Source organism: Mesoplodon bidens (genome assembly GCF_964165515.1).
Source record: "Mesoplodon bidens genome assembly, chromosome: 9".
Taxonomy (NCBI): Eukaryota; Metazoa; Chordata; class Mammalia; order Artiodactyla; family Ziphiidae; genus Mesoplodon; species Mesoplodon bidens.
Window position 1 is genome coordinate 83,590,354 of NC_138166.1, and position 63,068 is coordinate 83,653,421.

At 42.1% G+C, this 63,068-nt stretch overlaps 1 protein-coding gene and 1 pseudogene across 2 annotated transcripts; both read left to right on the top strand.

The window, feature by feature from the left end:
• Positions 1–23,116: 23,116 nt before the first annotated feature.
• LOC308622474 (histone-lysine N-methyltransferase SETD2-like) lies at positions 23,117–24,732 on the top strand (annotated as a pseudogene). Its single transcript has one exon. The product of its transcript is annotated as a histone-lysine N-methyltransferase SETD2-like (transcript).
• Positions 24,733–28,217: 3,485 nt separating this feature from the next.
• Positions 28,218–32,692, top strand: LOC308622774 (histone-lysine N-methyltransferase SETD2-like; the record flags this gene model as incomplete). The annotated part of the gene is made up of 1 exon (XM_081244404.1): positions 28,218–32,692. A coding segment is annotated over one exon (4,425 nt), but the record flags the coding sequence as incomplete, so codon positions are not given.
• Between the last annotated feature and the right edge of the window lie 30,376 nt (positions 32,693–63,068).

Genomic DNA, 63,068 nt, shown 5'->3' on the forward strand with positions numbered 1-63,068 from the left:
GAGTAGCCCCGCTCACCGCAACTAGAGAAAGCCCGCACGCACCAACGATGACCCAGCGCAGTCAAAAATAAATAAATTAATTAAATAAATACCAAAAAAAATGGGCAGAAGACCTAACTAGACATTTCTCCAAAGAAGATATACAGACTGCCAACAAACACATGAAAGAATGCTCAACATCATTAATCATTAGAGAAATGCAAATCAAAACTACAATGAGATATCCTCTCACACCAGTCAGAATCGCCATCATCAAAAAATCTGCAAACAATAAATGCTGGAGAGGGTGTGGAGAAAAGAGAACCCTCTTGCACTGTTGTTGGGAATGTAAACTGATACAGCCACTACGGAGAACAGTATGGAGGCTTCTTAGAAAACTAAAAATAGAACTACCATATGACCCAGCAATCCCACTACAGGGCATATACCCTGAGAAACCATAATTCAAAAAGAGTCATGTACCACAATGTTCATTGCAGCTCTATTTACAATAGCCAGGACATGGAAGCAGCCTGAGTGTCCGTCGACAGACGAATGGATAAAGAAGATGTGGCACATATATACAATGGAATATTACTCAGCCGAAAAAAGAAATGAAATTGAGTTATTTGTAGTGAGGTGGATGGACCTAGAGTCTGTCATACAGAGGCAAGTAAGTCAGAAAGAGAAAAACAACTACCGTAGGCTAACATATGGAATCTAAAAAAAAAAAATGTTCTGAAGAACCTAGGGGCAGGACAGGAAAAAAGACGCAGACGTAGAGAATGGATTTGAGGACACAGGGAGGGGGAAGGGTAAGCTGGGACAAAGTGAGAGAGTGGCATGGACATATATACACTACCAAATGTAAAACAGATAGCTAGTGGGAAGCAGCTGCATAGCACAGGGAGATCAGCTCAGTGCTTTGTGACCAGCTAGGCGGGTGGGATAGGGAGGGTGGGAGGGAGACGTAAGAGGGAGGGGATATGGGGTTATATGTATATGTATAGCTGATTCACTCTGTTATAAAGCAGAAACTAACACACCATTGTAAAGCAATTATACTCCAATATAGATTTTGATAAAAGGAAAAAGAATAAACATAGAAAAATGCACAAATCATAAATGTACAGTTCAAACAATATTCACAAGGTGAGCACACCGTTGTAACCAGCTCCCAGATCAGGAAACAGAACATTATTAGCATTTCCCTAATGCTCCCGTCCAATCACATCTCACCCCCCAGTTAACCACTATTCTGACTTTATTTTTTGGCCGGGTAGCATGCTGGATCTTAGTTCCGCAACCAGGGATCAAACCCGTGCCCCCTGTAATGGAAGCGCGGAGTCTAAACCATTGGACCACCGGGGAAGTTCCATGCTGTTCTGACTTTTAACATCATAGGTTAATTTTGAATGATTTTGGATCTCATATAAAAGGAATCAAACAGTATGTACTCGTGTATATGACTTCTGCTGAAAGTTGTGAAATTAATCTATGTTGTTGCATATGGTTCACTCTCATTGCTTTTATATATATAAACATAGATATGTATAAGTGAACCACTTTGCTGTTCACCAGAAACGAACACAACATTGTAAATCAACTATACTTCAATTTTTGAAAAAAGAATGCTTCTATGAACATTCTTCTACATAACTTCTACATAGCTTTTGGGAAATATAAGTACATATTTCTGGGTACTTCTTCTGGCTTTATAACTAAAAGTCAGATTGCCAGTTTGTAGGGTTGTTTTCACTGAGACTGCAAACAGATTTCCAAAGTGTTGTAGGTACTAATTTACATTCCCATCAGCAATGTATGAGAGCTTCTGTTGCTTCATGTTCTTGGCAACGTTGGTATATTGTTTTTCATTTTAGTCGTCCTGGTGGGTGGGTAATGGTAGTATTGCCTTGTAGTTTTAATTTACATTTCCCTGATGACTAATGAAGTTGAGCACCTTTTCATGAGCTTATCAGCCATATGGTTTGGATATCTTCTTTGTCAAGTGCCTATTCAACGCTTTTAGGCAAACAATTTAAGCCTAAATTTACTTACCCTGAGTGATAAGAGCATTGTTCAGTATTCAATTTAATTTCCAAAAAACATGTTCTATTCACGGGCTACACTGAGAGATGATCCTTATACCTGTGTGCTACTTACATGATGTCATTTGGTTAATACAAGCCCTCTGAAAAGTAGAAGGCTGAGGTTATGCTTGTTTTACAGAAGAGGAAGCAGTCTTTGGGAGATTGGGACATGCTCAAAATAAGTGGCAGGACCAAGATCCTCGATAAAGGTTTTGCTGTTTCCTGGCCTAGTGCTCACTCCACTCTAGTGGTTTAATCTCCCCACCTATTATAACAGATATTTTGTATCACCGCCCCCCTTTACTACAAGGAAATTAAACCTACACATAATTTCAAAAGATAATCAGTCTGTTGCCCCCATGGTATACAGGAGAAATAAAAGAATAATGGTTTATAGTAAAGAATTACTATAATTACCAATAAAATAAGAATCTAATAATAGTATAATTGCAAATGAAACAAATGCTCAAGTACAACTATACTAGAACATGTAATGAAATAATAGATGCTTAGAGCAGACTCACTATAAATTCAAACAGCCACAAATAAAGACAAACACAACTGGTTGTACTGACAACTCTAATCCCATACATTGCTGTCCCTGACATGATTTTCCAAATCGGTGAACAACTTCAGACAAAATTCTGAACAAAATACCATCATCCCTTAACTTACATAGTTGTTGTATTCCTGAGAAATTCACTGTACTTTTTTTTTTTTTTCTTTTGCGGTACGCGGGCCTCTCACTGTTGTGGCCTCTCCCGTTGCGGAGCACAGGCTCTGGACGTGCAAGCTCAGCGGCCATGGCTCACGGGCCCAGCTGCTCCGCGGCATGTGGGATCTTCCCAGACTGGGGCACGAACCTGTGTCCCCTGCATCAGCAGGTGGACTCTCAACCACTGTGCCACCAGGGAAGCCCTATTCGCTGTGTTTTTAAACCATGTAAAAAATATTTTGTGTTTATATATAAAAGAGAGTTAGGCTTTAGATTCAGATACCTTTGGACAGTTTTTCAGCTGCGTGAGTACTGATACATTCAAAAGTTGGACAGGATGCAGGACACTTCTTCATTTTGCGGGACTGTCACGTTCATTGCAGGATAACTTAGCGGGCCTAGCCGTGCCCTCTAAATGGAAGTAGTGTTCCCCCAACCATTGTGACAACCCGAAACTTCTTGGAGCAGTACTGCTCGTACTGAGGGCATTATACTACATGCTCTGTACGGCACAGCCCCGGCCTGAAATACGGAGTGTGACCAAAAAGCTGGGCTTTGGACTGGGAAAGATCTGAGTTCGGTGGTCAGCCATTCATTCTCTGTAAGACCCTGAGCAAAGCCATTTAACATCTCTGAGCCTCGAGTCTCCAGCTATGGGGCTGGTCTCTGCCCCCCACGGCAGGAGCAGCAGTTGCTATGTCTCCCTTGAGCACAGCTGTGGCAGGCTGTGTGGAAAAGGCTTCCATCCCTCACACCCCATCACTCAGCCCTCCAGTCCACCCACTACCCCCCGTTGCAAGGTTGACCAGTTACTTCTGCATGTCGTTCTCTTTTTTTTTTTGGCCATGAAGTGTGGCCTGCAGGACATTAGTGCACAGTCCTAACCACTGGACCAACAAGGAATTCCTATGCATATACTGCTCTTGATCTTCCCGGTCCCTGTTGATAAATGCATTCAGCAGTAGGTGCTATGGAAGATATTAGCATGTCTCTCAAAAAGAAATATCAAAATACATATCTATTGCCTCAGTAGAAAACACTCCTTAAGGCTTTAGCTATGAAAAAATACACTGTTTGACACTTTCCCAAGTCTAATGAGTTACCTCATCCTGGTCAAAATCTTGGTCAATGTAACCCCTTCCCATGGAGATCCCAACCGCAGCCCTTGCTAACACATGCCTTTTTGAAATTGGTGATACCTGGCCTACTTGAAAAATAGACATCAGATTAGTGAGGGATATCACAGTGGATTCAAAAGTATTACTAGAGGGCTTCCCTGGTGACACAGTGGTTGAGAGTCCGCCTGCCGATTCAGGGACGCGGGTTGGTGCCCCGGTCCCGGAAGATGCCACATGCCGCGGAGCGGCTGGGCCCGTGAGCCATGGCCGCTGAGCCTGCGCGTCCGGAGCCTCTGCTCCGCAACGAGAGAGGCCACAACAGTGAGAGGCCTGCGTACCGCTAAAAAAAAAAAAAAAAAAAGTATTACTAGAGCTTAAATTCAAAGGCACAAGGTACAGCATATGAACATAATATGAATGTATATGAATTACACTGGAGTATAGATTTTTTAAAAATTTAATAACATGGACTTATGCCAATATAAAATTAACACGTCAAAGACTTTATTCAACTTATTGATGAATGAAAAAAACCAATAGGATGTTAAAATTCAAATGAGAATTTAACACAGTAGACAGCATATTTTTACAGCTCTATGAACAGAAATCATTTGTATAACTATGGACAGGAAGCATTTGTATTTCTCTCAATTTTCTACAATTTAACTTCTACCTCTACAGGTTGTAGAACCAACGAAACAAACAAACAGACAAACAAAAATACAAAACCAACCCTGGTGTTAATTTTCTGCTGCTGCTGTAACTAATTACCAAAAACTTGGTAGCTTAAAACAACACAAATTATCTTACAGTTTCGTTGGAGTATCTTACAGTTGCAGGGCAGAAGTCCAAAATGGGCTTCACGTGGCTAAACTCACGGTGTCGGCAAAGCTATGTTCTTTCTGGAGGCTCTAGGCGGGAATCCGTTTCTTTGCTTTCTCCACCTTCTAGAGGCCACCCAACTCTTTGGCTTCTGGTCCTCTTCCTTCATCTTCAAGGCAGTCATGGTTGGTTGAGTCCTCTTCACGCTGCAGCACCCCAGGTTCTCTGACTACACTGTCACATCTTCGTCTTTGACTCTGACTCTCCTGTCTCCCTCTTTCACTTGTAAGGACCCTGGGGATTATACTAGGCCCACCTGGATAATACAGGATAGTCTCCCCATCCCGAGATCCATCAACGGTGCTAACTCCTTTGAGAATCAGATGATCCCTGAAGAGTCCACAAGAGACCACACCCTGTGGTCCACTGGAAGGATGCAGTCCACTGAAAGGACACAGTCCACTGGAAGGATGCCCAATAATCTCTTGTGCCCTTTCCCCAGGCTTGGAAAATTTTTCCTGATGATGCCAAGGCCCATAACAAGGGTGACTATGCAAAACACAAAATCAGGCAACCCTGGAATCATGTCTCTGAGCAGGGAAGCAGCTGCCCCTTTAATCAGGCCGTGGTCGCTGTTCTTGCCCAGCTGATTTAGCTTGTTTCCCTTGGCCTCTGCTAGCGTTTGAGTTGTCCAATCCTGGTTACTGATTGATCAAATTTCCTTTCCTCAGCCCTGGAACAGAGCACAAACATTTAGTCCATAAACTGGGAAAAAGTTAGAAGGGGACAAAGAGAGAAAAGAGGCATATAGGTAGGGCACAAACAAAGCCAAACCGTAACCACTTTATGGTTTTGTGTCGACCTGCATTGTCCCAGGGCTGGGACAGGGAGTGGGTGCAATAGAGAGTGGGGTAGAGATGTCTCTCCACACTGCCCTCCTCCTCCCACCCATTTGGCTCTCACGGAATAAGGGCGAGCCAAGAACTCCCCTGTAGTAAGTCCAAGATGTCTTCATGCTATTAACTACATGGTCACAGTGAACAGGAAGTAGCCGGCCACTCTTGATCAATCCAACAATTTTCAAACTACTGTTTTTTTTTTTGTTTTTGTTTTTTTTTTTGCGGTACACGGGCCTCTCTCTGTTGTGGCCCCTCCCGTTGCGGAGCACAGGCTCCGGACGCGCAGGCTCAGTGGCCGTGGCTCACGGGCCCAGCCGCTCCGCAGCATGTGGGATCTTCCCGGACCGCGGCACAAAGCCGTGTCCCCTGCATCGGCAGGCAGACTCTCAACCACTGTGCCGCCAGGGAAGCCCCAAACTACTCTTGATCAAACTCCTGCTTAACACTGAATTTTCACATTGCTCAGTTAGTTATTCATCTTCTCTCTCTAAAGAAAATCCTCTTAAATAAATGGCAATCAACCAAGACAGAATGAGAAGCTGCCTGATGGAGGCCAGAAGGTCACTTCATTTAAAGCCAAAGTAACTCATTCCTTCCCTGAGCAAAATCTGATTGCGACTTTGCTGAGTGCAAGGTCCCGGGTCAGGCTTTGCTGGGAGTACAGATAAGTCCTGCCTTCAAGGAGCTTCCAGTCCAGGGGGTGGAGAGGTAAGGGTGAAGTCGCATGTCCAAAAGCATAAAAAGGGAAGAAAAGCATTCCAGAGAGAGGGGACAGCAGCAGGGAAAGCATGAAGATGTGGTCACAGCGGACGCGTTCTAGGCTGGGAACTTCAGATAGAAAGAAGTTCAACCCATTCGCTCAAGCTCAGGAGGAACGGAACAATGCCATGAGAGATGAGACTGAAGAAAGGGAGGAGGATCAGATTATTGCTTGTGTACCCTCAGTCTTGGGTTGAGTCCTTCATTCACTAGATATTTATTTAGCACTTTCTATGCTCCCAACACCAAGTCAAGCACTTCTAATGGCTCTACCTTCAATAAGCCACAGTCTACGGAGGGGAAAGAGCTATGCAAATAAATACTCTCAGTAGAGCGAGATACATGCAAAAAAGAGGTGTGCTTTAAGTGCTGAGCAAGAGACCCCCAAACTCTGCCCACAGGATTGGCAAGAGGAAGGAAGGCCACTCAGAAGATTTTGCAAAGGCTGTATAATTAGTAATATACTTCCTGGCTAACAAGCAGAAGATGAAGACTCATGGAATGACTGCTCCAAGGCTCCATGCTCATAGTCATTCTAAAGCCACAGAACTCATCTCGTCCAGTCGGATTGGGTCCTCGATGGCTCCGTTCCCATTGCGTCAAGACAGTCGAAGCCAGATTTAAATCCTGCACAAATTCACTTCTCTCCTGCTCCATTCACCTGCCTCCTGCAACATTCCTTGGACTGGTTTCTCTCTGCCCTGTAGCTCTGCAATTTAGCCCAGAATTTGGTTTCCTCCAGTTTTTGACCTTGGACTCACTGTCTGCCTGCAGCTCTTTAAATTGCTGATTCTATGAAAGGCCTTAGGGTCACATCAACTGCCTCTATCAGTTACTCAGTAACTAACTTGCAAACTCTGAGATTTGCAGTCAGGCGAGAAGGAAAAGCTTACAGGCACTCTGCATTCGCTCCACTTGGCTAACTCGGCATTATAAAGAAAGTTTCTCCTTCCAGAGGTGAATTCCAGCTTTCACAGCCAGTGGAGCCCACAGTTCTGAGCCCGTAAGCGCCATTGCCAGCCTTGCCCAGTGCTGGCCGTGTCCAGGGTATTTTCCCCTTACCTTCCCAACTACACCAAAGACCCTGCAGTTTCGTGGCATTCTGCTGTAGCTGCCTAATTTTTTTGACCCTCCAGGCCCCACGTTTTTTGGGCAAGGATCATCAGAATTATTTCTGTTTTCCGGCCTTACTGGGAAACTCTGAAATGGCAGAGTGCAGCCAGAAAGACCCTGTACGGAATCCACTTTGCTGGAATCCTCATGGGACGATTTGGAATAAAAAATACCCTAGCAGGCATTGGCCGATGACCACTGCAGCTAACAAAGGGGTTAGTGAGCCTGTCTTTCATGGAATCTGCTTCCTAGGTCTGGATTTGACCTGTGTGCAAATTTCCAGGAAGGACTGAACATAATGATGCTGTAAGCCAGCTTGGATGCTGAAGTAGGTGGCCTTACAGAAATGGTGGCCCTGAAGGTAAGGCCCAGAAAGGTAAGCTGGCTAACTGCCTACACCTGCTCACCAGTCTGGCCAAGCCCAGAATCTGGCTGGGGCCTGTCCACAGCCCAGAGTTCCAGGGGGATGATTTTAACTGTGTGCACATAACCGTAGAGACAGATGTCATTGATACTGCAATTGGGACTTGCTGCGTGCCTCTCCCCAAATAACCTGCCAGTTCCAAACCTGTTTATACCCTCCTGCTTTTCTTCATGCCTCATTATTTATCTAAAGGAAATTATCCATGGTTCAAGCTTCACAAGTTTCTAGGTATTGAGTCACCTTATCAAACAGAGCCAGTCCACTGGGTCCAGATACCAACACACCCAGACTTCTGATTTTGGTGAATGTCAATTCCATACGTGCTCTACTAGGGATGAGAGGTGCAAAAGGGGTTCATCACACATGAGAACTCCTGACAGCTAACTGTGGAACTTGGGAAGCCACTGACATTTTTATCATCCACTTGTCATGATGATATCAGCACTTACCTGTTTTAAGATACTAGGGTCATGCCCTGAGACCTCAGGTGGCAGCCACTCTGAGCTACCTGCTGCTTGTCAGCGCTACCTGCAGGCTTTGCAGTCGAGTGCACGACCGCCCTCCCAGTCCCACCTCACTTCCTGATCCCTGCTCTCATCTGACCCATCCCAGACCGCTGGCCAAACACATAAGGAGTAAATAACGCCTCATGGGACAGTGACTGTCTGTGTCATCACCCTTATGCCCACTGCTGCTTATATTTATATATACTGTCCAGCACAAAGGAAAGCACTCTGTAGGCTCTATATAAACACTATGTATTTTCATTACTGTTATGCTATGTGATGATCCCTAAATAGACAGTCTTTCAATTCTGGGACCATCTTTCTTCTCTCAGCTGCACATTCCTAATGTCTTGCCATGACTTCAAACTCAGCATGATTAACATATTCCTTCCAAATCAGGTGTTTCCTTCCAACTCCTCTATTTCTGTTAACATTCTCTCGATCGTTGGGACTAAAGACCTGAGTTCCCCCTCCAAATCCTCCCTAACAATCACATCTCATATTTTACCTGTTACCTGATATTTCAGATTCCTTTCGAATGCTTCCCTAACCCAGCAGTTGTCAACCCTGCTCATGCATTAGAATTATTAGAGGAACAGTCTTAAAATAACAGGTGTGGGTCCTGCCTGGGGTCACCTCCCTCATACGGTTGTGCAGATCATTCGGTGTACAAGGGTGGGTGGGTGGCTGAGCCAGTTCATGTTCTGCTTGCTAAGCCATTGGCCCTGGCATGGAGCTGCATTTGATGAGAGGAAGAGGAGCCTTTGAACTCACACAAAGGCACAGTATAGACCAAGAAAGTTCTGGCCATCCTCTGAAATTCTGATTCAGCAGACCTAGAGATTTATATTTTAAATAGCTCCAGTGAAATATGGAGACTTCTTTCCTAAATAACTGCATCCCCCTCTCTCTCTTTTTTGTTTTATTATTGTTACATCTATGTATGTTATAAACCCAATAATACATTGTTATAATTATTACTTTTAAAGGGACTTAGAGAAGAAGAGCAAGTATATATTACAGAGTTTGTTCTACTAACCTTCTGTTCTACTATGTCTACTATAGAGATATAGTAGAGTATCAGAACAAACTGATATTCCTGTTTCTCTATATTTCTTCCTATGGATTTGAGTTTCCATCTGGTGTCATTTCCTCACTCCAGTACAGATTTGCTCCCACCAGCTTCCTTCACTCTGTTATTGTCAAACATGTTACATTTTTACATGTTTTAGCCCCAACAATACAATTCTATACATATTATTTTATTCCATTACTTTTTTTTCTCTTTTTTTGCAGCACATGGACCTCTCACTGTTGTGGCCTCTCCCATTGCGGAGCACAGGCTCCGGACGCGCACGCTCAGCCGCCATGGCTCATGGGCCCAGCCGCTCTGCGGCATGTGGGATCTTCCCGGACCGGGGCACGAACCCGTGTCCCCTGCATCGGCAGGCGGACTCTCAACCACTGCACTACCAGGGAAGCTCCTAAAAGTGGACATTTTTGATAATAGATTGTAGCAACTATGGATGCTGATTTCCCATCCCAGAGGCTTGTAGCTGCTGTTTGCTTCATCATTTGTTTATTTGTTTAATGGCTTGGCTGAACTAATTTTGCCAAGTCTATTTCCCCTGTGGTGTGCAGTCTCTGATGTCCCTGCTCAGACAGTTTCCCCTTGCTTTTATCTTTTACCGTGGGTAGCTGGGGTTGCCCAGGGTTGGCCTCAGGTTCTTCTCGGTCACAGGCGGTACTTAAGGCCCCTTAAGGCCAGTTATATTTGACCCTTTATCATTGGATATGTGTTTGGCTTGGAGGCTGCTGTCACATTCAGGGGGTTTACTTTTTTGCTCCATGTTTGTCCAGCACCTAGCAGCTTAGATGTTCCCTCTCTGATCACTCCTGATAGGGTGCAGCCTCAGGCATGCCCACAGTCATCCCAACTGCCAGGGATGAGTGTGATTTTACTTTTAAGACTACTTTCCTAGGAGCTGCCCCTGGTCAGAGTAGCTTATTGTTCAGTCAGTGTTTGGTCAGAGGTTGTGTTTAAGCCCATTGTGCGATAAGGAGCCCTGTGTTAACAGCCAGTGTGTGGCTTGGGGAAGTTTTCAAGTCTGCCCCATCCTGCGCCCTGATTGCCCCTGAGTGGGGGCAGCCAGGCACGTGTGCTCAGGCTGCTTGATCCCTAGTGTGGAAAGGGCTTCCAGGAAGGCTCTTATGGGCTTCCTCTTTCCCTGGGTCTCTATTAACTTTCTAGCCACTCTGCCATTTTGCTTGTATCATGGAGCAACCAGCTCCTCTTAATTGCTCTACATCAAGATCTCTGTTGTTTTCCACAGCACCATTAGGCAGAGTTTTCTCCAGGCTCTGCTCCAATACAGTCTCAAGCGGAGTTCTGAAGCTCTTTGTCCTCATGACTTGCTTTTCCTCCTTGGCAGAACCTGTGTGCCACTGCATCAGAGCTGGGGGTGGGGCCCCATTTTTCCTGGAGCAACATCCTGCTCTGTGAGGGGGTGGGGTGGGGGATGGAACCTACTCATCTTCTCTGCCTGTTCCTCCTGGTTTAGAACCCCACTCTATAAACTGGCTTGGGGGAGGGATGGAGTGATGGGGCCCCAGTATTCCAGCCTGCCATGCCTGTAATAGAGTTTCCACAACAGAGAACTAGGGGCATGGAAGTTCTGACAGTCTGCTTCTCCCAGGGTGAAACTGTAGCCACAGACTGGGAGCTGGGATGAATCTTCTTGTTAAGAGCAGAGCTCCCTGGGAGAGCTTCTGTAACAAGGGGCTGGGAGAGGCAGGCTAAAGGAATAATGGGTCATGGCTCAAAGGCCATAAGACTCTCATCATTCTTCCTAAAATGTGGGTTTCTTGTATAATATATTTCTGTTTGCTCTATGCTCTTGGAACCATTTCAAGTGATTTTTAAATGATAGCGTGTGTTTTGTCTTACAGTTTTTACCAGTTGTGTTTTGCTGGGGAGAGGATCCACCTAACTCCTTGCCCTGCCATTCTGAAAGTTCCACCCTCTATGTGTTATATTTAGAACAGTGCCCACCAGGGTAAGTGCTCGACAAATGATAACTGTTATATTTTGTTTCTCGCCAGTTATCTTCAAGATTCAGTGTTTTCCATTCTCAGCGAAGCCTTCCTTAGGGTGCAAAGCCTGTGACAGCAAGCCTGCCTCTGAATCCAGTAGCATTTATTATGTTCGGCTTTGCCCAGTTACCTACCTTCTGTGTATGGGTGCTGCCTCCTTGGCTGGGGCGTGAGATGCTCTTCTGCTTTTTTATATTCCCAACACATCTGAGGCTCAGTAAATATTTGTTAAATGATATGAAACACAGAGTACTATAAATAATAGAGGAACAGTTTGTACCTGACAACTACGTAAATAATCCCATTGACACATCCACGCAATAGGCTATTTTTTAAAATAACAGTTTTATCATAATTCTCATACCATACAATTCACCCATTTAACGGGTCCAAGTCAATGTTTTTTAGTATATTCACAGAGTTTCACAACCATCAGTGCAGTTTTAGAACAGTTTCATCTCCCCCATTAGCAGTCATTCCCCATTTCCCTTCAATCTCCCATCCCTAGGCAAATCTACTGTCTCCATTGATTTGCCTATTCTAGACATTTCATACAAATGGAACCACACAATATGTGATCCTTTGTGTCTTGCTTCTTTCACTTGAATACTTGAATAAAGTATTCAAGGTTCATCCAATTTGTAGTGTTTCAGTACTTCATTTCTTTCTATTGCTGAATAATATCTCACTGTATGGATATATCATATTTTGTTTATCCATTCATCAGCTGATGGACGTTTGAGCTGTTTCTATCTTTTAGCTATTATGAATAGCGCTGCTAAACATTCATGTGCAAATGTTTGTGTGGACATGTTCTCATTTCTCTTGGGTATATACTGAGGAGTGGAATTGCCGGGTCATATGGTAACTCCATGTTCAACCTTTTGGGGAACTGCCACACTATTTTCCAAAGCAACTTGTACCATTTTACATTGCCACCAGCAGTATATGACGGTTCCAATTTCTCGACATCCTCACTAACACTTGTTATTGTTTTTTTGATACAGCCATCCTAGTGAGTGTGAAGTAGTATCTTGTTGTGGTTTTGATTTGCATTTCTCTGTTGAGCATATTTTCGTGTGCTTATTGGCCATTTGTATGCCTCCTTTGCAGAAATGCCTATTCAAATCTTTTGGCCATTTTAACTTGGGTTTTTCTGTCTTTTTATTATTCAATTGTGAGATTTTAAAATATATTCTAAGGTACAAGTCCCTCATCACGTCTGGAATTTGCAAAAAATTTCTCTTCCATTCTGTGGATTATCTTTTCACTTTCTTTCTTTTTTTAAAAAAATTTATTATTTATTTATTTATTCATTTACGGCTGTGTTGGGTCTTCATTTCTGTGCGAGGGCTTTCTCCAGTTGCAGCGAGCGGGGGCCACTCCTCATCGCGGTGCGTGGGCCTCTCACCGTCGCGGCCTCTCCCGTTGCGGAGCACAGGCTCCAGACGCGCAGGCTCAGTAGCTGCGGCGCACGGGCTTAGTTGCTCCGCGGCATGCGGGATCCTCCCAGACCAGGGCCCGAACCCGCATCCCCTGCATTGGCAGGCAGACTCCCAACCACTGCGCCACCAGGGAAGCCCCTCACTTTCTTGATGATGTCCTTTGAAGCACAAAAGTTTTAAATTTTGATAATGTACAACTTATCTATTTTTTCTTTTTGTTGCTTGTTGCTATTGTTTATCCTTAAAAATTATGGACATGAACTTAATTAATTTTTTTTGGATATGTCTAATCAGGCAAGCGAAACAAAAGCAAAAATAAATAAACAGAATGCATCAAACTAAAAACTTTTGCACAGTGAAGAAAACTATCGACAAAACGAAAAGGCCACCTACTGAATGGGAGAAGATATTTGCAAACAATATACCCAGTAAGGGGTTAATATCCAAAATATACAAAGAACTCATACAACTCCACATCAAAAAAATACACCACCTGATTAAAAAATCGGCACAGGATGTGAGTGGACATTTTTCCAAAGAAGACTTACAGATGGCCAACAGGCATGTGAAAAGACACTCAGCATCACTAATTAGGGAATTATTAGTTAGTGCAAATCAACACGAGACATCACCTTACACCTGTCAGAACTGCTATTATCAAAAGGACAACAAATAACAAGGCAAGGATGTGGAGAAAAAGAAACACTTGTGTACTGTTGGTGGGAATGTAAATTGGTGCAACCACTACAGAAAACAGTATGGAGATTCCTCAAAAAAATCAAAAATAGAGCTACCATATGATCCACCAATTGCACTTCTGAGTACAAAAAAAGATATATGCACCCGTGTTCATTCCAGCATTATTTATTTATTTATTTATTTACAGTACGCAGGCCTCCCAAGGGCCATGGGCCCATGAGCCATGGCCGCTGAGCCTGCGCGTCCGGAGCCTGTGCTCCGCAACGGGAGAGGCCACAGCAGTTAGAGGCCCGCGTACCGCCAAAAAAAAAAAAAAAAAAAAAAAAAAAACAGAAAATAAGTGCTGGTGAGGATATGGAGATATTCGAACTCGTGCACTGTTGATGGTAATATAAAATAGTGCAGACTCTATGGAAAACAGTATGGAGGTTCATCAAAAAATTAAAAATGTAACTACCATGTGATCCAGCAACTCCACTTCTGGATATATACCCAAAAGAATTGAAAATAACATCTCAAAAAGATCTTTGCACACCCACGTTCATTGCAGCATTATTCACAAAAGCTAAGAGGTGGAAGCAAACTAAATGTCTATCAATGGATGAATGGATAAAGAAAATGTGATATATACATGGAATGGAGTATCCATTCAGTCTTAATGGATTATCACTTAGCCTTAAAAATCCTGTCATGTGCTGCAAAGGCATAGATGAACCTTGAGGGTATTGTGCCAAGTAAAATACCTCAGTCATAAAACGGCAAATGCTGCATGATTCCATTTACATGAGCTATCTAAAGTAGTCAAACTCAGGGGCTAGGAGGAGGAGGAGGTGGAGAGTTGTTCAGTGGATGCAGAGTTTCAGTCATGTAGGCTGCAGGGGGTTCAGGGGGATCCGCTACACAACATGCATGTGGTCAACAATATTGCACTGTATGCTTGCAAAATATTGCACTGTATACTTGCAAACTGTTGGGAGGTTGAATTTCATATTTTGTGGTTTTGCCACCAAAAAAAAAAAAAAAGTTTAGCACTGGCATAAAGACAGACACAAGACCACTGGAACAGAATAGAGAGCCCAGAAATGAATCCGTGCAGATATGGTCAAATGATTTTCAACAGGAACAGGACATCATATACAAAAATTAACTCAAAATGGATCAAAACTTAAATGTAAGACCTAAAACTATAAAACTCATGGGGGGAAAGCTATATGTGCATTAAATTTGGCAATGATTTCTTGGATCAAAAGCACAAGCAACAGGGAATTCCCTGGCGGTCCAGTAGTTAGGACTCTGTGCTTCCAATGCATAGGGCACGGGGTTCGATCCCTAGTCAGGGAACTAAGATCCTGCATGCCATGGAGCAAGGCCAAAAAAAAAACCAAAAACACACAAGCAACAAAAGTAAAAACACATAAATTGGACTACATCAACATTTTAAACTTCTATTCATCATTAAAAGATATAATCAGTATGAGAAGGCAACCCACAGAATGTGAGAAAATATTTGCAAATGACATATCTGATAAGGGGTTAATATTCAGAATATATAAAGAACTCCTACAACACAACAACAACAACGAAACCAAACAACCCAATTTAAAAATAGGCAGAGGGACTTCCCTGGTGGTGTAGTGGTTAAGAATCCACCTGCTGACACCGGGGCCATGGGTCCGAGCCCTGTTCTGGGAAGATCCCACATGCCACGGAACAACTAAGCCTGTGCACCACAACTACTCAACCTGCGCTCTAGAGCCCACAAGCCACGACTACTGAGCCTGCGCGTCACAACTACTGAAGCCCTCGCACCTAGAACCCGTGCTCCACAACAAGAGATGCCACCGCAATGAGAAGCCCGCGCACCACAATGAAGAGTAGCCCCCACTCACTGCAGCTAGAGAAAGCCTGTGTGTAGCAATGAAGACCCAATGCAGCATAAAATAAAATAAATAAAATAAAATAATTAAAAATAATAGGCAGGGACTTCCCTGGCAGTCCAGCAGTTGAGACTCTGCACTTCCACTGCAGGGGGCATGGGTTCGATTCCTGGTCAGGGAACTAAGATCCCACAGGCTGCAACGTGGCCAAAACAAACAAAACAAAAAATAAAACAACAACAACAAAAAAACCAAGTGTTGATGAGGATGTAGAGAAATTGTAACAATGCACATTGCTAGTGGGAATGTAAACTAGTGCAGCCAATATGGAAAATAGTATGGCAGTTCCTCAAAAAAATTAAAAATAAAATTACCACTTTTGGGTATATAGCCAAAACAATCAAAAGCAGGGACTCAAACAGATATTTATACACCAATGTTCATAGCAGCGTATTTCACAATAACCAAAAGTTGAAAACAACTCAAATGTTCATTGACAGAAGAATGGATAAACAAAATATGTGGCATATACATACAGTGGACTATTATTCAGCCTTAAAAAGGAAGGAAGTACCATTACATGCCATAACATGGATGAATTTTGAGGACATTATGCTTAGTAAAATAAGCTTGACACAAAAGGACAAATACTGTATGATTCCACTTACATGAGGTACCTGCAGTAGTCAAATTCATAGAGACAAAGGTAGAATTTTGGTTGCCAAGAGTTGATGAGAGGGAGAATGGGCAGCGTTATCATTTAATGGGTACAAAGTTTTACTTGTAGAAGATAAAAATATTCTGGCGATTGCTTGTGTTGGTGGTCATAAAACAACATGAATATACTTACTCTCACTGAGTTGTACACTTTAAAATAGTTAGAATGGTAAATTTGATGTCATGTATATTTTACAAAAAAGAAACACACAGTTTAGAATCTGCTCAATCCCTTCACAAACTAAAGGGATCTGGGCCTATCATAAAGACCTGCCAGAAGCAAAAGAAATTACCTCAGGGGAAAAACATCATTTATTATCTCTTCAACTTTTCATAAACAACATATCCAGTATTTATCAAACGAAAGCAAAAAAGGGAGGGTTGGGGGTGGAAACAGACAATAGAAAATAACCTATCTAGATAACGGAATTATCAGATGAGGACTAAAATAACTGTGATGTCTCAACCAAAATGATAAAACTTAACATCACCAATAATGGGACAAACACATTTTAAGTGATTCTTGATGTGATTCACTGAAAACAACAATTTTTCGTTCATGTAGTATTCTTCCAAAAACTGTTTAAGTTGAATTCAATCATGAGGAAACAACCAGACAAAGCAAAATAGCGAGTGGGTCATATTAAAAACAAAGACAAAATGGGCCTGGATTTGTTTTTTAATGTCACTATCCTAAAAGGAAAAAAAAAAAATACCCCAGGAAACTAAAGTGACATAACACCTAAAAGCAATGCATTATCCTTGATTCGATCCTGGATTAGGGAAAGTAAAATTTTTAGAAAGCTAGAAATCTAGGCTTCCCTGGTGGCGCAGTGGTTCAGAGTCCGCCTGCCAATGCAGGGGACACGGGTTTGTGCCCCGGTCCAGGAAGATCCCACATGCCGCAGAGTGGCTAGGCCCGTAAGCCATGGCTGCTGGGCCTTCACGTCCAGAGACTGTGCTCCGCAACGGGAGAGGACACAACAGTGAGAGGCCCGCGTACCAAAAAAAAAAAAAAAAAAAAAAAAGCTAGAAATCTGTAACTGCAACAACTAGGAAATTAGAATATGGACTGTGTATTAGATAATATTATTGTATATCAATGTTAAATTTCTTTAATGTGACAATGGTTTTAGTTTAGTAGAATGTCTTTGTTCTTAGGAGCTATACATCAAAATGTTTAGGGGTACAGCATTATAAAATCTGCAATTTACTTCCAAAAGGTTCCAAAGGGGAGAGAAAGAAAGAAAAAAGAGAGAAAGCAAATGGGAACAGGCAATTTGAGAAGGGCTTATCATAAATCAGTGTTCACTACACAATTCTTTCAAGTTATGAATTTTTCACAATAAACAATTGGGAAAAATTAAAGAGCTGATTAACGTATTCAAGAAATTAGAAGACAAATTGGAATTTGCATTAAGAAATGGAATCTAAAAAAAAAAGAAGAATCAAAGGGAAATTCTAGAACTGAAAAATACAGTAACTGAAATTAAGACCCAAATGGAAGGGTTGAATAGCCAATCAGACAACTGAAGAAAAGATTACTATGCTAGAGAATAGGTCAATAGAAAATAAGACCTGAAGCACAAACTCAAAAAAGAATAAAGGTAAAGAATAGGAAGAATGGGCTTCCCTGGTGGCTCAGTGGTTGAGAGTTTGCCTGCTGATGCAGGGTACACGGGTCCGTGCCCCGGTCCAGGAAGATCCCACATGCCACGGAGCGGCTGGACCCGTGAGCCATGGCCGCTGAGCCTGCGCGTCCGGAGCCTGTGCTCCGCAACGGGAGAGGCCACAACAGTGAGAGGCCCGCGTACAGCAAAAAAAAAAAAAAAAAGGAATAGGAAGAATGCAAGTGACATATGGGACATAGTGGAAAAAGTCTAACAAACATGACCGAAATCTCAGAAGGAAAAGAAAAAAATGGGACGCTATTTAAACATAATGGCTGAGGAATTTCCAAACTGATAAGACACCAAGCCACAGTTTAAGAAACTCTGTAAACCTTAAGGATAGAAAAACCAGACCTAAGCACATCAAATAACACTGCTAAAAAACTGCTAAAGACAAAACGGAAAATCTTAAAGGCAAGAGGAAAAAACATGTATTACCTTTAAAGGAACAATTAGACTGATAGCTGACTTGCCAAAATACAAAATGGGAACCAAATATCTTCAAAGTACTGGAAGAAAATAATTGTCAATTGGTTACTTATACCCAGCAAAAAATCCTTCCAAAATGCAACAAAATTAAGACACATCGGGACCAAAAGAAAAAAAATAAAAGGAGACAGTTCATTACCAATAGAACAAAGAAGAAAATACTAAAGGGTGTTCTTCAAGCAGAATGAAAATAATTCTGGATAGAAACATGGAAATCAGGAAGGAATGAAGAGTAATGGAAAGGCTAAGTACGTAAGTAAATCTCTGTGAACACTGACTATATAAAGCAACAATATCTTGTAGGGTTTAAAATAAATGAATCTATATACCTGAGAGGAATTTCACATTCTCCTAAGATGCAGAAAGTGGAAAAGAACATTGTTTTGGAGTTAATAAATAAAAGCAAATAAACTACAAAGTAACTTTTCTTAAATGCAGCAGAAAGCTGAGGTCCCAGGACAACCAAGTAGACTGAAATTTAAAGAGACCTCACCAAGTGTTGGCTCATCTGTGGCAGAACAAAGAAAAGAGATATGGGGCACCAGACGACCAGGTAATAAAAATTCAATTAAAATTATTAACAAATTGATAAAAAAATTGTATATGTGTGGGCTAGTATGTACATATAAAACCCATGGGACTCTTGGACACAAGGGGAATTCACCACCACCTACAGGCTCTTATCCACACACCTCCACCAAATACTCCGGAGAAAGAATGGGGGTAGGGCAGGAGACCAGAGAAAACCTCTTTGGTGGTACAGTCTTGGAGGACAGGAGTAGCCACAAGAGCAGAAAGGACACAAAAAGCTCTGACTAGGCCCTTCTCCCCTACTGAACAAAAGCCTTAACTGGTATGGGAAGGGCAGCAAATGATGTTACCCTCAAGGCTTATAGGTTAAGTAAGGCCCATTGCTGTTGCAGTAAGGGTAAAAGAAAAACACCTCTACCCCTACAGGACAGGGCATAAAACCGTCTTGAGCCCATAATACTATAACAATAACACCACAGAGGTCTCCTACCACTGAAGGAAGGGCAAAACAAATTTATCCTGCACAAGATCTGCCAGATGCAAGGCAGAGCATCAATGCCACAGGGGAGGACAGAGTCACTGAGAAAGCCCCACCAGTGAGAACACTGGACACTGGAACTGCTAAAGACTACAGTAGACAAGGGCAACAGAGAATGTTACTGTCCCCTACACCCCCAAACAAACAAACAAATGCTAAACACATCATATTCAAACTCCTGAAAGCCAGAAATAAAGAGAAAATATTGGAGGAGTAATCCTTTTTCCTTACTACCAAGGTACCCTTGACTGTAACAGCTCAATTGTAGAACTTTATATTGTAATTATTTGGGCCTTTGTTCATCTTTTTTAATAGACTGTAAGCTCTTCAAAAGTAAAGAACAGGGGCTTCGCTGGTGGCGCAGTGGTTGAGAGTCCGCCTGCCGATGCAGGGGACACGGGTTCGTGCCCCGGTCCGGGAGGATCCCACATGCTGCTGTGAAGCGGCTGGGCCCGTGAGCCATGGCTGCTGAGCCTGCGCGTCCGGAGCCTGTGCTCCGCAACCGGAGAGGCCACAACAGTGAGAGGCCCGCCTACCGCAAAAAAAAAAAAAAAAAAAGTAAAGAACAACCTTAATTATTTCTGCCTCTCTGAAAATCTCCTGGCCATAGAGCCATTTAAACAAATATATATTAAATTATTAAATATGAAGCAAAATGACAAGATACTATCATCTCATAAATCTGTAACACCTCTTTGTTTTCCCAAACATGAAGCCCATTCTTTTACTAGGTAGCGGAGATACTTACTGGATTGGGAGTAAGCTATAATAACAGAATCCACAATGTTTAGAGAGAGAAAGGGCAAGAAAAAACAAGCAAACCAGTTTACAGATAAAGAAAACAAAGGCCCTGAAAGGACCTTTTTCATTCAGAGTCCTCATTTGTAGAACTTTGCGTGCCTTACCCAGCTGGAGCCCTGGTTCTGTTTTGTTTTAAACATACATTTTGCTTTAGCAATGAGAAGAATCTCCATATTTTCCTAGCCCAAATCGGAAGATTTAAGAATCTCAGAAAAATTTCAGTGAAGGGAAACTTAAAGTCTCCCCAAAATGGGAGTCTTTTCTGGAATGACCCTACTTTAAAATATTACCAGTATTTCTGAAATAGGAAAAAAAAAAGGAGAATAGCAGTTAACCCCAGGCAACTAAACCAAATATAAACTTGGCATCTTCTAACGCTCATTATGTTATCATAGTTTTCTGTTTTTTAACTAAACTAAAATATAGATGGCAGCTATATGTATTTCCTAGGACAATTCTATGAGGAATTGGTCTCAGGAAACTTCCCATACTGCTCCTTGTGTAAATGTGTCCAGTAGAACCGAAGTGACAAAAGAACTGTCTTCTCATTTCAAGCGTCCTTATTGATCTTGATGCGGCCTCACCCACTGGTCAACTGTGCCTCTCCTTTCAAATATGTGTCTTTTGGAACAAGAACGAAATACAAAACTGACCTCTAGAGAAACCTGGGAAACTTGAATATCACAGTCTAAGTAAACTGTCAGTGAAAAATTACCCAGGATGATACTGCCAGTACTATACATTAAGGGGTCATAATCTGTCCCTTTATTTTGAATTCCAGGAGGGTTTAAGAATTGTTGGCATCCAAGAAACAAGTAATCCTGTTTTGATCACTGAATCATTAAGAAAATGCAACCAAATCCTGATACCTCAGACACTACACTACATTGCTCACTGTTCTTCCCCTCCGCTAAGCTGCAGAAAGAAGAAAGGAAAAGGGATTCTTTACAAGGAGAGAGTAAAGCACTTACACTTCATAGGACTTTCTAGCCACAGATGCCAGGTGCTACCCACTGAAATCCAGGCTTGGACTAAGCTCCACATTTCTGAAAGGACCATCTCAACCGAAGCCTGGGGCTCAGAGTCAGCAGGAGGAAGCTGCAGCTCCCACTAGCAGCACATTTCAAAGAGGCTGCAACAAGAGAACATTTTCCATTTAGGCAACTAATTCCGATCTTCCATTCCACAAAGCAGTAGCAGAACAGGCCTTTACTATCAGTCTTTTCAAAAGATATTTCCATGACTATGTGATGAATATGAAGCAGGCTATGGCCCAGCAATCCTTTCACTAACATGCTCTAAGTCTTTCATTATACTTCACAGCAGACCCTAAAAGTACTTGCCTTTTTTTCCTGTAACAGTCACGACTGCTCCAAGACTCACTTCTACACTAACAGTTCTAAAACTGCCTAATCAATGGAAATCACTGAGCAGACCCTTAACATTGCAAGTACACACCCAAATGGGGCGGGGGGGGGGGCTAAGGATTCATCAGCTGCCAAGAATCAGAAGCAGATTAGAGCTGCTAGTTAATCCTATACAAAAACTCCTCAAATTAAGCAGCATTACTTAAAAATACTTCACTGAAAACAGGAGAGCTCTGGCAAATAGAAAATTATGTTCTGGAAATACAAATATTTCAATGAAATTTGATAAGTAAGAATAAATGTGTACGACTGCTGTACTTTTTAAAAACATTTCAGTTAGTGAATAATACATCTATTAAATAAAGATTTATAGTATACTGGAAGGAGGAGCAGACCAGGCAAGAGCACAGTAAAAAGAACCCCTACAAAACAGTCAATCAGACACTGCAACATTATAGACACATGCCTTGTACCAATATGGTATAGAGCTAGAAAATCAGAATTTCCCAAATCAAGAAAAAGTCATTTTCATGAGACGGGTAAAGAACAAACTAGTCTTATTAACCTGAAAAAGAGAAAGGAATTTTTTGTCAGTCAACTACCTTACGTTTTTGTATCTAATCCTTTATGAAAATTTTACAAATTTAAGATAAATTGCTAGGTCTGTCACAAGTTACTTTCTGATGGTTTTCTTGAACAGCGAGGAGAGAAAATGATATGAATAGATATTAGGAAATATATAAGCTCTAGATCTCAAAAGAAAACCATCACTACCTAAAACTGTTATCTTTCAAAATAATTTGTCTTGCAAGATGGTCTGAAATACAGAAACTATGGTGAAGTGAAACTTAGCTAATACCTTCACCACAGCAGTGATGAGTAAACAACTCCCAACTCCAAAAGCAGAGTGTAAGTGAAAAATAATCATAAAGCCCCAAGCAAGCTCCCAGAACCAGACTACCCATGTATGCATAAACAAGTTTTCTAGAAGCAAAAAAGCTCATTTATAGAGATAAGTTCAGCCAATTTACATTTTCACAGCCATCCCCATAATAACTGAATAGATAATTAAAAGGGAGATATTATTTCCCTTATGGGAGGAAAGAGATTCCTGGCTAAAAATTAAACCATAAGCTGCTGAGTGTGCGGGGGAGAGAGCGGCGGGCGGGCGCCGGAGGAAGGGAGGAAGGGAGGGAGGGAGCGAGCGAGCGAGCGAGCAAGCGAGGGAACAAGCAAGCGACGCGGGCCGCCCCTTCCCCGACGCGGCCCAAGCCGCCGCCGCCGCCGCCGCCGCCGCCGCACCGGCGGCCTCCTCCCCTCCCCTCCCTCCCGTCGCCCTGCCGCGGGGAGGGGGCTCGCGTCGCCGTCTCCAGCCGCTCCCGATGAAGCAGGTGCCGACGCAGGGAAGCACGTCTCGCTCTAGACCTGACAGAACTAGTTCACCCTCATCTGTCATAATCCCATTATTATGACTCTGATGGTCGTCACCATAGGTGCTCCCCTTATAGAGAGAGGGCACGCTATTCCCAGCCATATACAGATAACAGGGCAAGAGAAAGTTCTGATTCACTAGATGAGTATAAGAAGACATATTCAAGGCGCACATCATCTCATTCTTACTTAGAGACTCTCTAGATGGGGAAGAGAGGAAAGTGTTCTTCAAAATTAGAAAGAGAATCCAAAAGGACTTCAGAAAATGGAGCAATGAAAAGATGTTCTCCTCCCACGAATCAACTGGGATTCCGACGGGGGTCATCATATTCCAAGCATGGTAACACTGCTTCCCGTTATAAATCTGCCCCTTCAAAATCTGCACCTAAGTCTGATCAATTTAAAAATTCTTTCTGTTGTACAGAATGGAATGAGGAAATCAAACAGTCTCATTCTTTCAGTTTACAGACTCCTTGTTCAAAAGGTAGTGAATTAAGAATGATTAGTAAAGTTCCTGAAAGACAGAAGATTGGGTCTCCATGACATTTTTTTTCTTCTTAAATTCCATATATTTGTGTTAGCATACGGTATTTCTCTCTTTCTGACTTACTTCACTCTGCATGACAGACTCTAGGTCTATCCACCTCATTACAAATAGCTCAATTTCATTTCTTTTTATGGCTGAGTAATATTCCATTGTATATATGTGCCACATCTTCTTTATCCATTCATCCGATGATGGACATTTAGGTTGTTTCCTTCTCCGGGCTATTGTAAATAGGGCTGCTATGAACATTTTGGTACATGACTCTTTTTGAATTATGGTTTTCCCAGGGTATATGCCCAGTAGTGGGATTGCTGGGATTGCTGGGTCATATGGTAGTTCTATTTGTAGTTTTTTAAGGAACCTCCATACTGTTCTCCATAGTTGCTGTATCAATTCACATTCCCACCAGCAGTGCAAGAGTGTTCCCTTTTTCCCACACCCTCTCCAGAATTTATTGTTTCTGGACTTTCTGATGATGGCCATTCTGACTGGTGTGAGATGATATCTCATTGTAGTCTTGATTTGCATTTCTCTAATGATTAAAGATGTTGAGCATTCTTTCATGTGTTTGTTGGAAGTCTGTATATCTTCTGTGGAGAAATGTCTCTTTAGGCCTTCTGCCCATTTTTGGATTGGGTTGTTTTTTTGTTATTGAGCTGCATGAGCTGCTTATAAATTTTGGAGATTAATCCTTTGTCAGTTGCTTCATTTGCAAATATTTTCTCCCATTCTGCGGGTTGTCTTTTCGTCTTGTTTATGGTTTCCTTTGCTGTGCAAAAGCTTTGAAGTTTCATTAGGTCTCATGTGTTTATTTTTGTCTTTATTTCCATTTCCCTAGGAGGTGGGTCAAAAAGGATCTTGCTGTGATTTATGTCAGAGTGTTCTCCCTATGTTTTCCTCTAAGAGTTTGATAGTTTCTGGCCTTACATTTAGGTCTTTAATCCATTTTGAGCTTATTTTTGTGTATGGTGATAGGGAGTGATCTAAGCTCATACTTTTACATGTCCCTGACCAGTTTTCCCAGCACCACTTATTGAAGAGGCTGTCCTTTCTCCACTGTACATTCCTGCATCCTTTATCAAAGATAAGGTGACCATATGTGCGTGGGTTTATCTCTGGGCTTTCTTTCCTGTTCCATTGATCTATCTTTCTGTTTTTGTGCCACTACCAGACTGTCTTGATTACTGTAGCTTTGTAGTATAGTCTGAAGTCAGGGCGCCTGATTCCTCCAGCTCCATTTTTTGTTCTCAAGATTGCTTTGGCTATTCGGGGTCTTTTGTGTTTCCATACAAGTTGTGAAATTTTTTGTTCCTGTTCTGTGAAAAATGCCAGTGGTAGTTTGATAGGGATTGCATTGAATCTGTAGATTGCTTTGGGTAGTAGAGTCATTTTCACAATGTTGATTCTTCCAATCCAAGAACATGGTACATCTCTCCATCTATTTGTATCATCTTTAATTTCTTTCATCAGTGTCTTATAATTTTCTGCATACAGGTCTTTTGTCTCCTTAGGTAGGTTTATTCCTAGATATTTTATTCTTTTTGTTGCAATGGTAAGTGGGAGTGTTTTCTTGATTTCACTTTCAGATTTTTCATCATTAGTATATAGGAATGCCAGAGATGTCTGTGCATGAATTTTGTATCCTGCTACTTTACCAAATTCATTGATTAGCTCTAGTAGTTTTCTGGTAGCATCTTTAGGATTCTCTATGTATAGTATCATGTCATCTGCAAACAGTGACAGCTTTACTTCTTCTTTTCCGATTTGGATTCCTTTTATTTCCTTTTCTTCTCTGATTGCTGTGGCTAAAACTTCCAAAACTATGTTGAATAAGAGTGGTGAGAGTGGGCAACCTTGTCTTGTTCCTGATCTTAGTGGAAATGCTTTCAGTTTTTCACCATTGAGGACGATGTTGGCTGTGGGTCTGTCATATATGGCCTTTATTTTCTTGAGGAAAGTTCCCTCTATGCCTACTTTCTGCAGGGTTTTTATCATAAATGGGTGTTGAATTTTGTCGAAAGCTTTCTCTGCATCTATTGAGATGATCATATGGTTTTTCTCCTTCAATTTGTTAATATGAGGTTAATATCACATTGATTGATTTGCGTCTATTGAAGAATCCTTGCATTCCTGGAATAAACCCCACTTGATCATGGTGTATGATCCTTTTAATGTGCTGTTGGATTCTCTTTGCTAGTATTTTGTTGAGGATTTTTGCATCGATGTTCATCAGTGATATTGGCCTGTAGTTTTCTTTCTTTGTGACATCCTTGTCTGGTTTTGCTATCAAGGTGATGGTGGCCTCGTAGAATGAGTTTGGGAGTGTTCCTCCCTCTGCTATATTTTGGAAGAGTTTGAGAAGGATAGGTGTTAGCTCTTCTCTGAATGTTTGATAGAATTTGCCTGTGAAGCCATCTGGTCCTGGGTTTTCATTGTTGGAAGATTTTTTTATCACAGTTTCAATTTCAGTGCTTGTGATTGGTCTGTTCATATTTTCTATTTCTTCCTGATTCAGTCTTGGCAGTTTGTGCATTTCTAAGAATTTGTCCATTTCTTCCAGGTTGTCCATTTTATTGGCATAGAGTTGCTTGTAGAAATTCTCTCATGATCTTTTGTATTTCTGCAGTGTCAGTTGTTACTTCTCCTTTTTCATTTCTAATTCTATTGATTTGAGTCTTCTCCCTTTTTTTCTTGATGAGTCTGGCTAATGGTTTATCAATTTTGTTTATCTTCCCAAAGAACCAGCTTTTAGTTTTATTGATTTTTGCTATCGTTTCCTTCATTTCTTTTTCATTTATTTCTGATCTGACTTTTATGATTTCTTTCCTTCTGCTAACTTTGGGGTGTTTTTGTTCTTCTTTCTCTAATTGCTTTAGGTGCAAGGTTAGGTTGTTTATTCGAGATGTTTCCTGTTTCTTAAGGTGGGATTGTATTGCTATAAACTTCCCTCTTAGAACTGCTTTTGCTGCGTCCCATAGGTTTTGGGTCGTCGTGTCTCCATTGTCATTTGTTTCTAGGTATTTTTTGATTTCCTCTTTGATTTCTTCAGTGATCACTTCGTTATTAAGTAGTGTATTGTTTAGCCTCCATGTGTTTGTATTTTTTACAGATCTCTTCCTGTAATTGATATCTAGTCTCATAGCATTGTGGTCGGAAAAGATACTTGATACAATTTCAATTTTCTTAAATTTACCAAGGCTTGATTTGTGACCCCAGATATGATCTATCCTGGAGAATGTACCATGAGCACTTGAGAAAAATGTGTATTCTGTTGTTTTTGGATGGAATGTCCTATAAATATCAATTAAGTCCATCTTGTTTAATGTATCATTTAAAGCTTGTGTTTCCTTATTTATTTTCATTTTGGATGATCTGTCCACTGGTGAAAGTGGGGTGTTAAAGTCCCCTACTATGAATGTGTTACTGCCAATTTCCCCTTTTATGGCTGTTAGTATCTGCCTTATGTATTGAGGTGCTCCTATGTTGGGTGCATACATATTTGCAATTGTTATATCTTCTTCTTGGATCGATCCCTGGATCATTATGTAGTGTCCTTCTTTGTCTCTTCTAGTAGTCTTTATTTTAAAGATTATTTTGTCTGATATGAGAATTGCTACTCCAGCTTTCTTTTGGTTTCCATTTGCATGGAATATCTTTTTCCATCCCCTTACTTTCAGTCTGTATGTGTCTCTAGGTCTGAAGTGGCTCTCTTGTACACAGCATATATATGGGTCTTGTTTTTGTATCCATTCAGCCAATCTGTGTCTTTTGGTGGGAGCATTTAGTCCATTTACATTTAAGGTAATTACCGGTATGTATCTTCCTATTCCCATTTTCTTAATTGTTTTGGGTTCGTTATTGTAGGTCTTTTCCTTCTGTTGTGTTTCTTGCCTGGAGAAGTTCCTTTAGCATTTGTTGTAAAGCTGGTTTGGTGGTGCTGAACTCTCTCAGCTTTTGCTTGTCTGTAAACGTTTTAATTTCTCCATCAAATCTGAATGAGATCCTTGCTGGGTAGAGTAATCTTGGTTGCAGGTTTTTCTCCTTCATCACTTTAAATATGTCCTGCCACTCCCTTCTGGCTTGCAGAGTTTCTGCTGAAAGGTCAGCTGTTAACCTGATGGGGATTCCCTTGTGTGTTATTTGTTGTTTTTCCCTTGCTGCTTTTAATATGTTTTCTTTGTATTCAATTTTTGACAGTTGGATTAATATGTGTCTTGGCCTATTTCTCCTTGGATTTCTCCTGTATGGGACTCTCTGTGCCTCCTGGACTTGACTGACTATTTCCTTTCCCATATTAGGGACGTTTTCAACTATAATCTCTTCAAATATTTTCTCAGTCCTTTCTTTTTCTCTTCTTCTTCTGGAACTCCTGTAATTCCAATGTTGGTGTGTTTAATGTTGTCCCAGAGGTCTCTCAGACTGTCCTCAGTTCTTTTCATTCTTTTTTCTTTCTTCTGCTCTGCAGTAGTTATTTCCACTATTTTATCTTCCACCTCACTTACCCGTTCTTCTGCCTCAGTTATTCGGCTATTGATCCCATCTAGAGTATTTTTAATTTCATTTATTCTGTTTCTAATCGTTGCTTGATTCACCTTTAGTTCTTCTAGGTCCTTGTTAACTGTTTCTTGCATTTTGTCTATTCTATTTCCAAGATTTTGGATCATCTTTACTACCATTATTCTGAATTCTTTTTCAGCCTGTCCTCAAACTGAGAAGTTCTTCTTTCATAAAGCAACAGAGAAGAATTCAGAAATTTCTTTTACGCAGCTCAACCAAAAACAGACAGATAATCACCTGTCTGAAATTGCTCATCCTCAGAGTGATGGGCTTGATAGTACAAGTCATACAGACATAAAATCTGACCCTCTAGGTCATCCAAATTCTGAGGAAGCAGTGAAAGCCAAAATAACTTCTAGGCAGCAAGAAGAGCTACCAGTTTATTCTTCTGATGATTGTGAAGATGTTTCAAGTAAGTCTCGGCAACAGACCAGTTTCCCTATCAGGCCAGAGGGTAGACTGGGAAAAACAGAGTCAAATTTTTCTTCTTGTGAGATCTCCCGAGTGGATGGTTTCCCTTCATCAGAAGAGCTCAGAAGTCTAGGGTGGGACTTCTCTCAACAAGAAAAGCCTACTACCACATATCAGCAACCTGACAGCAGCTATGGAGCCTGTGGTGGACACAAGTATCAGCAAAGTGCCAAACAGTACAGTGGGACACCTAATTACTGGCAAGGCAATGGCTACTGGGATCCAAGATCAGCAGGCAGACCGCCCGAAACTGGGGTTGTGTATGATCGAATTCAAGGGCAGGTACCAGATTCCTTAACAGATGACCGTGAAGAGGAGGAGAATTGGGATCAACGTGGAGGATCTCACATTTCAAGTCAGTCCAGTAAATTTTTTCTGTCCCTTCAGAAGGACAAGGTGTCAGTGCAAGCACCTGAAATAAGCAGCAATTCCATTAAGGACTCTTTGGCTGTGAATGAGAAGAAAGATCTTTCGAAAAACTTAGAAAAAAATGATATGGAAGATAGAGGGCCTCTTAAAAACAGGAGAAAGGAATTGGAGAGTGATTCTGAACGTGATGGCGAGCTTCAGGACAGAAAGAAAGTTAGAGTGGAGGTAGAGCAGGGAGAGACAGCAGTGCCTCTAGGCTCAGCAGTGGTTGGGCCTTCGTGTGTCATGGAGGACTTCAGGGACCCACAGCGGTGGAAGGAACGTGCCAAACAAGGGAAGATGCCTTGTTACTTTGATCTGATTGAAGAAAATGTTTATTCAACAGAAAGAAAGAAGAATAAATCCCATCGGGATTTTAAGCGAATGCAATGTCAGTGTACACCTCTTTCTAAAGATGAAAGAGCTCAAGGTGAAATAGCATGTGGGGAAGATTGTCTTAATCGTCTCCTCATGATTGAATGTTCTCCTCGGTGTCCAAATGGGGATTATTGTTCCAATAGACGGTTTCAAAGAAAACAGCATGCAGATGTGGAAGTCATACTCACAGAAAAGGCAGGCTGGGGCTTGAGAGCTGCTAAAGACCTTCCTTCGAACACTTTTGTCCTGGAATATTGTGGAGAGGTACTTGATCATAAAGAGTTTAAAGCCCGGGTAAAGGAGTATGCACGAAACAAAAACACCCACTCCTATTTCATGGCCCTGGAGAATGATGAGATAATAGATGCCACTCAGAAAGGAAACTGCTCCCGGTTCATGAATCACAGCTGTGAACCAAACTGTGAGGCTCAAAAATGGATTGTGAATGGACAACTGAGAGTTGGGTTTTTTACCACCAAACTGGTTCCTTCAGGCTCAGAGCTAACATTTGGCTATCAGAAAGAAGTGCAGAAATGTTTCTGTGGGTCGGCTAATTGCCGGGGTTACCTGGGAGGAGAGAACAGAGTCAGCATCAGAGCAGCAGGAGGGAAAATGAAGAAAGAACGATCTCGGAAGAAGGATTCGGTGGATGGAGAGCTAGAAGCTCTGATGAAGAATGGTGAGGGTCTCTCTGATACAAGCCAGGTGCTCAGCTTATCCTGGCTAATGGTTACAATTGAAACTTTGGAACAGAAACTTACCTGTCTCAAGCTCATACAGAACACACATTCACAGTCTTGCCTGAAGTCCTTTCTGGAACATCATGGGCTGTCTTTGCTGTGGATCTGGATGGCAGAACTAGGTGATGGCCGGGAAAGTAACCAGAAGCTTCAGGAAGAGATTATAAAGACTTTGGAACATTTACCCATTCCTACTAAAAATATGTTGGCGGACAGCAAAGTACTTCCTATTATTCAACGTTGGTCTCAAACCAAGACTGCTGTCCCTCAGCTGAGTGAAGGAGATGGGTATTCTAGCGAGAATACATCACGTGCTCACATACCACTCCACACACCTGATCCTTCCACCAAGCTGAGCATAGAAGCTGACACAGACACCCCCAAGAAGCGAATGTTTCGCAGACTTAAAATTATAAGTGAAAATAGCATGGACAGTGCGATCTCTGAGGCTACCAGCAAGCTAGAAGGCAACGATGGCAAAGAGAACCCTGAGCAGTTAGAAAACGTCCCTGTAGAAGAAGAGGAAGAGTTACAGTCACAACAGCTACTCATACAACAGCTGCTTGAATCTAAAGTTGATAGTGAAATTGCTGTGGAGGCCATTAAGCTACCCACATCGGAACCAGAGGCTGACACTGAAATAGAGCCTAAAGAGAGCAATGGCACAAAACTAGACGAACCTATTGCTGAGCAAACACCATCCCAAGATGAAGAGGAGGGGGTATCTGATATGGAGAGTGAGAGGAGCCAGGAACAGCCAGATAAAACAGTAGATATAAGTGATTTGGCCAACAAGCTCCTGGACAGTTGGAAAGACCTAAAGGAGGTATATCGAATTCCAAAGAAAAGTCAAACTGAAAAGGAGAGCACAATAACTGAACGAGGAAGGGATGCTGTTGGCTTCAGAGATCAAACAGTTGCCCCAAAGACTCCTAACAGGTCAAGAAAGAGAGACCCAGACAAACAAACTCAAAAGAAAGAGAAAAGGCAACGAAGGGGCTCCCTCTCACCACCACCTTCTCCCTATGAGCGGGGAACAAAAAGGCCAGGTGACAGATATGATACACCAACTTCCAAAAAGAAAGTACAAATTAAAGATCGCAATAAACTTTCTACAGAGGAGCGTCGAAAGTTGTTTGAGCAGGAGGTAGCTCAGCGGGAGGCTCAACAACAACAGCAGCAGATGCAGAACCTGGGAAGGACGTCTCCACTGCCCTATGACTCTCTTGGCTACAATGCCCCTCATCACCCCTTTGCTGGCTACCCACCAGGTTATCCCATGCAGGCCTATGTGGATCCCAGCAATCCTAATGCTGGAAAGGTGCTCCTCCCCACACCCAGCATGGATCCTGTGTGTTCTCCTGCTCCTTATGATCATTCTCAGCCCTTGCTGGGACGTTCTACAGAATCCCTTGCTGCCCCTCCACCTGTGCCAGTGGTGCCACATGTGGCAGCCCCTGTGGAAGTTTCCAGTTCACAGTATGTGGCCCAAAGTGATGGTGTGGTACACCAAGACTCCAGAGTCACCGTCTTGCCAGTGCCAGCCCCAGGCCCGGTCCAGGGACAGAATTATGGGGTTTGGGATTCAAACCAACAGTCCGTGAGTGTACAGCAGCAGTACTCTCCTGCACAGTCTCAAGGAACCATAGATTATCAAGGACAGGCTTGTCCAACTGTCTGTGGTGTGACATCACCCTATTCACAGACAACTCCACCAATTGTACAGAGTTATGCCCAGCCAAGTCTTCAGTACATCCAGGGACAACAGCTTTTCACAACTCACCCACAAGGAGTGGTGGTACAGCCAGCCACAGCCATGACTACAATAGTTGTACCAGGGCAGCCTCAGCCCTTACAGCCACCTGAAATGGTTGTGACAAATAATCTCCTGGATTTACCATCCCCACCTCCTCCCAAACCAAACACCATTGTCTTACCTCCCAACTGGAAGACAGCCCGAGGCCCAGAAGGGAAGATTTACTACTACCATGTGATCCCAAGGCAGATTCAGTGGGATCCTCCTACTTGGGAAAGCCCAGGAGATGATGCCAGCCTTGAGCATGAAGCTGAGATGGGCCTGGGAACCCCAACGTATGATGAAAATCCCACGAAGACCTCAAAAAAGCCTAAGACAGCAGAAGCACACACCTCCAGTGAGCTGGCTAAGAAAAGCAAACAAGTATTCAGAAAAGAGATGTCCCAGTTCATCGTCCAGTGCCTGAACCCTTACTGGAAAGCTGACTGCAAAGTGGGAAGAATTACCACAACTGAAGATTTCAAACACCTAGCTCGCAAGCTGACTCACGGCGTTATGAATAAGGAGCTGAAGTACTGTAAGAACCCCGAGGACCTGGAGTGCAATGAGAATGTGAAACGCAAAACCAAGGAGTACACTAAGAAGTACATGCAGAAGTTTGGGGCTGTTTACAGACCCAAACAGGTCACTGAATTAGAGTGACCTTCAGGGCCAGGGTGGGAGGGCGGGCAAGCTGGTAGGAGAGACTCTGGGGAGAAGAAATCCCGTGGGTCCTCTCTCCCCACCCCACTGTCAGGGCTGTGCTACTGATGACACATCACCCTGGGGAATTCAAACCTGCAGATTTCAACTGAAAGCCACAAAAATGAGCTCCATCTACAACAAGCAGTCCCTGGTTGTGAGCTGTTGGGAGAGGCCATCTCATGCAAAGGTTTAGGCCCTTGAGACCTTCCCTTCTGTGACCCTGGCCAGCCCTGACCCCATTCTCAAGCCTGGGTCTCCTCCTTGGCGGTGCTGTCAGCGCACAGACTCATGCACATCCCCACCCACGACCCCTTACCCTGACGATCTGTATTATATTTTAATGTATACGTGAATATATTGAAAATAATTTGTAAAAACAACAAAAAACATCATAAGCTATTCAAATTCCAGGAGAAATACTCAAACACTCTTATCTTCAAGACAATGTTGGAAGATGGTAGTGCCCATATGCATTACTCTATCTTGATCTCAATGAAAGGAATCAGTAAGACCAAATGACTACAGCACTGCACGCTGGGGTCTCCTGAGTTTCTGATGAAAACCTGAAGAATGAGAGCACTATCAGACATACTAAGCATACACTAACACAATGCTGAAGATTCAAGCTTCTTAATTGTATAGAAATATGAGCTGTCTGGCTTAAGGTTTAATAAAAAATGCATTATAGTGTTAGAAAACTCTGAGTGCTTATGTAAAAACATGTACCTTTTTAAGACTAGTTCTAAGTGTATTCTTCTGCTTTAGGGCCATCTGTATAAATGGTATTAACTATGGCTGAGACAGAAAATACAAGTAAACACTTAAGACGGAGAAAAACTGAAGAGTGCAGTGGGCTTGAAAAAAAAAGTAAAAAATATAATGTAAACTCCGTTAACAGAAAATTGCTTACCAAAAGAAAAAAAAATACAAATTTCATAATATTTTCATTTTGGGAAGTCTAACCAGAAAGAGGAAAATTAAATCGGTACTTTCAAGGGGTCCTGCATGCCAAACACTACAAAATTATCCCCGTTAGCAGTACTGTGAACTTCCAGGAAAGAGAAATAAAGCTTCTCTCTGGAACTTCACCTACATAACAGTACAACACTCTCTGGTAATATTTCAGTACCAGGGTACAAGCTAGGGAAACACAGGAGAGGTAATCTGAGCAAGCGCAACTTTCTAAGAATTAAATGTTTTTAAGTTCAACAGAGCTTATGGGACTTCTCTGGCGGTCCACTGGTTAAGACGCCGCGCTTCCACTGTGGGAGGCACAGATTCGAGCCAGGTCGGGGACTAAGATCCCGCATGCCACATAGCTCGGCCAAAACAAAAAAACAAAAACAAGAGCTTAAAATTCTGTAAAATCTAGAAAATAGTATGTCAGTTCCTCAAAAAAAACATAGAATTACCATATGATCCAGCAAGTCCCCTTCTGGTGATATACTCAAAAGAACTGAAAGCAGGGACTCCAACAGATATTTGTACACCTGGGCTCATAACAGTATTCACAATAGCCAAAACGTGGAAGCTACCCAAGTGTGTATCAACAGATGAATAGGTAAACAAAATGTGGTACACACAATATTATTCAGCCTTAAAAAGGGATGACATTCTGACACATTCTACAACATGGATGAACCCTGAGGACATTATGTTAGGTGAAAAAAGCCAGTCACAAAAGGACAAATACTGTATGATTCTACTTATATGAGGTACCTAGAGTAGTCAAGTTCATGGAGACAAAAAGCAGAATGGTGGTTGCCAGGGGCTGTAGGGAGAGAGAAATGGGGAGTTAGTTAACTGTATTTAACGGGTACAGATTTTCATTTTTACGAGACGAAAAAAGTTCTGGAGATGCATGGTGATGATGGTTGCACAACAATGGGAATGTACTTAAAGCCACTGAGCTACACACTTAAAAACGGTTCAAGTGGTAAATTGTATGCTATGTGTATTTCACCATAATTTTTAAAAAGGAATGAAATTCTGACATAGTCTACAACATGATGAACCTTGAAGATATTATGCTAAGTGAAATAAGCCAGACACAAAAAGGACAAATATCCTATCATTCTACTCATAAGGTAATTGGAGTAGTCAAATTCCTAGAGGGAAAAAAAAGTAGAATGGTGGTTACCAGGGGCTGAAGAGAGGAGGGGATGGAGAATTATTCTTTAATAGGTACAGAGTTTTAGTTTGGGAAGACAAAAAAGTTCTAGAGATGGGGGGTGGTGATGATTGCACAACATGAATGTACTTAATGCCACTGAACTGCACGCCTAAAAATGGTTAAAATGGCAACTTAGAAAATGTAGCAGTATCCACATCATTTTTTTTTTTTTTTTTTTCTTTTTGCGGTATGCGGGCCTCTCACTCTTGTGGCCTCCCCCGTTGCGAAGCACAGGCTCCGGACGCGCAGGCCCAGCGGCCATGGCTCACGGGCCCAGCCGCCCCGCGGCACATGGGATCCTCCCAGACCGGGGCACGAACCCGCATCCCCTGCATCAGCGGGCGGACTCTCAACCACTGCGCCACCAGGGAGGCCCTCCACATCATTTTATATCCTGTTTCAAACCATTGACTCTGGTCCAAGGCCTGGGAACATGAGAAATAAACTAATCCAAATACAAATGAATGCCACCAGATAACAGACTATCACGCCAACAGAAATACCGTCACAAATTCTCATTCATAAGCTCCAATACAACAAGGACATGAAATGACTATATTTGCACCGTCCAAGACTTGGAATGTGGCAGTGCAACTAAGGAATGGATTTTAACTTCATTTTAATTAACTTAAATTTAAACAGCCACAATAGCCATGTGGGTAATGGCAATCATATTAGACAATATAGCCAGAGTGGTATACTATTAAGTTGAAAGGCCTTTGGTTTTTATCATTTACTTACACACTCTCATTTTCCAGCAATGCAAAGTATACAGTATTCCTATGTTCACTGAACTAACTGGCCCCAAAGAAGTTATACACGAACATTTTCTATTTTCTAGACGGCTTGCCTTTCAAAAACATGTTTATGGGGTTTTTTGTTGTTGTTTTTTTTTTTTTTGCGGTACACGGGCCTCACACTGCTGTGGCCTCTCCCGTTGCGGAGCACAGGCTCTGGACGCGCAGGCTCAGCGGCCATGGCTCACGGGCCCAGCCGCTCCGTGGCATGTGGGATCTTCCCGGACCGGGGCACGAACCCGTGTCCCCTGCATCGGCAGGTGGACTCTCAACCACTGCGCCACTAGGGAGGCCCACATGTTTATGTTTTAAGAGTCACTTGACTGGAGGATGAGAGCAGAAACATTAAAAGATGTCTAGATTATCAGATAAATCAAATCAATGACTGCATTACTAGAGCAAAAACAAAGACTCTAGGTTTTAGAACTAGGCTCAAGAATCAAGAAACTCCAAAGAGAAAAATTACTAGGAAAGAAGTCTAAAGCTGATACTCCAGGACCCACGACCTTCCCGAGATATTTAGAATAAGAAAATTCTCAAGGATATGTCATAAACCAAACACTGCAATGCCATCGATTCCAGCTGATTTATACTTTTTTTTCTTTTCATCTTTCCTTTTCAGTGTACAGACTGAACTACGCAACTTTTGAGATAACCTCTAACCCACAGGTGGTCTCTGTGAAAGTAGTCCCCTTCTTATAATTTAAATTACAAACTTAGAACAAATGAGTAGCACAATTAATTAGCCCTATAAAGAGATGGTCTTCCCTTCCATTGGTTTCTGCATTGTCTACTAATTTTGGTTACTAGAGGTGGACAAAGAAAACTACTAAGTATTCAGAGTAGTCCACTGTTAAATAGGCTTCCTTTAAGATCTGTCTCAAAATAATTTTTTCTTTTAAAACACTTGGAAGACATCAGTGATATCTGCCTATCCCATAAAACAAAACCATGGCTGTAGGCTGTTTCCAAGAATTTTGGTGGAAAAAAAGTTTAATGAAGGTAGATTCTTCAGAAAATGGCTGTTTTATACAAATACCAGAGAAAGAGAAAAGATGCTAACTCATAGCATGGGCTGAACCATGTCCAAATTATACCGTTATACCAAATCTATTGTCACCAGGATCATTATAACTATACTAAAAGACTCTAAGATGAATAAGTATGGGGAAGAGGGAAGTAAGGATAATAGTTTTTCAAAACGTATATTATTCAAAGTGGTTTTGAAACAAACCAGGCAAATTCTGTTCCTTACCAATTTCATTTTTTTGTTAATTTTCTTAGGGACTGTACAGTTTGGGATGCTACTTTATTTTTTATTTATTTATTTTTTTTGCGGTACGTGGGCCTCTCACTGTTTTGGCCTCTCCCATTGTGGAGCACAGGCTCTGGATGCGCAGGCTCACGGGTCATGGCTCACGAGCCCAGCCGCTCTGCGGCATGTGGGATCTTCCCGGACTGGGGCACGAACCCGTGTCCCCTGCATCGGCAGGCGGACTTTCAACCACTGCGTCACCAGGGAAACTCCCTGGATGCTACTTTATATGGCATAATTTTAGTTACTACATTTTCTGTTTTCAACTGAAGTAGACTTTTTTTTCCCCCAGCCACGGTGTGCGGCTTGTGGGATCTTAATTTCCCAACCAGGGACTGAACCCGGGGCCCTCTGCAGTGAAAGCACAGAGTTCTAACCACTGGACCACCAGGGAATTCTTTACCAATTTCAAATTGAAAATTAAAACACTATGCTACTACACTGCATGTCTTGTGACTACTCTAAAACAGATTTTTGGTTTAAAATGTCACTTAGTGACCACTTCATGAAAGGCTTATTGTGTCAAAAAGTTCCTCTCCTTTTCTGTACTCAAGTTGTTCAAAGCATAAAAGGAGGGTAATAAAAACTTATCTCATAAAGACTGCTTTTTAAAAAAGATTGGAAAGACTGAAAACAGAGCATCATAGGAGGCTGAATAATATTGTTTATTTTCAATCATCCATGGATATGTTAGAGAGAAGCAGCAATAAAATGAAATTCATACAAAAAGACAAATCTGAGACATCCAACTGCCCCTTTGGAGGTGCTACAAGCAGCTATTCATTCAGAAACATTTTTAAGAAACTGTGTGTGTACAGACTGCCAACAAATACATGAAAGAATGCTCAACATCACTAATCATTAGAGAAATGCAAATCAAGACTACAATAAGGTATCACCTCACACCAGTCAGAATGCCCATCATCAAAAAATCTACAAACAATAAATGCTGGAGACGGTGTGGAGAAAAGGGAACCCCCTTGCACTGTTCGTGGGAATGTAAACTGATACAGCCACTATGGAGAACAGTATGGAGGTTCCTTAAAAAACTAAAAATAGAACTACCATAAGAGCCAGCAATCCCAATACTGGGCATACACCCTGAGAAAACCATAATTCAAAAAGAGTCATGTACCACAATGTTCATTGCAGCTCTATTTACAACAGCCAGGACGTGGAAGCAACCTAAGTGTCCGTCAACAGATGAATGGATAAAGAAGATGTAGCACACATATACAATGGAATATTACTCAGCCATAAAAAGAAATGAAATCGAGTTATTTGTAGTGAGCTGAATGGACCTAGAGTCAGTCATACAGAGCGAAGTAAGTCAGAAAGAGGAAAACAAATATCGTATGCTAACACATATATATGGTATCTAAAAAAAAAAAAATGTTCTGAAGAACCTAGGGGCAGGACAGGAATAAAGACGCAGACGTAGAGAATGGACTTGAGGACACGGGGAGGGGGAACGGTAAGCTGGGATGAAGCGAAAGAGTGGCATGGACTCATATATACTACCAAAGGTAAAAGAGATAGCTAGTGGGAAGCAGCCGCATAGCACAGGGAGATCAGCTCGGTGCTTTGTGTCCACCTAGAGGGGTGGGATAGGGAGGGTGGGAGGGAGACGCAAGAGGGAGGAGATATGGGGATATATCTATATGGATAGCTGATTCACTTTGTTATAAAGTAGAAACTAACACACCCTTGTAAAGCAATTATACTCCAATGAGATGTTCAAAAAAAAAAAAGAAATTGTCAGACAACTTCATCATTTCTTAATAATCATGGTTTATTCCTTCAACTATGGGTATCAGATTATATAAACATCTGAAAGGATCCTGCCGTCTATTGGGGGAGACAAAACAAATTTTCAAAAAGGTTAAAAAAATGATAAATGCAATTAAAGTGCTTTCGGTGTTGGGGCAGGGGCTGAAATGACTTTCAGCGGAAGAGAATCTGTTAAGACTTTAAGGAGAAAGAATTTAAGCTAGGCTTTGAAAAGATGGGCTAGTTTCTTCATTTGAACACAGGATTGGGAAAAAGTAATAGTAAAAGTCCAAAGGTAAGAAAAAAATTAAAAAATCATAAAACCAGACAAAGGCTGCATCCCCTCCCCACAAAAAACCATTTGCTTATTCTGGGAGATCCTACAGCTGTGTGAATGCTGATGGGAAGGATCCAGTAAAGAGGGAGTTTTAGGATACCAGTGAGACACAGGATAACCAAAAGATCAAGGTTCCTGAGAATTCAGATAATGAGATGCAGAGCACTGAAATCGGACAGGAGAAGCAGTTGGATCCACACGCTCAAGTTCTACCACATCAGAGGTGAAGGGTTGGTGGTATATTGAAGAAAGGGAGGAGAACGACAGTCCCTGGAAAAAGACAAGACCTAACAAAGAAAAAGGGCCAGTCAATGGAATACGGTTTTGATGAAATTCAAGAACTAAGACTTCTGTTTAACACAATTTAACTGATTGAAACATCTGTTTGCCCTCAAATTCCCTCCAAAGTCAGAGTAAAAAGAGTTTTTCCCCCAAGGATGAGGGAACCCACAAGGACAGAAAATGGAAACACGAATGATATTAACAAAACTGTGAAAAGGAGAAAGCTGCTGGGTAAGTGTTAACTCTCAGAGAAGGTCTGAGAAAGCTGAAATTTGTCTGGCAGCAGGGAGGGGGAAGGGATAAGAATGGGGGAAGCCAAGAGGCAAACTAATTCATTTGCAAAATCCCAGTAAGGCTCAAGAATTAGAAGTACTGAGATACACCTGAAGACAGATGCACAGATAGAACAACAAACAAAGGAATGGCTTCAAAATCTGTGTAAGCGGTTTAGTTTCCTAGATTTGCTCCCTGACTCTGAGGGGCCAGGCTACTATACTATCCTCCCACCATCACAGAAAACTCAAGGTTTACTTTGCAGAGACTGAAGCAGAGGGACTCTGGACTCTTGGACAACAGACTCACCTAAGGACAGGAGTATCATACTGAAAACAGATTATATAAACTAAAGTCTACATACTTAGCCTTTAGATTCCTCCTCCAGTTCATTCTCCTACCTGCCACTGGCAGCCTAGTTCATAACCTCCAGGCAGAAGACTACAGAACTCTCAGGGTCAAAGTGGTCCAAGAAAAATGACCAACAATGAGAGAGAAGAGATGAAGGTTCCCCTCTCAATTATCTGTCAAATGAGGGAGTAATTCAAGAAAAGATCATGGGATCCAGGATTCAGCACATCCAATACAAGAAAGAAAAAGGAATTCCCTAGGACAGTGAGATCCCAGGATAATAATTATGCAAGAGACCTGGAGAACAACCAGGCCAGATTGGAGCAGGGAGACAGAGGGCTCTCGGGAGAGGTTTCCTTCCACCAAAAAAGGAAACAGATTACCAGTGTGAACATACTAAGAGGATATTTACGCCTACTAACAGAGAGTTTGGGATGAATTACTGTAGATATATAGAAAAGAAGGCAAACGTGAATAAAGAAAAAGGTAATGATTACCACAAAAAAAAAAGTTGCACAAAAAAGAAATGATCAGGGTATACACACTTCATGATTCACAATGTGTAATGATTTAACCAGAAATGTGGTATACCTATGTTAACCAAAAATGTGGCATACCATAGGCATACCTATGAGTGATGGGCTGTGAGGAAGCGGAGGAAGCCTAAATCCTCACCTTTCATAGGAGAAACTATGAAACTGCTCTCTTTTCTTCCTAAATCTTGTAAAACTATTCCCATTTTATAACTTTAGAAAGTTTTTAAAGTTTGGCTTAAATCTTTAAAATTTTAACAATAATAACTTTTATTACTAAATTAACAATAAATTTTTTCATTTTGATAAAATTAAAATTATGTAAGATTTCAAAAAAGTAAAAACTATTACATGACATTACTTGAGATTCCTGAGCCAGCAAACTAGAAGAATTTCAGTTGGTTGTGTCATCAGAGCTCACTGCGCGAGTTAGTGATTTAGGGGGGGTTGGTGGCTTTTTAACAATGACAAGATCCAAGATGTGACTGTGTGACCAGGTGGCTTAGAAAAAAGTAAAGGAATTAAGAAGCCAAAGTGTTAGCTGAATTGTCAATCCAGATGCTGCAAGTTGCCTAAAAATGATGATGTGTGACTGTGCTATTTTCCAGGTCCACTTTTCCACTCTTCTCTACCATGTTTTCTGCCCCAGTATGTTGACCTCTATGGAACAGATCAACAGGTTCCTGCGTCCCCTAGCTTAGGGTTAGGTTTGCCTATTGGGAAATCCCAGGTGGAAGTTAGGAGAATAAGGTGTAGGTATTTATTCTTCCAGCTTCCTCCCTGCAGAATCACCTCATGCTGGCTATGTCCCTTCAACTGAAAACTACAATTCCTCTCAAGGCAGCCAACTCCATACTTCTCCTGAGAGTCCAAGAAGTAACCACTCTCTCTCTTACCTCTTCTGGCTTAGGGCTGCTAACAGTTTGGCTACAGGGTACTACACTATCTTTTGTGGTACCCCATTATATCCACATCTTTATAAACAGTACCTTTATAAAACAAACACTCCTCAAATTAGTCTATTTCAAGTGTGCCATCTGTTCCTGTTGGGACCTGACTGTAAATAGTGATGATGATGATGGTGATGATGTAAGGCTGTAACAGAGACTAGTGGAAACTAAGTGACTAATATTTAAATAACAATTATTAACATATTTTGAGTTCTAGGTTCCAAGAACTTTGTTAAGCTCTTTGTAGGTATTAACTCGTTTAAACATCACAAATATCCTGTGCCAAGCAAAGATTTTTTGTGTCTGGTTCATTTCCATATACCAACACCTAGCAGTTGCTGGTACATGGTAAGCACTAAAATACTGATTTAAAATACATACAGCAGGGGGCTTCCCTTCCCTGGTGGCGCAGTGGTTGAGAGTCCGCCTGCCGATGCAGGGGACATGGGTTCGTGCCTCGGTCCGGGAAGATCCCACATGCTGCGGAATGGCTGGGCCCGTGAGCCATGGCCGCTCAGCCTGCGCGTCGGGAGCCTGTGCTCTGCAACAGGAGAGGCCACAACAGTGAGAGTCCCGCGTACCGCAAAAAAAATAAATAAATAAAATAAAATAAAATAAAATACATACAGCCATAAGCAGGTTTAGTAGGGAAGGCTGACTTTTGGTATGGTGTAGCATTTCTCCTATTTTTACTTTGAAAACTTTAAGATCAGGGACGTGTGGCTCCCCAGATCACAAAAACTAACTAAACACTAAGATAGACCACATGTGAATGATTTTCTTGTGTAGCCAACAGTGAGTCTTATCCCCGTCTCTTCCCATCAGGTCACCGAGGACTTGGGTTCCCGATTTTTTTTTTTTAAGTGTAATATTCAAAGTTGCAATTTTTTAAATACTTATTATGCACTCACAGCCTAGGAGCTGATTCAAAAGGGCAGAGCATCTTTAAGTACTAGTTATGAGTTTAAAAGAAGAAATGGAAGGGGAGGGAGCAAATTTTAAAACATACTTAGGCGTATAAAATGCAAAAATAAGAAAGGTAAAGTCAGCAATATCACCAAGTACACATAATCACACTGAATTAAAGCACTGCAAGGGCAAGTAGGAAAATTAGAGGAGGAAGCATAATACACGAGATTCAAAGAACACAGAAACACAATAAGTATAATAGGCTGCAATTAACCCCCTCATTGGATGCTGACACAATTATCTGTAATAATCAAGGCAGCTACGATACCCGTATCTTATAAAGAAGCTAAAAATCAGGGGAAAGAGAAGGTTAGAAAACCAATATGCAGCAAAATGAGAACTGCAAAGATTTTCTGAAACGAGGTTTGATTTTTTTTCTTTACGTTTATGTTGCACTCCAAAACACGGGGAAAACTCACGTGTACAAGGATCTAGAAACCTGAGAAGTTTCGAGAATAATGTACTCAAACTAGAGTGAAAAGCAGCAAGAAACAGTGAGATGTAAGGCTATGAGCGGGAAGGAATTGCCGGAGTAACACCTGGACACCGAAGAGAGATGGATAAAACATCCTTAAGTGGAAGACAGAGAAAGACTGGGATTGGATTTGGTTGAAGAAAGACAAAACGGAAAAGCAAGGCCTAAGAAACAAACAGTAGCAAGGGTGAAACTTAGAGGACCAGATCGAAGCCACGAGCGAGAAGTACAGGACCTACAAGCCAGATTCTACGGGGTGGGGAAAGGGCCACTTCGCGACCGGCCAGCTGCAACTAGTTTCCGAAAAGCCGCGTACATGTAGCTTCGCAGCCCCACCCCGCGGCAGCAGCTCCTCCCCAAGGAGGACCTCAGGAGGCCAACGGCCGGGCGCCGGCTCCAGCCGAGGTCCCACCCAGCCCTTGCCCCGCGGCGCAGAATGGCCTCTCTCGGCCCCTCACCGAACGCTGCAGCTCCCCAAGCCAAAACGAAGCGCGCTCCTTTCCGCTGGGATCTGGGTCGTGGTACAGCGCCTGCACTGCCTGGTACACCAGCTGCAATGTCGGCTTTGCCCCTTCCATGGTGGTAGCGGTGGTGGCGGCAGCGATGGCTCTGGTGTTTTCTCCCGAGGCTTCTCCGGCTGCTCCGCCTTCGCGCTTCCTCACTTTGTCGGCCACGGCCGCTCCCTGACTGGCGCCATCTCCTCTTTGGCCGTTACCAGGGCAGAGGGGTTCCCCGTTGAAGTTACCCCCTCGGAAACAGAGGTTAGATCGTATTCAAGTTCCCGGTTGTTTTTCCGATCTTACCACTAGACTCTAGACTTCTGAGTCTACACGCCGGTGCTCGCCTCTTGACCCGCTGACTTGCCCTCAGAAAGCTGTCCCAGCCCGACACAGACCATGCAGCATACCTCAGCAGCCTTTACCCGGACCGGAAGCGGCAGCACCAAAACCTTTGGCACACTTCCGCCTGGTGCGGCGTAAACTGCCTCCTTCCCCGCATGCCTCCTCGTCTCGCCGCCCCCTCCCGGAAGTGAGAAGGAAAGAAGTGGTTCTCTACTTCCTTGCGTCGGACTGAAGCTCTAGGACCCTCGTGGCTCCCACACCCGTGCAGCTCTCCTCTCCTTGGCAATGGATCCGAGGTCTTTCCTCCTCCTTCCGACTTCTCCATTCCTCTACATAGAGTCCTTTTGGACCCCCGTGGACAAGGCACATCAATTCAACCATCTGTGGAGTGTCCACTGTACTGCAAATTCAAAGATGATTTAAGACAAGATTTGTATGCAGACCCTAATGGAGGAGACAGACACGTAATCAAATAACTATTGTCCAAACCTGAAAAATGTGTCACGGAAATAAATACAAAATGCCTAGAATTCCCTTTCCACTAAATTCTGACACCCAAAAAGGTATTTCATTCTATTGCCCAGGACGCTCTGACTCCAGAGTATTTACACAAACACACTGAATTGTGTGTTTGTGTATGCCTTTCTTCCCGAATCAAACATCGATGGTATAACAATTCACAATTCACAAAAGAAAATATAAATCTTGGAATCTGTACTATGGAGAAAATTTCCAAATGTTGCTGCTTCTCCTTTGCACTAATAAGTAACGACTACTGGGACTTCCCTAGGGGCACAGTGGTTAAGAATCTGCCTGCCAATGCAGGGGACACGGGTTCCATCCCTGGTCCGGGAAGATCCCATGTGCTGCCGAGCAACTAAGCCCATGTGCCACAACTACTGAGCCTGCAAGCCACAACTACTGAAGCCCACACGCCTAGAGCCTGTGCTCTGCAACAAGAGAAGCCACCACAATGAGAAGCCCGTGCAATGCAACGAAGAGTAGCTCCCGCTCACCGCAACTAGAGAAAGCCCACGTGCAGCAACAAAGACCCAATGCAACCAAAAATTAATTAATTAATTAATTAACTGCCACCATTTGATGAATGCTTACAATGTGTAAAGCACTGTAGTTGTGAGGTCTTATTTAATCCTTTTAACAATTATATAAAGTAAATCCCCAATTTAACGAATAAGAAATAGGTAATTATGGGCTTCCCTGGTGGTGCAGTGGTTGGGAGTCTGCCTGCTGATGCAGGGGACGCGGGTTCGAGCCCTGGTCTGGGAGGATCCCACGTGCCGCGGAGCGGCTAGGCCCGTGAGCCACAACTACTGAGCCTGCGCGTCTGGAGCCTGTGCTCCTGTAACAGGAGAGGCCGCGATATTGAGAGGCCTGCGCACCGCGATGAAGAGTGGCCCCCACTTGCCGCAGCTGGGGAAAGCCCTCGCACAGAGGCGAAGACCCAACACAGCAAAAATAAATAAATAAATTAATAAACTCCTACCAACAACATCTTCTTAAAAAAAAGAAATAGGTAATTAATCTGCCCAAGGTTACACATTTCTTAAATGAAAATCAGGATTTGAATCCAAATGTTTTGCTCCAAAGGCTGTTAAGTTGTACAGTCCCTATCATCCTGTATATTGGTTTGTTTCTGAATTGTTACTGTCAAAAGATTTTAACTACCAATATCACAATGAAAACAGTGTTACTGTACACAGTTGATATAATTTCTGACCAAAGGAAAGAATCTTGATATTTTGGTTGCCTAATTCATCCATTCATTAAAAATTTAGTAAGACCACCTTGGTCTCTGCCCTCATGGAGTTTACAGACCAAATGCAATGAAAGACAACTCAGTACAGTTGAAAAGGTCTATGAATATCCACAAGCAAAAGAATGATATTGGACCTACCTTGCACCATATACCAAAACTAAAAAAGAACCTAAATGTAAGAGCTAAAACTATGAAACTCTTAAAAGAGTGTATCTTCATGACCTTGGATTAGACAATGGTTTCTTAGATATGGCACCAAAAGCACAATTAACAAAAGGGAAAATAGATAGTCCGATTTATCTATTTTAGTTCATCAGTTTAGTTAATCAAAACTAAAAACTTGTGTGTGTCAAAGAACACTATTAAGAAAGTGAAATGACAACCCACAAAATGAGAGAAAATGTTTGCAAATCAAATATCTGATAAGGGATCAGTATCCAGAACATATAAAGAACTCATAATTCAACAATGAAAAGACAAGATAGGGGTTGGTCACTTGAAAGACTATGCGTGTGATTAGAGAGTTGCAACTTTGGACCAGATTAAGTGCAATCACTTAACACTGATATAGTCATCTGTGCCTAGGAATGAAACCCTGATCAAGACTCTGGACATTGAAACTCAGTAGAGCCTTCTGGTTAATGAACAGGTTAATATGCCAGATGGGTGATATACCCTGACTCCACCAAGAGAGGGCATGGGAGTTCTGTCTTCTTCCCAGACCTCCTGCTATGTATAGCCTTTTAAATAAATCTTTATTTATATGTGTAGCACTTAACTGAGTTCTGTGAGTTGTTCTAGCAGATTATCAAACCTGTGGGGGTAGTGGGAACCCCTGAATTTGTAGCCAGTTGGTCAGTAGTGCAGGTGGCCCGGGGACCCCTGAAGTAAGGCTGACGTTTGAAGTGAAGGCAGTCTTGAGGGGGACTGAGCCCTTAAGCCTGTGGAGTCTGATACTAACTCCAGGTAGTGTCAGAATTGACGTGGCCTTCACCCCACTGCTGTAGAAACAGAACAGGTAAGATGTTCACGATGTCTGTAATTTAGTTTAACAGACATAAGCCCTGTCCTCCCCAAACTAGATGAAACAAATATGTTAACAATTATTAAATGTAGGGGACAGGTAATTGTGGTCACAATACCATTCTCTCTACTTCTCTGTTTGAAATTTTCCAAATTAAAAAAAAGTCAAAACTGGAAAAAAATTATGTCAATTTTTATTTATGACATGAAAAGATGTCAGAAAATATTATTGGAAAAAGAAACAGGTTATGACTCAGCATGTGAAAATGCTCATTGACATGAAATTATATCTATGTTTCTATATAGGTAGAGAGGTGTCTGGAAGGATTTTCAACAAAATGTTAACAAAGGTTATCGCCAGGGATGGGATTTTGAGTGGTTTCTACTTTCTTTTTTGTCTGTGTTTCTTCATAACATGAATCACCCCTTGACATATTCCATATTATTTTTATTATTTTTTGGCTACTCTCTCCATTAACATGTAGTTAATGTTTTCAATGGTGCCTGACATAGGGCAGGGACACAATAAATATTTGTTAAATGCATTAATAAAGCTTCTATGATTTGAATTTTTCTTTCTAATGATTATTTTCACTTTTAAAACAACACAGGTGTTTTTTTCCAAACAGTGACACTATAAACTGGAAGTCATAGTTGTCAGGAGCCAGTGTTGACTGAATCTTAGTGGCTGTTTGCCAAAAGGCTGTACAGCACAGACCTCTCCTGGCCCAACTTCAATCCATAGGGCACATATTCTATACCATATTCCTCCAGCTGCACAACCTGAGACGGCCATAAACCCAGCACTGGACAAACCTCTTTCCTTCATTTAAACCCACATTCAGGGCTCACGTGCTGAGGATATCACCTGCCTTTGTCTGGTTCTTCAGCTCAGAACTGCCCTCAGTCGTGGCCAGCTTTTCCCCCAGTTTCACTTGCAAAGCAAATTCAAACTGGTGAGAGGGGCTGGGAGGGAAGGATGGTGAATACAGATCATGAATTTCTATGGAATACGGAGAGCACAAATGAACTGTCCACAGTCAAAAGGAGCCTTTAAAGTTTAAAGACGGATGTCCTGAGGGACAGTTCTGATAAACAGGGATGGGAAAACAGAATAGGTTTGAATTTTTCTGAACATTAACAAAGTGAAATTCATTTCAGAAAAATAAAAAAAATACTGTACAGAGAACCCAAGGGCAATGGTAGAGCAAAAACATACACAGTTCAGTCAAGGTCCAAGCTGCCCCGATTCCTTCTCCTTGATTCCTCACAAAGTCTTCCTTCACTCGTTGAACTCTTCTCTTTGGAAGGCAGACACAGAGGAGGGGAAAAGTAGCTTTCTCCCAACAAGCTTAATTTCTATAAGTCATATTATATCCATAGGTTTTTGACTTTTAGTGCAGTTTTACTTCAGGGTATTAACCAATACATTGGAGCTGGTATGATATGGGTCAAACTGTAACCCACCCAGGCTGACAGATTACACTTCCCTCACAAATGCAGAAGACTCCATTTGGCTGTAGGGAGAAAAAAAAAAATAACTCTCTCTTGTACGGCATGGTGGAAAGTGGGCTATCCTAAAAATTAGACCCCCTGGTGCCAGTCCCAGCACCACCACTTTATGGCCATATGACTCTAGCCAAGTAACTACCTTCATAAGCTGGAAAAAGGGGCATGATACCTGCCCATTCAACATACAAGGAGGACCAAGTAAGATCACGTGAAAGTGCTTTGGAACTGGCTCCTTGTAAACAACTGTGAAGTAATTACCGTTGTACAAAAATATGGAGTCAAACTGTCACTTCTGGTCTTATTGAGATCCTTAGAAATCTCAAGTTTTTACCCCCAAACCAACAGGCTTTTCAAATACGCGAGGAACGGTAGCTTAATGAGCTACCCAGGCTGTAAACAAGCCAAAGGCTTGGCTACTCCACCAGCCAAGCACCAGTAAACACCGTCACACCTGTCACAGTGCCTGCATCTCCCTGATTCCTGGGGTCAAAGTGTTTACCAGCTGGCTCTTGCTTCTGGAAGAATTTAGATATTTACATCCACCTTCCCTCCCACTCTACTCTTAGTAGGCACTGAGCACGCACCTGCTCTGGCTCCATGCTACTGGATCCAGACTCCAGGACCTCCTTCCATGAACAAACCCAACGCCCTCCTCATTGTCCTCCAGCCTTCTAGATCTCTCTACAGCCTCAGACATCTCAACTTCCCTGTTCCCCCTGTGCCCCAACACTTCATTTCCCAAGACTTCAACTTCCACAGCTCAGCCCTCCCTGATGTCACTTTGATTCTCAATGGTGCCTATCAACCCAGCTGCATATTAAAATCACCTGGGCAGAGGGAGGGGAAACTTCCTTGGTGGTCCAGTGGGTAAGACTCAGTGCTTCCAATGCAGTGGGCCGGGGTTTGATCCCTGGTCGGGGAACTAGATCCCCTAAGAAGTCTGCATGCCACAAAAAATACCCCACATGCTGAAACGAATATCCTGAACAGCCACCCCAAAAAAGGAAAAAAGAAAAAAAATCACCTGGGGTGGTGATGCCTGGGTACCTCTCTAGACCAGTTAAATCAGAAATCCTGCGGCTAGGTCTGGGGCTCCAATCTTGGTACCTTAAAGCTCCAGGTGATTCTAATGTGCAGCTAGGTTGCTGGTCATGCCTTCATTTTGTCACAGAAGGGTTTCTCAACAGGAGAGCTACTGGCATTTGGGGCAGGACGATTCTTCCTTGTGCAAGTCTGACTCAAGCATTGTGGAGTGTCGGTAGCATACCCCCGTCATGGCGACAACCAAAAATGCACCAACATCTCTAAATGCCCTCACTTGAGAATCTTACAAGCTCCTTCTCTTCCTTTTGTGCCCACCCCCAAGTGAAAGGCCCTCCCTTCCAGCCCCACCCTTCAATTCTCAGGTGACCAGTTGTTCTAGTTTGCTCAGGACCCAGGGTTTTCCCAGGACATGAGGCTTTCAGTGCTAAAACTAGGAAAGTCCCAGGCAAACGACAGTGGTTAGTCATTCTAGATTTTCTTCTCTTGCCTCCCATGAGGGATACCCATTGTTTTTTCTGCTTCCCTCACCTCTTTTCTGGGAACTGGCCCTTCCCGATCCCAACCTTCCTCCATTCAAAGGTTACACTGGGAACAGCCTTGAAGAGGTTGCTTACACAAACTGGGCCCCCTGAGTTCCTCCCCCAGAATTTGCAATTGGAAGTGGATGCTAGTCACAGTTTGGCTAGTGCTCCAAAAGAGATTTAAATTCGGGAATGGTTGGTGGCCATTTCCTATCAAGAAGACTGCTGTGAGGTGTGGGAGAGGATGGGCAGTGCAGAAAATCCGTCTGTAACAACAGAAGATACATGTGCCCTGAAAGAAACACATACACAGGTGAGGTAGAAGCTTCCTGGCTTCTACACAGTGCTCAAGTGATTCTCAAACTTGAGCCTGCATCAGCATCCCTCACGTAGAGGCGTCCTTAAAACGCTGTTTTCTGGGTCCCGCCCCCAGAGCATGTAATTCAGTAGGTCTGCATGTGGCCCAAGGATCTGCTTTTCTAAGGCACTCCCGGGTGGTGTTGATGCTGTAAATTATGGATTATGTGAGGACCCCTCCTCTGGGCCAGAGTTCCAGGGCCTCTGAGGGCCTAGCAGGTTCAGCCCCACCCTAGGGTTACACGAGCCTGTGCCTTTCTAATAAATCCCCTCCTTTTTTTCTTAAACAGCTTTATGGAGATATAATTCATATAGGGTATAATTCACCCACTTAAAGTGTCCAATTCAATGATTTTTAAGAGATTCACAAATATGTACCGCTATCACCAATTTTAGAACAATTTTCATCACCTCAAAAGAAACCCCATCTCCGTTAGCTATCACTCCTCTCCCCACGCCCTTCTCTCCCCACCCTTGCCCTAAGCAACCACTAATCTATGTTCTCTACATAACGATTTTGCTGTTGTGCACATCTCATATGAATGGAATTATATATTATGTAGCCTTTTTTGACTGGCTTCTTTCACTTGGCATGATGTTTTCAAGATTTATCTACGCTATAGTATGGATCAATTCTTCATTCCTATTCAGACGCTTTGCTCATTTTAAATTGGGTTATCTTTTTTATTATTGAGTTATAACAGTGTTTTATATGTACTGGATACAAGTCTCTTATCCAATATGATTTGTAAATATTTTCTCCCATTCTGTAGGTTGTCTTTTCACTTTCTCGATGGTGGGAGCTGAATGTTTGTGCTCCCCTTGAAATTCATATGTTGAAACTGTAATGCCCAATTTCATGGTATTAGGATATGGGGCCATTGGGAAGTGCTTAGGTCATGAGAGTGGAGCCCTCATGAATGGAATTATGCTCTTATAAAAGAGACCCCACAGAGCTCCGTAGCCCCTTGTGCCATGTGAGGACACAATGAGAAGTCTGCAACCCAGAGGAGGGTCCTCTCCCAGCCATGCTGGCATGCTGATCTCAGATTGCCAGCCTCAAGAACAGTGAGAAACAAATTTCTGTTGTTTATAGCTGCTCAGTCTGTGGTATTTTGTTATAGCAGCTCGAATGGACTAAGACAGTGTCCTCTGAAGCACAAAATTTGTAAATGTCAATAAAGTCCAATTTATCTATTTGTTGTTTTTGCTCCTCATGCTTTTGGTGTCATTTCTAGGCATCCTTTGCCAAATCCAAGGTCATGAAGATTTACCCCATGTTCTCTTCAAAGAGTTTTATAGTTTTATATCGTATATCCTGTATGATCAGGCCACCCAAGATGGCTCTTCTCTTGCTCTCTGTACATCCCCTGCTCGACCAGTCCCTGCCTCACCTACACCCTGCTTACATGACTGACCTTCCCTCTTAATCATAGAGCCTAATCAGTAAATGCCTATGTACTTGCTCCTGGCCCCAGCTAGTGATTGTTCTAATCTTTAGATCAGAAATATCGCCACTATGTTAGTTGATCAAAGCAGCGGTGAGGGGCGAGCCCCTCGGCTGGTTGCCCTGGCAACTGATGAGCCAACCTGACATCAATTCCCCCTATAACTAGTAATCTCTGTCTTCCCCTGGTAGTGAAGATCACTGCCATGTCCCGCCTGCCATCTGCTGGGCATGGTGGGGTGTCACTCCAGGACCTTGCTTCAGACATGTTAGCTCCCTGCTCCATTAAACCCCTGATGTCTCTTGTCACTGACTCCTGGCTCTTTCTTCTTCAGTCTTGAAGCTGCAAGACAGGGCTTGCAGCACTGCGGGGTGCAGCCCAACACATCCATTGTGAGTTAATTTTTGTATGTGTGTGCGAACTTCATTCTTTTGCATGTGAATATATAGTTTTCCCAGCACCATTTGTTGAAAAGACGATTCTTTCTCCATTAAGTGGTCTTGGCACTCTTGTTGAAAATCCGTTGCCCATAGATGTATGGGTTTATTTCTGGACTGTCAGTTCTATTCCTTGGATCTATATGTCTGTCCTTGTGCCAGTACCACACTGTCTTGATCACCATTGCCTTATTTTATCTTATTCCTTTTTATTTTGTTATTTATTTATTTTGGGGCCATGCTGTATGGCTTGTGGGATCTTAGCTCCCTGACCAGGCATTGCACTTGCGCCCTCAGCAGTGAAAGTACAGAGTCCTAGCCACTGGACAACCAGGGAATTCCCACCATTGCCTTATTTTAAATTTTGAAATTGGGAAGTGTGACTTCTCCTACTTTCTTCTTTTTTAAGATAATTGTGGCTATTCTGGGTACCTTAAAATTCAATCTAAGTTTTAGAATCAGCTTGTCAATTTCTACAAAGAACTCAGCTGGGACACTATAGAGATTACACTGATTCAGTAGATCAGTTTGAGGAGTATTGCCATCTTAACAATGTTGTCTTCCAATCCATGAACATGGGATGTTCTTCCAATTAGTTAGACCTTTAATTTCTTTCAACAGTGTTTGTAGTTTTCAGAGTATAAGTTTTGCACTTCTTTTGTTAAGTTTATTCCCATTTTTATAAATAAAATTGTTTTTTAATTTTATCTTTGGATTGTTCACTGTAAGTATATAGAAATACAATTGATTTTGTATATCGATCTTGTATCCTGCAATCTTGCTAAATTCATTTATTAGTTCTAAAAGTTTTTTAGTGTATTTTTTAGGACTTTCTATATACAAGATCATATCATCTGCAGATAGAGATACTTTTACTTCTTCCTTCCCAATTGGGATGCTTTTATTTCTTTGTCTGGCATCTATGCCAATGTAACGAATAAATGGTAAGGATCTAAAAGAGCCCATTTCTCACCTGGATGAAAGAAAGGAAAGACTCAGCACTAAATCTATGTATCAATTAGGAAAACCCAAAAGAGTTTAGTTTTGGAGGATGGAGGGAACAAAAAGTGCCCACCGAACTGAGAAGTTATCCTGAGACGGAAAAATGATGCACGTAGCTCCATATAATCAATGAATCAGCTTCTCATACGGTAACTTACTTACAGGGTGGGATTGGCCAGATAACGATCCAGAAGCATTCACAGCGACACTCTGCACCACCAAGATGCCATTGGGACAACTTCATAATTAACCTAGGGTTAGGGGGTATACAGTTGGAAACAAGAAGTGCATTCCTAAGCCAAGATTTATGAATAGGTAACTAGTCTCTTCGGTCCTGGGAATATAGCAGTGAAGGTTTGCATCACTGTTTGGGGACGAATAGAGCATAAAGGCCACCTAGACCTAACGATCATTAAACTATATCTATTACTACAAAGCCCTTGATGACAGAGAAGAGTTTACTATACAGGGCAGCCCTAGGTAGAGTCAGTGGAAGAATAGGAGGAATTGAATGGGCCCAAGATGGCATCAGTTATGTTAACAGCCATACAGTTTAGAGATGGGTACATAAACAGTACGTGATTCCTTCAAACTTTCTGTTACAATTTAATTCAAAGTTCTTCTGGGGACACAGTATTAATGCAAGTACTGAATTTACATTCCTGATCCTGATGAAAGCCTTTTTAAATCCACTTGTCTTGAAATACTACTTTTCAAACTTTCCACTAAAGATGCCCTAAAGGGAGAGAAGAGGAAAAATATGAGGAGTAATCCTATACAGCTTATGATAACATGAAATAACTTTGAAGTGTTACGTTTTATCTTAAAAATTCATGCAGTTTTTATTTTCTATTCCAAGATAAAGTCAGTTCATTTTAACATTAAAATAATGTTTTCTTTCCAAGATAAGAAAGGAAGCCTTTACCATATGATCCAACAATTCCATTTCTGGGTATATAATTAAAAACCCCTGAAAGCAGGAAGCCTGAAAACTTATTTGTACACTCACGTTCATAGCAGCACTATTCATAACAACCAAAGGATGGAAGCAATCCAAATGTCCATTAACAGATGATGGGGTAAACAAAATGTGGTGTACACATACAATGGAATATTATTCAGTCTTAAAGAAGAGTGAAATTGACACATGATACAACATGGATGAATTCTGAGGACATTAAGCTAAGTGAATTAAGCCAGTCACAAAAGATAAATACTGTATGATTCCACTTATATGAGTATCTAGGGTAGTCATATTCATAAAAAGAGAAAGTAGAATGGTGGTTGCCAGGAGCTGGGCAGAATGGGGAATTGTTTAATGGACACAGAGATTGGCTGCACAGCAATGTAAATATAGTTAATAGTACTGATCTGTAACTTAAAAATGGTTAAGATGGTAAATTTTATGTCGTGCATTTCTTACCACAATTAAAAAAATAATTTAGAAATTTTTAAAAGTTTTAAAAGAAGGCCTTATAATTTGGTCAGAGGAAGCCAATTAGTATCGAGATTCAGCTAGAACTAAGTACACTGCCTTGGTTTAATTTACGCAACTATTTATATGGTCACCTTTTCATTATCCTGTAGGGACCTCTCTGCTCAGAGAATCATCCTAGTCCCCAGGCCAACAATAAACAGGGACTGAGACAAAGGAATAGACTGTATGACTCTCAGTGTGTTTCTGTCATGCCATGGGAGCCTTTCTGGGTCATCACCTATTGTCTTCCAGGATTTAGAATGCATTCTAGAATATCACTCAGCATAGGTGAAGGATTAAGCTTTATTAGGTAAAGGGAAGCCTTACAAGGCTGGGTCAACAAACAAAGAGAAAGCAGGGGTCCCCCAAGGAGAGGTGTGCTAGGGTCAGTGTGCTCTGCTGGATCCACAGAATAAGTCTGTGTTCTGCTCTCTGTTCTACCTGTTCTCATAGTGCTGATGAATCAAGGAGTGAGTTACCAAATTTCTGACCAAAAAAGACGACTGGAAAAAACAGATTTTGGAGTATACCGCTCCCTTCCCCAGGTTCACATAACAAATGTTCAAAGGCTTAGAGCTCATTTCAATTCCATGTGATAATCTTGCCCCATGCTACCTTTGTGTATCCCCTTAATAACAGGTTCACCATGCCCTCATTGTCTATAGGTACCATGGAGGGAAATACACAACAAAGAAAAATCACCAATCAGAATTTCTAACAAGAGAAGGGCCAGCAGCAATAGGCCCTACCACAAAGAGAAAACCATGATGAAGCTACTTCCCAAACATCCTGAAAATTCTTTCTACCCAGAAATAGCTGCCCACCAAATTTTTGGCAAATCTCCATCCTTATTCCAAGAATAAATAATAGCAAAGCCTTACCTATGCTTACCACGTGCCAGGGACTGATCTAAGCATCTTACATACAGTAATTCATTTAATCATCACACCAACCCTATGGGGTGAGCACTCAATTTATGCCCATTTTATATGGGGGAAACTAAGGCATAAAACAATTAATGAACTTGCTTAAGGTCAGGATAGAAAAACCAGGATTGGAACCCAAGCAGTCTGTCTCAGAGTCTGTGCTTTTAACCACCACGTTAAACAGAACTGAGACACTGGGCTAAATTCTGAGAGGGCCTTAAGTATGCATTGTCCTGGGACCTGGGAAGCCTTAGGGAGAGAAGCACCAATAAATGTGACAGGAAATAGGGTGTGTCCAGGAATAGAGCCAGGTGGGATGGGAGATGTTGGAGAACATTGGTGAGGGTAGAAGAGCAAAATAAATCGGGGGGAGTACAGTTGGGAGGGAGTTTTTCAGGGTGAAAAAAATAGTAACATGACAAACATGAAGCAACAGAGGATTGTAAAGTCCCTTGGACTCTTTTAAAATAGCTTTATTGAGGTTAATTGACATCCAATAAACTGCACATTTAAAGTGTGTAATTTGATAAGTTTTATGTATACACCCATGAAACCATCACCACAGTCAAGATAATGAAAATAGACATTACCCCCAAAAGTTTCTTTGTGCCCTTTTGTAGACCCTCCCTCCCTGCACCTCCCCCCAAACTCTCCCTCTGCTTGTCCATGATCTGTTTTCTGTAACTATAGATTATTTCACATTTTCTAGAATTTTACATAGTGTACAGTATTTACACTTTTTTGTCTGGTTTCTTTCACTTGGTGTAATATTTTTTTTTTCCCGTGCTGCACAACTTGTGGGACTTTAGGCCCTCGACAGTGAAAGCACAAGAGTCCTAACAACTGGACTGCCAAGGAATTCCCTTGGTGTAATTATTTGGAGATTCATCTGTGTTGTTGGGTGTATTAATAATTTATTCCTCCGATAAGGGACTTCTATGTACACTATGTAAAGAACCCTTAGAACTCAACAATAAAAGACAAACAATCCAATTTTGCAAATGAGCGAAGGATCTGAATACACATTTCTCCAAAGAAGATACACAAATGTACATGGAAAGATGCTTACCATCATTAGTCATCAGGGAAATGCAAATTAAAACGACAATGAGGGGCTTCCCTGGTGGCGCAGTGGTTGAGAGTCCGCCTGCCGATGCAGGGGACACGGGTTCGTGCCCCTGTCCGGGAAGATCCCACATGCCGCGGAGTGGCTGGCCCCGTGAGCCATGGCCACTGGGCCTGCGCGTCCGGAGCCTGTGCTCCGCAACGGGAGAGGCCACAACAGTGAGAGGCCGCATACTGCAAAAAAAAAAAAAAAAAAAAAAAAAAAAAAAAAAAACGACAATGAGATACCACTTAACACCCACTAGGATGGCTATAGTTAAAAAGTCAGATAATAGCAAGTATTGGTGAGTATGTAGAAAAATCATAACTCGCATACACTGCTTATAGGAATGTAAAATGATACAACCACATTGGAAAACAGTCTGGCCGTTCCTCAAAAAGTTAAACAGAGAGTTACCATTTGACCCAACAATTCCAATCCTACATTTATTCCCAAAAGAAATGAAAACATACATGTGTGTACAACTTGTACACAAATGTTTATAGCAGCATTATTCATAACCGTCAATATGTGGAGACAACCCAAATGCCCATCATGTGATGAATGAATAAATCGAACGTGATATATTCATGCAATGGAATATTGTTTAGCCATAAAAAGAAATGAGCGACTTCCCTGGTGGTGCAGTGGTTAAGAATCCGCCTGCCAGGGCTTCCCTGGTGGCGCAGTAGTTGAGAGTCCGCTTGCCGATGCAGGGGACACGGGTTCGTGCCCCGGTCTGGGAAGATCCCACATGCCGCGGAACGGCTGGGCCCGTGAGCCATGGCTGCTGAGCCTGCGCGTCCGGAGCCTGTGTACCGCAACGGGAGAGGCCACAGCAGTGAGAGGCCCGCGTACCGCAAAAAAAAAAAAAAAAAAAAGAATCCGCCTGCCAATGCAGGGGACACGGGTTCGAGCCCTGTTCCAGGAAGATCCCACATACCGCGGAGCAATTAAGCCCATGAGCCACAAGTACTGAAGCCCATGCACCTAGAGCCCACGCTCCTCTACAAGAGAAGCCACCGCAATAAGAAGCCCGCGCACCACAACGAAGAGTAGTCCCCGCTCGCCACAACTAGAGAAAGCCCAGGTGCAGAAACGGAGACCCAACACAGCCAAATAAATAAATATATAAAAATTTAAAAAAAAGAAATGAGGTACTGATACACGCTACAGCATGGCTGAACTTTGACAACATTATGCTAAGTGAAAGAAGCCAGCCACACACACACAGACAAACACATATTGCATGATTCCTTTTTTTTTTTTTTTTTTTTTTTTTGCAAAACGCGGGCCTCTCACTGTTGTGGCCTCTCCTGTTGCAGAGCACAGGCTCCGGACGTGCAGGCCCAGTGGCCATGGCTCACGGGGCCAGCCGCTCCACGGCATGTGGGATCTTCCCGGACCGGGGCACGAACCCGTGTCCCATGCATCGGCAGGCGGACTCTCAACCACTGCGCCACCAGGGAAGCCCCATGATTCCATTTTTTAATGAAATGTTCTGAATTGGCAAATGTATAGAGACAGAAAGTAGATTAGTGGTTGCCTAGGGCTGGGGGCAAAAGTTGGGGGGAAAATTGAAGGTGTGCAGTTTTTCTTTCTTTTTTTGTTACTCTTTTTTTTTTTAATTTACTTATTTACTTATTTTGGCCGCACTGGGTCTTAGTTGTGGCATACTTCGTTGCGGCATGCATGCAGGATCTAGTTCCCCGATGAGGGATCGAACGTGGGCCCGCTGCATTGGGAGAGCGGAGTCTTACCCACTGGACCACCAGGGAGGTGCCCAGGTTTTCTTTGTGGGGTGTTGAAATGTTCTCAAATTGATTGTGGTGATGGTTTGCACAACTCTGTCAGTATACCAAAAACCTTTGCCTTGTATACTTTAAACGGGTGAATTTTATGGTATGTAAATTATATCTCTCTAAAGCTGTTACAAAAAAGATTTTGTTACTTTTACTGATGAGTAGCATTACATTATATAAATATACTGCAGTTTTCTAATCAGTTTACCTGTTGATAGACATTTGGGTTGTTTACAATATTTGGCTATTAAAAATAAGGCTGCTGGGAGCTCAACAGTAAGAAAACAAACAACCCAATCAAAAAATGGGCAGAAGACCTAAATAGACATTTCTGCAAAGAAGACATACAGATGGCCAAGAGGCACATGGAAAGCTGCTCAACATCGCTAATTATTAGAGAAATGCAAACCAAAACTACAGTGAGGTATCACCTCACACCGGTTAGAATGGGCATCATCAGAAAATCTAGAAACAACAAATGCTGAAGAGGGTGTGGAGAAAAGGGAAGCCTCTTGCACTGTTGGTGGGAATGTAAATTGATACAGCCACTATGGAGAACAGTATGCAGGTTCCTTAAAAAACTAAAAATAGAATAACCATATGACCCAGCAATCCCACTACTGGGCATATACCCAGAGAAAATCATAATTCAAAAAGACACATGCACCCCAATGTTCATTGCAGCACTATTTACAATAGCCAGGTCATGGAAGCAGCCTAAATGCCCATCGACAGATGAATGGATAAAGAAGATGTGGTACATATATACAATGGAGTATTACTCAGCCATAAAAAGGAATGAAACTGGGTCATTTGCAGAGACGTGGATGGACCTAGAGACTGTCATAAAGAGTGAAGTAAGTCAGAAAGAGAAAAACAAATATCGTATATTAACATATATATGTGGAATCTAGAAAAATGGAACAGATGAACCACTTTGCAAGGCAGAAATAGAGACACAGATGTAGAGAACAAATGTATGGACACCAAAGGGACAAAGCCGCAGGGGGTGGGGGGATGGACTGGGAGACTGGGATTGACATGTATACACTCATATGTATAAAATAGATAACTAATAAGAGCCTGCTGTATAAAAAAAAAGAAATGTGGCTAGGACAACAGTGGAATTTATATTTTAATTTTATTTAAACATTAATTTTAAAATATGACACATTTAAATGTTTGGAAAATATTTAAGTATGTTTGGAAAAAATCAAGGAAATGAGTCAAATAATTTGATTATAAACTTTATGAAATCTAAATACAGATACAGTCTTTCCAATCAATATTTAACATGTGTGCAGTAAGTGTAAAATGCACAACAGATTTTACAAACTTCATATGAAAGAGGTAAAATATCTCATTATTAATATATTAATTTAAAAATGACTATATTTTTATATATTACTTTTTAAAATATATTATTATAAGTAATTTCACCTGTTCCTTTTTACTGGTTAAAGGGAAAATTGGAAAATTTCAAATTACATATGTGACATTTTATTTTCATCAGAGAGCTAATTTAAGCTATTATTTAGATATTAAAGAGCAGATTTGACAAATCCCCCTATTCTGTAGGTACACGAATATAATTCTTAATGTTATTGACTTATGATGCTTTACATTAAAACAGAATAGAGTTTCTGGAAAAAATAAAATAAAATAAAGCTGCTGGGCACTTCTCTCGTGGTCCAGTGGTAAAAGAATCCACCTTCCAATGCAGGGGATGCAGATTCAATCCCTGGTCAGGGAACCAAGATCCCACATGCCTTAGGGTAATTAAGCCCAGGCACCACAACTACTGAGCCCGCTCGCCCCGAAGACTGCATGCCACAACTAGAGAGAAGCCCGAGTGCCGCAACGGAGACCCGATGCAGCCCAAAAAAAAAAAAAATAAATAAATAAATTAAATAAATAAATATTTAAGAAAATAAAGCCGCTATAAGGAACTTCCCCGACGGTCCAGTGGTTAAGACTACAAGTTTCCACTGCAACGGGAACTAAGATCCCACATGCCACAATCCCTGGTGGGGGAACTAAGATGCTGCATGTCACGTGACATGGACCAAAAAAATAATAATACTAAAAATAAAGCTGCTATGAACATTGAAACATAAGTTTTTGTGTAGAAACATGCTCTCTTTTCTTTTAGTTTAATACGCAGGAGTGAAATGGCTAGATCATGTGGTAGATGTATTTAACTTTTTAAGAAACTACCAAACTGCCTTCTATAGTGCTTGTACCATTTCACACTCTCACCAACAATTTATGAGAGTTCCAGTTCCTCCACATCCTTGTCTACTCTTGGTATGATCAGTCTTTTTAATCAGGCATTCTATACAATAATGGGTATGTAGCAATATCTCTTTGTGATTTTTTTTTTTTTTTTGCGGTACGCAGGCCTCTCACTGTTGTGGCCTCTCCCGTTGTGGAGCACAGGCTCCGGAAGCGCAGGCTCAAAGGCCATGGCTCATGGGCCCAGCTGCTCTGCGGCATGTGGGATCCTCCCGGACCGGGGCACGAACCCATGTCCCCTGCATCGGCAGGCAGACTCTCAACCACTGTGCCACCAGGGAAGCCCTCTCTTTGTGATTTTAATTTGCATTTCCTTAATGACTAACGATGTTGAGCATCTTTTCATGTGCTTATTTGCCATCCATATATCTTCTTGGAAATGTTTGTTCAAATTTTTGCTCACTTAAAAAAAATTGAGTTGTGTGTTCTTATTATTGAGTTTTCAAAACTCTTTATATATTTGAGACACGAGTCCTTTAGCACAAAAAGATATGTGTTTTGCAAATATTTTTTCCCAGTCTGTGGCTTGTTTTTTCATTCTTCTCACAGTGCCTTTTCAAGAACAGAAGTTTTAAATTTTGAGGAAATCCAATTTATCAAAATTTTCTTTTATGGATTGTGCTTTTAGTGTCATATCTATGAAATATTTGTCTAATTAGAGATCACAAAGATTTTCTCACAAGTTTTCTACTAGTAGCTTTATAGTTTTAGATTTTGCCTTTAGGTCTATGATCTATTATGACTTAATTTTGTATATGGTATGAGGTATAGGTTGAAGTTCATTGTCCAGCCTCATTCATTGAAACAACCGTCCCTTCTCCATTGAATTGTCTTGTATTTGGATATTTTTCAAAAATAAACTCTCTCTCTCTCTCTCTCTCTCTCTCTCTCTATATATATATATATATATATGACAGTGTATATATATATATATATGTGTGTGTGTGTGTGTGTGTGTATGTAAACTCTCTATACATTGTTTGATAAGAAGTCTTAAAATTCAGTAATGTTACAATGTCTTCCAACTTTGTTATTCTCTTTCAACGTTGTTTTGGCTATTCTAGGTCTTTTGCGTTTTCATGTGAATTTTAAACAGCTTGTCAACTTCTACAATTTTTTTTCTGTAGAGCAGAGACAGAAATATGGCATATTAATGAAAAACCCAGGGCTCTGTGGTCAGTCTGCCTAGGTTCAAGACCCAGATTTACCTCTTCTTAGCTGCTTGACTTTAGGCAAGTTTCCTAACTTCTCTGTAACTCCACTTCTCATTCATAAAGCTGAAATAATGTAGCGATAAAAATAGAAGTCAGGGGTTTTTTTTCCCCCTCCCCTGAGAACAAGAAAAATAAAGGGAACAGTGAACAGGCTAGAGAAGAAACATAACCTGGCCTGAAAGAGTTAATCACTCCTAGTTTTATTTTAACTGTCACTAATCTGTAGTGTCTGTAACTAGGTTTGTACTTCACACAGCTAACCTCACTCCCTGACACTATGTAAATTACTTTCTGCACTATCACCCCTGACTCTGTGTGAGTTACATCCTGTGCCTATCACTCCTTAACCTATTGCATCCCAGCACCATACATTCCCTATGCCCCCTCGTAACAGATCATCCCTTGTAGCTTTTGCATTTCAGAAAGTAGGTCACCAGCCGATAAACCAGACAAACGGACCCAATTACCAGGCTGCCGGACCCCAATTACCGGGCCGCCTGAAGCCAGCTATGACTGTTTTGAAATAATGCAAGGGAAAAAAAGAATGCAAGACCTTCACTACTTTGATCCTTATCATATACCTCGGACTGCGAGCCCCACATATAAAATCTTGTCCGTTTCCCCAAGAAGTGGGGCACAGTTCTTCAGGCACTAGCCTGCTGTGTCTTCCCTTCTGCCTGGCAGAAAAATAAAGCCATCTCTCTCTTCCTCCAAAATCTCTGTCTCCGTATTTCTGTTCAGCATTGGTGCACAGGGAAGCCAATATTTCGGCAACTATACTAATATTAACAATCTCATGGGGTTGTGATGGGACTTAAGTGAAACACGGCATATACTGCTGAAAGACTGAAAATACAGACAGACAATGGCCAGACCTTACATGATAACTGAACGCTGACCCACAGCCACCAGTCTAGGAAAACAAACCACAACCTCTGCAGGGATTGGCCCAGAACAGTCAGGACTTGACCAAGTCAATGACTGCCAACTTCTCTAATTTTTGTCCTGGCTTCCAACTCAGGACCAAGCAGAGAAAGCCAAATTTGCTCCCCAAAGCAATCACATAGGACAACCCATATCTAGTCAGCCCACCTCCACCTTTCCCAGGCCAACAACCTCCTATCAGGGCTTCCGTGATTTTTTTTTTGCTGTACGCGGGCCTCTCACTGTTCTGGCCTCTCCCGTTGCGGAGCACAGGCTCCGGACGCGCACGCTCAGCGGCCATGGCGCACGGGCCCAGCCGCTCCGCAGCATGTGGGATCCTCCCGGACCGGGGCACAAACCCATGTCCCCTGCATCGGCAGGCGGGCTCTCAACCACTGCGCCACCAGGGATGAAGGCTTCCCTTTTTTACTATAAAGCTTTTCCACTCCCCTG